Source organism: Monodon monoceros, unplaced genomic scaffold (assembly GCF_005190385.1).
Source record: "Monodon monoceros isolate NGI ecotype Baffin Bay Population unplaced genomic scaffold, NGI_Narwhal_1 Super_Scaffold_22, whole genome shotgun sequence".
Classification (NCBI taxonomy): Eukaryota; Metazoa; Chordata; class Mammalia; order Artiodactyla; family Monodontidae; genus Monodon; species Monodon monoceros.
In genome coordinates this window covers 47,104,180-47,176,268 of record NW_021703779.1, presented here as the reverse complement: position 1 = coordinate 47,176,268, position 72,089 = coordinate 47,104,180, and the positions used below count along the sequence as shown (strand labels likewise).

General features: G+C 41.5%; 1 protein-coding gene and 2 pseudogenes across 3 annotated transcripts; 2 read left to right on the top strand and 1 right to left on the bottom strand.

Moving 5' to 3' along the window:
- The first annotated feature begins 7,505 nt into the window (after window positions 1-7,505).
- LOC114906164 lies at window positions 7,506-8,307 on the top strand (annotated as a pseudogene).
- Window positions 8,308-12,310: 4,003 nt separating this feature from the next.
- LOC114905797 lies at window positions 12,311-13,714 on the top strand (annotated as a pseudogene).
- A 13,529-nt stretch (window positions 13,715-27,243) lies between these two features.
- On the bottom strand, window positions 27,244-53,809 carry GNL3L (G protein nucleolar 3 like). 3 transcript variants are annotated; one of them, XM_029240134.1, is made up of 16 exons: window positions 53,701-53,809; window positions 51,393-51,462; window positions 44,435-44,475; window positions 43,492-43,599; window positions 42,637-42,753; window positions 41,815-41,898; window positions 41,147-41,282; window positions 40,119-40,222; window positions 38,252-38,396; window positions 36,131-36,218; window positions 35,470-35,644; window positions 35,241-35,383; window positions 34,796-34,932; window positions 32,893-33,020; window positions 29,167-29,386; window positions 27,244-27,552 (listed from the first exon to the last, which is right to left on the bottom strand). In XM_029240134.1, the coding sequence occupies exons 2-16, from the start codon at window positions 51,409-51,411 to the stop codon at window positions 27,470-27,472; spliced, it is 1,728 nt and encodes a 575-aa protein (XP_029095967.1). In that variant the 5' UTR covers window positions 51,412-51,462; window positions 53,701-53,809; the 3' UTR covers window positions 27,244-27,469. The 3 variants fall into 3 exon arrangements, with proteins under 3 accessions (XP_029095967.1, XP_029095968.1, XP_029095969.1); XM_029240135.1 differs by having other exon boundaries at window positions 53,628-53,791; XM_029240136.1 differs by lacking the exons at window positions 44,435-44,475; window positions 53,701-53,809 and having other exon boundaries at window positions 51,393-51,436.
- Window positions 53,810-72,089: the final 18,280 nt, after the last annotated feature.

Sequence of the window (72,089 nt, the reverse complement as noted above, 5' to 3'; positions counted from 1 at the left end):
CACAGTGGTTGAGAATACACCTGCCAATGCAGGGGACATGGGTTTGAACGCTGGTCCAGGAAGATCCCACATGTTGTGGAGTAACTAAGACCGTGAGCCACAACTACTGAGCCTGCATTCTAGAGCCCATGCACCACAACTACTGAAGCCTGCGCACCTAGAATCTATGTTCTGCAACAAGAGAAGCCACCACAATGAGAAACCCATGCACCACAAAGAAGAGTAACCCCTGCTCGTGGCAACTAGAGAAAGCCTGTGCACAGCAATGAAGACCCAATGCAGCCAAAAATAAATAAATAATAATAAAGAAGTGGTGGCCCCTTAAAAAAAAAAATTCAGGGCTTCCCTGGTGGCGCAGTGGTTGGGTGTCCACCTGCTGATGCGGGGGACACGGGTTCATGCCCCAGTCTGGGGGGGTCCCGCATGCCGAGGAGCGGCTGGGCCTGTGGGCCATGGCCGCTGGGCCTGCGCATCCGGGGCCTGTGCTCTGTGGCGGAAGGGGCCACGGCGGTGAGAAGCCCACTTACCGCAAAAAAAAAAAAAAAAATTCAAAGTGATGGTCATAAAGATTCTCATTGAACTTGGAGAAGAATGGATGAACACAGTGAGAACTTCAAAAAAATTTATAAAATATATAAAAGAACCAATCAGAGGTGAAAAACACATAACTGAAATGAAAAATACACTAGAGGGAATCAATGGAAGGTTAGATAATACAGAAGAACAGACCAATGATCTGGAAGACAGGGTAGTGGAAATCATCCAATCAGAACAGCAAAAAGAAAACAGAATTCTGTGGAATGAGGATAGTTTAAGGGAACTCTGGGCAACCTCAGGCATACTAACATTTGCATTATAGGGACCTCCAGAAGGAAAAGAAAGAAAGGGGCAGAAAACTTCTTTGTAGAAATAATGGCTGAAAACTTCCCTAACCTGGGGAAAGAAACAGACATCCAAGTATGGAGAGTCCTAAACAAAATTAACCCAAAGAGATCCACACCAAGACACATTACAATTAAAATGCCAAAAGTTAAAAATAAAGAGAATTTTTAAAGCAACAAGTGTAAAACAACTAGTTACATATAAGTGAACCCCCTTAAGATTATCAGTGAATTTTTCAGCAGAAACTTTGCAGGCCAGGAAGAAGTGGCATGATACATTCAAAGTGCTGAAAGGACAAAACTTACACCAAGACTACTCTATTCAGCAAGGTTATCATTCAGAATTGAAGGAGAAATAGTTTGCCAGACAGGCAAAAACTAAACGAATTCATCACCACTAAACCAGCCTTACAAGAAATAATAAAGGGAGTTCTTTAAGCAGAATGGAAGAGTCCATAAATAGAAATAAGAAAATATGCAAAAGAAAAAATCTTCTTGGTAAAAACAAATATATAACAAAGCCACTTATAAAGCTAGCATGAAAGGTAAAAAACAAAAGTAGTAATATCAACTAAAAGTACAATAAGTAGTTGAGGGATACACAAAATAAAAAGATGTAAAATAGGCTGTCAAAAATATTAGAAGGGGGAGTAAGTTAAAATATAGTGCTTTTAGAATGCATTTGAATTTAAGCAACTATCAACTTGAAATAATCTGCTTTATATACAGATTGTTAGATATGAACCTCATGGTAACCAAAAACAAAAAACTTATAATAGATACACAAAAAATAAAGAGAAAGGAATCCAAATATAACACTAAAGAAAATCATCAAACCACAAGGGAAGAGAACAAGAGAAATAGAAAAGAACAGAGAAGAACTGCAAAAAAAACAACCAGAAAACAATGAACAAAACGGCAAAAAGTATATACCTCTCAAAAATTAACTTAAATGTAAATGGACTAAATTATCCAACCAAAAGACATGAAGTGGCTAAATGGATTAAAAAACAAGACCCATCTATATGCTGCCTACAAGAGACTTACTTCAGATGTAAGGACACACACAGATTGAAAGTTAAAGGATGTAAAAAGAGCTTCCATGTAAATGGAAACCAAAAGAAAGCTGGAGTAGCTATACTTATATCAGAGAAAATAGACTTTAAGACAAAGACTGCAATAATATACAAATTAGGTCATTAGATAATGATAAAGGAGTCAATCCAACAGGAGGATACACAGGCATACCTCATTTTATTGCCCTTTGTTTATTGTGCTTTACAGACATTGCATTTTTTACAAATCAAAGTTTCATGACAACCCTGCATTGTCTGATGATGGTCAGCATTTTTTAGTACTTTTTCAAAGATATAATGCTGTTGCACACAGTAGACTACAGTGTAGTGTAAACATGACATTTATATGCACTGGAAAACCAAAAAATTCATGTGACTCACTTTATTGCAATATTCACTTTATTGAAGTGATCTGGAACCAAGCTCACAGTATTTCCAAGGTATGCCTATAATAATTTTAGATATTTATGCACCCAACATAGGAGCACCTATATACAAAGAAATATTAATAGATCTAAAGGGAGAATAAAAAGCAATACATAATTGTAGAGGGCTTTAATACCCCACTTTTATCAATGGATATATCATCCAGACAGAAAATCAACAAGGAAACATTGACCTTAAATGACAAGATGAATTTAACAAAATATACACAACATTCCATCCAAAAGAAACAGAATACACATTCTTCTCAAGAACACATGGAACATTCTCCAGGATACACCATATGTTAGTGCACAAAACCAGTCTTAATAAATTTAAGGGACTTCCCTGGTGGCATAGTGGTTAAGAATCCACCTGCCAATGCAGGGGCATGGGTTTGATCCCTGGTCCAGGAAGATCCCACATGCTGCGGAGAACCTAAGCCCATGTGCCACAACTGCTGAGCCTGCGCATCACAACTACTGAAGCCTGCGTGCTCTAGAGCCCGCGTGCCACAACTACTGAGCCCACTTGCCTAGAGCCCATGCTCTGCAACAAGAGAAGCCACTGCAATGAGAAGCCTGCGCACCAAAACAAAGAGTAGCCCCCTCTCGCCACAACTAGAGAAAGCCCATACACAGCAATGAAGATCCCATGTAGCCCAAAAAAATAGATAAATAAAATAACTTAAAAAAATAAATTTAAGAAAATTGAAATCATACCAAGCATATTTTTGGACTATAGAAATCAATTAGAAGAAGAAAAGTGGAAAATTCACAAATAAGTGGAGATTAAACATGTTACTGAAAAACCAATGAATAAAAGAAAAATTCAATAGAGAAATAAAAAATGCCTTGAGTCAATGAAAATGGAAATACAACATACCAAAACATATGGGCTACAGCAAAAGGAGTTGCAAGAGGGAAATTCATAGAGATAAATGCCTACATCATAAAATAATAAAAAGCTCAAACAAACAACCTAACTTTATACCTCAAGGAACTAGAAAAAAGAAGAACAAATGAAGCCCAAAGTCAGTAGAAGGAAGGAAATAATAAAGATCAGAGTGGAAATAAATGAAATAGAGACTAAAAGGACAATCAAAAAAATCAATAAAATTAAGAGCTCATTCCTTGAAAAGATAAATAAAATTGACAAAATGTTAGCTGCATTCACCAAGAAAAAAAGAGCAAGTCTCAAATAAAATCAGAAATTATAGAGAAGATGTTACAATTGATACCACAGAAATACAAAGGATAATAAGAGACTACTATGAAGAATTATATACCAACAAATTGGACAACCTATAGGAAACTGATAAATTCCTAGAAACATACAACCTACCAAGACTGATTTAGGAAGAAACAGAAAATATAAATAGACCAACCACTCCCAAAACATTAAAAGCCCTGGATTAGATGGCTTCAATGGTGAATTCTACCAAACATTTAAATAATAAATACCAATACTTCTCAAACTCTTCTAAAATATAGGAAATGGAGGGGGCAACACATCTAAATGCATTGTTTGAGACCAACATTACCTTAATCTCAAAATTAGACAAGGACACCAAGAAAAGAAAATTACAGTCCAACATTCCTGAGGGACATAGAATCAAAAATCCTCAACAAAATATTTGCAAACAAAATTCAGCAACACAATAAAAGAATTGTAACCATAATCAAGTGGAATTTTTCCAGAGATCAATAATGGTTCAACATCCACAAATCAAACAGTATGCCATACCACAGTAACAAAATGAGTGACAAAAATCATATGATCATCTCAAAAGACAGAAAAGACATTTGACAAATTTCAACATACATTTATGATAAAAACTCTCTCTCAACAAGGTGAGTATAGAGGGAATATATCACAACATAATAAAGGCCATAGAAGACAAGCCCATGGCTAACTTCATGCTCAGTGGTGAAAAACTGAAAGCATTTCCTCTAAGGTCAGAAACAAGACAAAGATGCCCACTCTCTTCACTTTTATTCAACATAATATTGGAAGTCCTAACCGCAGATGAAATGATACTACATATGGAAAATCCTAAAGACACCACCTAAAAGGGGTGGGATGAACTGGGAGATTGGGATTGACACATATACACTAATATGTATAAAACAGATAACTAATAAGAACCTGCTATATAGCACAGAGAACACTACTCAGTGCTCTGTGGTGACCTAAATGAGAAAGAAATCCCCAAAAAGGAGATATATGTATACATATAGCTGATTCACTTCATTGTACAGCAGAAACTAACACAACATTGTAAAGCAACTATACCCCCCCAAAAAAAAAAACCTAAAAGTTATTAGAAATAATAAATGAATTCAGTAACGTTGCAGGATACACAATTAATACACAGAAGTCAGTTGCCTTTCTATACAATAATAATGAATTATCGGAAAGAGAAATTAATAAAACAAGCCTATTTACAACTGAATCAAAAAGAATTAAATACCTAGGAATAAACCTAACCAAGAAAGTAAAAGACTCATACTTGGAAAACGAATGGGTACTGATGAAAGAAATTGAAGATGACACAAACGGATGGAAAGATATACCATGTTCATGGATTGGAAGAATTAATATTGTTAGGCAGAACACTCTATGACATAAATCACAGCAAGATCCTTTTTGACCCACCTCCTAGAGAAATGGAAATAAAAACAAAAATAAACAAATGGGACCTAATGAAACTTCAAAGCTTTTGCACAGCAAAGGAAACCATAAACAAGACCAAAAGACAACCCTCAGAATGGGAGAAAAGATTTGCAAATGAAGCAACTGAAAAAGGATTAAGCTCCAAAATTTACAAGGAGCTCATGCAGCTCAAGCAGCTCAGTATCAAAAAAAAAAACAAACAACCCAATCCAAAAATGGGCAGAAGACCTAAATAGACATTTCTCTAAAGAAGATATACAGATTTCCAACAAACACATGAAAGAATGCTCAACATCATTAATCATTAGAGAAATGCAAATCAAAACTAAAATGAGATATCATCTCACACCAGTCAGAATGGCCATCATCAAAAAATCTAGAAACAATAAATGCTGGAGAGGGTGTGGAGAAAAGGGAACACTCTTGCACTGTTGGTGGGAATGTAAATTGATACAGCCACTATGGAGAACAGTATGGAGGTTCCTTAAAACACTAAAAATAGAATTACTATACGACCCAGCAATCCCACTACTAGGCATATACCCTGAGAAAACCATAATACAAAAAGAGTCATGTACCAAAATGTTCATTGCAGCTCTATTTACAATAGCCAGGACATGGAAGCAACCTAAATGTCCATCAACAGATGAATGGATAAAGACGTGGCACATATATACAATGGAATATTACTCAGCCATAAAAAGAAACGAAATTGAGTTATTTGTAGTGAGGTGGATGGACCTAGAGTCTGTCACACAGAGTGAAGTAAGTCAGAAAGAGAAAGACAAATACCATATGCTAACACATATATATTGAATCCAAAAGAAACAAAGGTCATGAAGAACCTAGGGGCAAGGTGGGAATAAAGATGCAGACCTACTAGAGAATGGACTTGAGGATATGGGGAGGGGGTAGGGTAAGCTGTGACAAAGTGAGAGAGTGGCATGGACATATATACACTACCAAACGTAAAATAGATAGCTAGTGGGAAGCAGCCACATAGCACAGGGAGATCAGCTTGGTGCTTTGTGACCACCTAGAGGGGTGGTATAGGGAGGGTGGGAGGGAGGGAGATGCAAGAGGGAAGAGATATGGGGATATATGTATATGTATAACTGATTCACTTTGTTATAAAACAGAAACTAACACACCATTGTAAAGCAATTATACTCCAATAAAGATGTTAAAAAAATAAAATAAAGATAATACACCTAACTTTCAGAGGTGAAGAAAGGATTAAATAAGATAATTCATTAAACAGTTTTAGTTTTGTGACTATAAAATAAATAATCCATTAAAAAAACTTTCTGTTATAAATAAATAAAGTGGCAGAGCCCGGGGGTTGGCAGGGGGGAAGAATTAATATTGTTAAAATGACCATACTACCCAAGATGATCTACAGATTTGATGCAATCCTTATCAAAGTACCAATGAAATATTTCACTGAACTGGAACAAAGGATCCTACAATTTGTATGGCATCACACACAAACTAAAACCCAAGTAGCCAAAACAGTCTGAGAAAGAAGAAAATGCTGGAGGTATCACGCTCCCTGATTTCAAACTATACTAAAAAGCTACACTAATCAAAGCAGTATGGTACTGGCACAAAAACAGACACATATATCAATGGAACAGAATAGGGAGCCCAGAAATAAACCCACATTTATATGGTTAATTAATCTATGACAAAGGAGGCACAAATATGCAATATGAGAAAGCTTCTTCAATAAATGATGTTGGAAAAACTATACAGCCATATGCCAAAAAAAAAAATCAAACTGGACTACTTCTTCATACCATGTATAAAAGTAAACTCAAAATGGATTAAAGACTTAAATGTAACCCCTGAAACCATAAAATTCATAGAAGAATCACAGGCAATACATTCTCTGACATTAATCTTAGCAACGTGTTTTTGGATAGGTCTCCTCAGGCAAGGGAAACAATATGGGACTACATCAAAATAAAAAGCTTTTGCACGGTGAAGGAAACTATCAACACAATGAAAAGGAAATGAGAGATTTTGCAAATGATATATCCAACAAGAGGTTAATATGCAAAATATGAAAAGAACTCATACAACTCAACATCAAAAAAACAAACAACCCAAGTAAAAAATGGGCATAGGGGGCTTCCCTGGTGGCACAGTGGTTGAGAATCTGCCTGCTAATGCAGGGGACACGGGTTTGAGCCCTGGTCTGGGAGGATCCCACATGCCATGGAGCAACTAGGCCCGTGAGCCACAACTACTGAGCTTGCGCGTCTGGAGCCTGTGCTCCACAACAAGAGAGGCCGCGATAGTGAGAGGCCTGCACACCACGATGAAGAGTGGCCTCCGCTTGCCACAACTAGAGAAAGCCCTCGCACAGAAACTAAGACCCAACACAGCAAAAATAAATTAATTTTTAAAAAATGGGCATAGGGCTCTTTGCGTGCCTAGTGCAGCCATGGCTCATGGTCCCAAGAAGAACCTGAAGTGTGTAGCAGCTCCAAAGCATTGAATGCTGGATAAACTGACTGGTGTGTTTGCTCCTCGTCCATCTACCAGTGCCCACAAGCTAAGGGAATGTCGCCCCCTAATCACCTTCCTAAGGAACAGACTTAAGTATGCCCTAACAGGAGATGAAATAAAGAAGATCTGCATGCAGCGTTTCATTTGGATTGATGGCAAGGTCCGCACTGATATAACCTACTGCTGGTTTTATGGATGTCATCAGCACTGACAAGACTGGAGAGAATTTTCGTCTGATCTATGGCACCAAGAGTCGCTTTGCTGTTCATTGTATTACACTTGAGGAGGCCAAGTATAAGCTGTGTAAAGTGAGAAAGATCTTTGTGGGGACAAAAGGAATCCCTCATCGGGTGACCCATGATGCTCCCACCATCCACTACCCTGATCCCCTCATCAAGGTGAATGACACCATTCAAATTGATTTGGAGACTGTCAAGATTACTGATTTCATCAAATTTGACACTGGTAACCTGTGCATGGTGACTGGAGGTGCTAACCTGGGAAGAATTGGTGTAATCACTAACCGGGCGAGACATCCTGGTTCTTTTGATGTAGTTCGTGTGAAAGATGCCAGTGGCAACAGCTTTGCCACCCGGCTCTCCAACATTTTCGTTATTGGCAAAGGCAACAAACCATGGATCTCTCTTCCTCATAGAAAGGGTATCCGCCTTACCATTGCTGAGGAGAGAAACAAGAGACTGGCGGCCAAACACAGCAGTGAATAAAATGAACTCTAAGTGACATGATTGGAAAAGTCTTTGTACTTAAAGATAATACCACATAAAAAAAATGGGCATAGGACCTAAATTGATATTTTTCCAAAGAAGACATACATATGGCCAACAGACACATGAGAAGATGCTCAACATCACTAATAATCAGAGAAATGCAAATCAAAATCACAATGAGATACCACCTCACACATGTCAAAATGGCTATTACCAAAAAGACAACAAAATACAAGTGTTGGTGAAGATGTGGAGAAAAGTGAACACTCCAGCACTGTTGGTAGAAATACAAATTGGTGCAGCCAGTGTGGAAAACAGTATGGAAGTTCCTTGAAATTTAAAAATAGAACTGTCATATAATTCAGCAATTCCACTTCAGGGTATTTACCCAAAGAAAACAAAAATACTAATTCAAAAAGTTATGTGCACTTCATGTTTATTGCAGCATTATTTACAATAGCCAAGATAGTAAAGCAACCTAGGTGTCCATCAATGGACAAATGGATAAAGAAGATATGGTATCTCAATAATTTAAAAAAAAATTTTAATACATTGAATTGGATTGAGTTGGATGGAAATGAAAATAAATCATATCGGGCTTCCCTGGTGGTGCAGTGGTTGAGAGTCCGCCTGCCGATGCAGGGGACGCGGGTACATGCCCCGGTCCAGGAAGATCCCACATGCCGCGGAGCAGCTGGGCCTGTGAGCCATGGCCAGTGAGCCTGCGCGTCCGGAGCCTGTGCTCCACAACGGAAGAGGCCAGAACAGTGAGAGGCCCACGTATCGCAAAAAAAAATAATAAAATAAATCATATCAAAATTTGAAGAATAAAGCTAACGCAGTGCTAACATGGCTGTTTCCACATTTGTAATCAACCAGTGTAATCCATCACATCAACAGACTAAACAAGAAACATCAAATAATCATATCAATTGATACAGAAAAGCTTTTGATAAAAATTCAACGTCCATTCATGATAAAAAATAATGCTCAGAATAATAGTGATAGACAGAAATTTTCTTAATTTGACATAGAGAATGTAAAAAAGAAACTATAATGTTACACAAAATGGTGAAAGACAATGTTTTCCCCTAAGATATGGAATAAGGCAAGAATTCCACTTTCACCACTTCAACATTATACTGGAAGTTCTCACCAGTACAATGGGCAAGAAAACAAAATAAAAATCATATATACTGAAAATATAGAAATAAAACTGTCTAAATTTGCAGAAGGCAAAGTAATCTACATAGAAAATCCCAAGATATTCACATATACAAAACCTAGTACAAATAAGTGAGTTCAGCAAGGTAACAGTATACAAGAAAAACATACAGAAATCAAACATATTTCTATATGAACATGTGGAACCTAAAATTAAAAACACAATCCCTATTACAATTGTTCAAAAAATTAAATAGATGTTAACCTAACAAAACACACACAATACTTGTATGCTGAAAACTACAAAACACTGAAGAAAGAAATCAAAGACTTAATTATGTGGGGACATACCATGTTTAAGGTTTAGAAAGCCTATTATAGTAAAAATGTCAATTATCTCCAATTAATACACAGGGTGAATGGAATTCCTATCAAAACCCCAATGCCCAGAAAGATTTTTTAAATATTGAAAAGAAAATTTAAATTTTTATATGAAAAGCTGGGAAATGAGATGTCCACAGAGTCCTTGAAAAGCTCCAATGTATTCCTGGGAATCAGAGTGCCACATACATATGCAGGTCTGTGTTTATGACTAAGGTTGTGTGTACACTGGGGAAATACCTGAGAAAGACTTAGGCTCTCACCTCTGCCTGTTAATGAGGCTCTGTACTAGTAGGAAGTTAAGGTTAAGACAGAGTTGTAAACTGCCTGATGAGCTGATAAAAGCATGTCCCCAATGAAGACACAGAGCCCCTCAGAAAAAACAAGGAGTGTTACTATTTCCAGACATTTAAAGAATCTCTGTTGGGGGCTTCCCTGCTGGCACAGTGGTTAAGAATCTGCCTGCCAATGCAGGGGACATGGGTTCGAGCCCTGATCCAGGAAAATCCCACATGCCACAGAGCAACTAAGTCCATGGGCCACAACTACTGAGCCTGCCCTCTAGAGCCCATGAGCCACAACTACTGAAGCTCGCATGCCTAGAGCCCATGCTCCGCAACAAGAGAAGCCACCACAATGAGAAGCCGAGACACCGCAATGAAGAGTAGCCCCCACTCGCTGCAACTAGAGAAAGCCCGCAAGCAGCAACAAAGACCTAACTCAGACAAAAATAAATAAATAAATTTATTTTTTTAAAAAACAGGAATCTCTTTTGGTCATTAGCTAACCACTTTGCTCACCAAGCAGAGACTTCAGTGGTCACAGATGACAAAGAATACAGGCTTTACAAAATTAATTCAGAAAAGACACTAAATTAAAAAAAAACAACAAAGAGCAACAAAACACAGGAAAATGAAAGAATCTGACTTCCAGAGTTGCCACATTTTATATATACATACATACACACACACATATATGTTACTGAGGTAACATTGATTTATAACATTATATAAGTTTCATGTGTACAACATTATATTTCTAATTCTGTATAGCCTACATGCTCACCACCAAAAATTTATTTTCCATCCAGCACCATACAGTTGAACCCCCTTACCCATTTTGCACTACCCCCCCGATACCACCCCCTCTGATAACCACTACTCTGTTTTCTGTATCTATGTATTTGTTTTTGTGTGGTTTGGTTTGTTCATTTATATACACATTATATTATTGCAAATGTCCAGTTTTCAACAACAACAACAAAATGAGGCATGCCAAAAACCAAGAAACTATGGTTCATATACAGGAAAAAAGCAATCAGTTGAAACTGTTCCTAGGGAAGCCCAGAGGGTAGACATAAAGATAAATATATTAAATCAACTGTCTTAAATATGTTCAAAGAGCTTAAGGAAGTTATGTGAATAATGTCTAAATACATAAAGAATATCAATAAAGAGATAAAAATTAAACAAAGGAACAAAATTAAAATTCTGGAGCTGTAACGTTAAATGCTGAAATACAAAATTCACTAGAGGGATTCAATAGTAGATTTTGGCAGGAACAAAAAAGAATCATCAAAAAAAGATCAATTAGAGTATCCAATCTGAAGAGCAGAAAGAAAAAAGAATGAAGAAAAATGATCCAGACCTAGGAGACCTGTGGGACAGTAATAAACATATCGACATGTGCATAATGGAAGTTTAAGCAAAAGAGGAGGGAAATGGAGAAAAAGAATATTTGAAAAAATAATAGGGGCTTCCCTGGTGGCACAGTGGTTAAGAATCCACCTGCCAATGCAGGACATAGGTTTGAGCCCTGGTCCAGGAAGATCCCACATGCCGCGGAGCAACTAAGCCCATGCGCCACAACTACTGAGCCTACACTCTACAGCCCATGAGCCACAACTACTGAGCCCACATGCTACAACTACTGAAGCCCATGCGCTTAGACCCTGTGCTCCACAACAAGAGAAGCCACTGCAGTGAGAAGCCCACGCACCGCAATGAAGAGTAGCCTCCACTCACCGCAACTAGAGAAAGCCCACACAGAAACGAAGATCCAACACAGCCAAAAATAAATTAAATAAATAAGTTTTTTTAAAAATAGCTAAAACTTCACAAATTTAATCAAATACATGAATCCATACATCCAAGAACCTCAAGGAACTCCAATGAGTTAAACTCAGAGAGATCCACACCAAGACACATTATAATCACATCACTAAAAGATAAAGACAAGAAGAAAATCTTGAAAGCAATAGGAGATAAATGACTCATCATATATAAGGGGTTCTCAATAAAAATTAACAGCCGATTTCTTATCAGATACAAAGGTGATTACATGTTTAAAGTGCTGAGGGCCTGCACTGGAACCCACATCGAGCTCTGTGCCCCCTAGCCTGCCAGGGCATCCCTGCGCCCAGTTGTCACTGAGGCAGTGTGCCCCACATTCTTTGCTGCCCCGGCCGGCCAGCTCAGGTGTTGCCTGGCTCCCCTTGGCTCGCCCACTCCCTCCTGCACACCTGAGGCACCGCTGTCCCATGGCCAAGAATGGTGAAAGTCTCAGCCCCCCAAGCTCCCAGGACAGCGCCACCGCTGCCGAAGGTGCCGGCCCCCCTGCCACCGCTGCCTCCACAGAACCCAACATCACAAAAGTCACCCTGAAGACCCTGAAGAAGGAGTACTTCACAGTGTCCAAGAATAGCTCCACCCCCACAGTTCAAGGAAGAAATCTCTAAATGTTTCAAATCACATACCAACCAATTTGTGTTGATATTTGCTGGAAACGTTTTAAAAGATCAAGATACTTTAAGTCAGCATGGAATTCACGATGGACTTATTGTTCACCTCGTCATCAAAACACAAAACAGACCTCAGGATCATTCAGCTCAGCAAAAACACACCAGTGGAAGCAGTGCTACCACATCATCAGCTCCTAATAGTAACTCCACATTTGGTTCTGCTGCTAGCAACCTTTTTGGTTTAGGTGGCCTTAGAGGACTTGCAGGTCTGAGTAGCTTGGGTTTGAATAGTACCAACTTCTTTGAACTACAAAGCCAGGTGCAGCAGCACTTGTGTCCAGTCCTGAAATAATGGTCCAGATCATGGAGAATCCCTCTGTCCAGAGCATGCTTTCAAATCCTGACCTGATGAGGCAGTTAATTATGGCCAATCCACAAATGCAGCAGTTGATACAGAGAAATCCAGAAATTAATTATATGCTGAATAATCCAGATATTATGAGAAACATTGGAACTTGCCAAGAATCCAGCAATGATGCAGGAAATAATGAGAAACCAGGACCGAGCCTTAACCAACCTAGGAAGCATCCCAGAGGATACTACAATGCTTTATGGGGCATGTACCCATATATTCAGGAACTAATGCTGAATGCTGCACAAGAACAGTTTGGTGGTAATCCATTTGCTTCCTTAGTGAGCAATATATCCTCAGGTGAAGGTAGTTAACCTTCCCGTACAGAATATAGAGATCGATTACCCAAAACGTGGGCTCCACAGGCTTCTCAGAATTCATCAGCTTCTGAGGGAGGCACTCAGAAGTGCCTGGGAGGCACTAGTGGTAGTGCTGTCAGTGGCACTGCTGGGCAGAGTTCTGTGCCAAATTTGGGGCCTGGAGTAAGAGCTAGTATGTTCAACACACCAGAAATGCAGAGCTTGTTGCAACAAATAACTGAAAACTCACAACTTATGCAAAATATGTTGTCTGCCCCCTACATGAGAAGCATCATGCAGTCACTAAGCCAGAACCCTGACCTTGCTGCACAGATGCAGACTGCTGATAAGTTATTGGCAATGTCAAACCCTAGAGCAACGCAGGCCTTGTTACAGATTCAGCAGGGTTTATGTCTGTAACAATAGGAAACATCAATGAAATTAAAAGCTGGTTCTTTGAAAAGGTAAACAAAATTGATAAACCTTTAGCCAGACTCATCAAGAGAAAAAAAGAGAGAGGGCTCAAATCAAAATTAGAAATGAAAAAGGAGAAATTACAACAGACACCACAGAAATACAAAGGATCATAAGAGACTACTATAAGCAACTATATGCCAATAAAATGGACAACCTAGAAGAAATGGACGAATTCTTAGAAAGGTACAATCTCCCAAGACTGAACCAGGAAGAAGTAGAAAATATGAACAGACCAATCACAAGTACTGAAATTGAAACTGATTTTAAAACTCCCAACAAACAAAAGTCCAGGACCAGATGGCTTCACAGGCAAATTCTATCAAATATTTTGAGAAGAGTTAACACCTATCTTCTGGAACTATTCCAAAAAAACTGCAGAGGAATACTCCCAAGCTCATTCTATGAGGTCGCCATCACCCTGATACCAAAACCAGACAAAGATACCACAGAAAAAGAAAATTACAGGCCAATATCACTAACGAACATAGACATAAAAATCCTCATCAAAATACTAGCAAACCGAATTCAACAATACATTAAAAGGATCAGACAACATGATCAAGTGGGATTTATCCCAGGGATGCAAGGATTTTTCAATATATGCAAATCAATCAGTGTGATACACCATATTAAAAAACCGAATACTAAAAACCATATATGATCATCTCAATAGATATAGAAAAAGATTTTGACAATATTCAACACCCATTTATGATAAAAACTCTGCAGAAAGTGGGCATAGAGAGAACACACCTCAACATAATAAAGGCCATATATGACAAAACTACAGCTAACATCATTCTCAATAGTGAAAAGCTGAAACCATTTCCACTAAGATGAGGAACAAGACAAGGATGTCCACTCTCACCACTTTTATTCAACACAGTTTTGGAAGTTCTAGTGATGGTAATCAGAGAAGAAAAAGAAATAAAAGGAATTCAAATTGGAAAAGAAGAAGTAAAACTGTCACTGCTTGCAGATGACATGATACTATACATAGAAAATCCTAAAGATGCTATCAGAAAACTACAAGAGCTCATCAATGAATTTGGTAAAGTTGCAGGATACAAAATTAATACACAGAAATCTCTTGCATTTCTATACAATAACAGCAAAAGATCAGAAACAGACTTAAAGAAACGATCCCATTTACCATTGCATCAAAAAGAATAAAATACCTAGGAATAAACCTACCTAAGGAGACAGAAGACCTGTACTCTGAAAACTATAAGAAGCTGATAAAAGAAATCGAAGATGACACAGATGGAAAGATTGTGTTCTTGGATTGGAAGAATCAATATTGTCAAAATGACTATATTACCCAAAGCAATCTACAGATTCAATGCAATCCCTATCAAATTACCAATGGCATTTTTCACAGAACTAGATCAAAAAATCTTAAAATTTGTATGGAGACACAAAAGACCCCATATAGCCAAAGCAATCTTGATCTGGAGGAATCCTGCTCCCTGACCTCAGACTATACTACAAAGTTACAGTCATCAAAAGAGTATGGTATTGGCACAAAAATAGAAATATAGATCAATGGAACAGGAGAGAAAGCCCAAAGATAAACCCACACACCTATGGTCACCTAATCTAGGACAAAGGAGGCAAAAATATACAATGGAGAAAAGACAGCCTCTTCAATAAGTGGTTCTGGGAAAACTGGACAGCTACATATAAAAGAATGAAATTAGAACACTTCCTAACACCATACACAAAAATAAACTCAAAATGAATTAAGGACTTAAGTCTAAGACCAGATACTATAAAACTCCTAGAGGAAAAACATAGACTGGACACTCTTTGACATAAATTGCAGCAATATTTTTTTGGAATCATCTCCTAGAGTAATGGAAACAAAAACGAAAATAAACAAATGAGACCTAATTAAATTTAAAAGCTTTTGCACAGCAAAGGAAACCATAAACAAAGCAAAAAGACAACATATGGAATGGGAGAAAATATTTGAAAACAATGCAACCAGCAAGGGATTAATCTTTAAAATATACAAACAGTTCATACAGCTTAATATCAAAAAAACAAGCAAACAATCCAATCAAAAAATGGGCAGAAAACCTAAATAGACATTTCTCAAAAAAAGACACACAGATAGCCAAGAAGCACATGAAAAGATGCTCAACATCGCTAATTATTAGAGAAAAGCAAATCAAAACCACAATGAGGCATCACCTCACACCAGTCAAAATGGCCATCATCAAAAAGTCTACAAACAATAAATGCTGGAGAGGGTGTGGGGAAAAGGGAACCCTCCTACACTGCCAGTGGGAATGTAAATTGGTGCAGCCACTATGGAGGACAGTATGGAGGTTCCTTAAAAAACTAAAAATAGAGCTACCATATGATCCAGCAATCCCACTCCAGGGCATATCCCCAGAGAAAACCATAATTTGAAAAGATACACGCACCCCAATATTAATTGCAGCACTATTCACAATAGTCAAAACATGGAAGCAACCTAAATGTCCCTCGACAGACGAATGGATAATGAAAATGTGGTATATATATACAATGGAATATTACTTAGCCATAAAAAAGAATGAAATAATGCCATTTGCAGCAACATGGATGGACCTAGAGATTATCATACTAAGTGAAGTCAGACAGAGAAAGACAAATATTATGATATCATTTGTATATGGAATCTTAAAAAATTATACAGATTAACTTATTTACAAAACAGAAACAGACTCACAGACTTAGGAAACAAACTCATGGTTACCAAAGGGGAAAGGTGGGGAGAAGGGATCAATTAGGAATTTGGGATTGACAGATACACACTACTGTATATAAAAGAGATAACCAACAAGGACCTACTGTATAGCACAGGGATCTCTGCTCAGTGTTCTGTAATAACATAAATGGGAAAAGAATCTGAAAAAGAATAGATATATGTATATGCATAACTGAATCACTTTGCTGTACACCTGAAACTAACACCACATTGTAAGTCAACTATACTCCGATATAAAATGAAAATTGAAAGAAAATACAATGATATATCACCTCACATCTGTCAGATGGCTATCATCAAAAAGAACACAAATAACAAATGTTGGTGAGGATGTGGAGAAAAGAGAACCCTCATACACTGTTGGTGGGGATGTAAATTGGTACAGCCACTGTGGAAAACAGTATAGAGGTTTCTCAAAAAAACTAAAAATAGAACTACCAAATGACCCAGCAATTCTACTCCTGGGCATTTACCCAAAAAATATGAAAGCATTAATTCAAAATCATACATGCACCCCAATGTTCATAGCAGTATTATTTACAATTGCCAAGATATGGAAGCAATCTAAGTGTCCATCAGCAGATGAAAGGATAAAGGTGTGGTATATATATGCAATGGAATACTGCTCAGCCATAAAAAAAGAATGAAATTTTGCCATTTGCATGGATGGACTTGGAGGGTATTATGCTAAGTGAAATAAGTCAGACAGAGAAAGACAAATACTGTATGATAACATTTATATGTGGAATCTAAAAAATAATAAAAAGAAACTTGTGAATATAACAAAAAAGAAACAGACTCACAGATATAGAGAACAAATTAGTGGTTACCACTGGGAGAGGGAAGAGGAGAGGGGCAAAAGAAGGGTGGGGGATTAAGAGGTACAAAGTACTATGTATAAAATAAATAAGCTACAAGGATATATAGTACAACACAGGGAATATAGCCAATATTTTATAATAACTATAAATAGAATATAAGCTTTAAAAATTGTGAATCACTATGCTGTACACCTGAAAATTATATAATAATATAGATCAACTACACCTTAATTTTTTAAATTTCTTATGCAAAAGTAAAAAAAAAAGGTGTACAATCCTAATTTCCAGAACCTTTGAACGTGTTACTTTACATGGTTAAAGGGACTTCCCAGATGTCCTTAAGGATTTTGAGATATGGAGATTATCCTGGATTATGCTAGTGCATTCAGTGTAATCACAAGAGTCCTTATAAGTGGAAGGCAGGAGGATTAGTGAGATATAGAAGACACTACATTGCTTCTTTGAAGATGGGGGAAGGGGACATGACCTTAGTAATCTAAGCAGCCTTTAGAAGCTCGAAATAGCAAGGAAGTGGATTTTCCCCTAGAATCTCTGGAGGGAGTGTGACCCTGCCAACACTTTTATTTTGGCCCAGTGAAAGTCATGACCAACTGGGATTTATTCACATGATTAAAGGTTTGATTTGACATTAGAAAGCCAATCAACGTAATTCACCATAAAAACAAACTGAAAAAGAAAAACAATGTGATTATCTCAATCAATGTATAAAAACAATTGAGAAAATCCAAAATCCATTCCTGAAAAAAACCAAAACAACAAAAAACTTTGTATCTCATACTGGTAAAGGGAAATACAAAAAAATCTACAGCTAACATACTTAATAGTTAAAGACAGAATGCTTACCCCTATGATCAGGAAAAAACCAGGGATCGCCAAACACACCATTCTTATTCAATGTAGTGCTGGAAGTTCCAGCCACCACAATAAGGCAAGAAAAGAAAATAGAGGTATGCATATTAGAAATGAAGAAGTAGCACAGCAAAGGAAACCATAAACAAAATGAAAAGACAACCCACAGAACAGGAGAAAATATTTGCAAACTACGCTACTGACAAGTGATTAATTTCCAAAATATACAAACAGCTCATACAGCTTAATATCAAGAAAACAAATGATCAAGTCAAAAAATAGGCAGAAGATCTAAGTAGACAGTTCTCCAGAGAAGACATACAGATGAGCAAAAAACACATGAAAAGATGCTCGACATCACTAATTATTAGAGAAATGCAAGTCAAAACTACAGTGAGGTATCCCCTCACACCAGTCAGAATGGCCATCTTCAAAAAGTCTACAAACAATAAATGCTGGAGAGAGTGTGGAGAAAAGGGAACCCTCCTATACTCTTGGTGGGAATGTAAATTGGTACAGCCACTACGGAGAACATTATGGAGGTTCCTTAAAAATCTAAAAATAGAGTTACCGTATGATCCTGCAATCCCACTCCTGGGCATATATCAAGAGGAAAACATGGTTCGAAAGGATTCACACACCCAATGTTCATTGCAGTGCTGTTTACAATAGCCAAGATGTGGAAGTAACCTAATGTCCATCGACAGAGGAATGAATAAAGAAGATGTGGTACATATCTATAATGGAATATTACTCAGCCATAAAAAGAATGAAATAATGCCATTTGCGGCAACATGGATGGACCTAGAGATTATCATACTAAGTGTGGTAAGTCAGACAGACAAAGACAAATATCATATGGTATTGCTTATACGTGGAATCTAAAAAATAAATGATACAAATGAACTTATTTACAAAACAGAAACAAACTCACACACTTAGAGAATGAACTTATGGTTACCAGAGGGGAAGGGTGGGTAGGGGATGATTGGGAGTTTGGGATTGACATGTACACAATGATATATTTAAAACAGACTACCAACAAGGACCTACTGTATAGCACAGTGAACGTTGCTCAATATTCTGTAATAACCTAAATGGGAAAAGAATTTGAAAAACAATAGATACATGTATATGTCTAACTGAATCACTTTGCTGTACACCTGAAACTAACACAACAGTTTTAATCAACTATGCTCCAATATAAAATAAAAAGAATTTTAAATACAAATTTAAAAAAAATGGGCAGAAGATCTAAGTAGACATTTCTCCAAAGAAGACATACAGATGGGCAAAAAGCACTTGAAAAGATGCTCAACATCACTAATTATTAGAGAAAAGCAAATCAAAACCAGATTGAGGTATCACCTCACACCAGTCAGAATAGCCATCATCAAAGAGTCTACAAACAATAAATGCTGGAGAGGGTGGAGAAAAAGGAACCCTCCTACACTCTTGGCGGGAACGTAAATTGGTACAGCCACTATGGAGAATAGTATGGAAGTTCCTTAAAAGATTAAAAATAGAGTTACCATATGATCCTGCAATCCCACTCCTGGGCATATATCTGGTGAAAATTCTAACTCGAAAAGATACATGCACCCCTATGTAGCACTATTTACAATAACCAAGACGTAGAAGTAATGTAAATGTGCATCAACAGATGAATGGATAAAGAAGATGTGGTATATATATACAATGGAATATTACTCCACCATTAAAATAATAAAATAGGGACTTCCCTGGTGGCGCAGTGGTTAAGAATCCGCCTGCCAATGCAGGGGACACGGGTTCAATGCCTGGTCCGGGAAGATCCCACATACCACAGAGCAACTAAGCCTGTGTGCCACAACTACTGAGCCTGCGCTCTAGAGCCCATGAGCCACAACTACTGAGCCCGTGTGCCACAACTACTGAAGCCCACGCACCTAAAGCCCATGCTCCACAACAAGAGAAGCCACCACAATGAGAAGCCCGCACACTGCAATGAAGAGTAGCCCCCACTCACCACAACTAGAGAAAGCCCATGCACAGCAACGAAGACCCAACGCAGCCAAAAAAATAAATAAAATAAATAAATTTTTTAAAAAGAATAATGCCATTTGCAGCAACATGGATGGACCTAGAGATTATTATATTAAGTGAAGTAAGTCAGTCAGAGTAAGACAAATATCATGTGATATCAGTTATCTGTGGAATCTAAAGAAATCATACAAACTTATTTATAAAACAGAAATAGACGTAGGAAACAAACTTATGGTTACCAGAGGGGATAGCGGGGCGGGGGAGATAAATTAGGAGTTTGGGATTAACATATACACAGTACTATATAAAATAGGTAAACAAGGACCTACTGTATAGCACAGGGAACTATATTGAATACCTGTAATAACCCACGATGGAACAGAATCTGAAAAAGAATATATATATATATATATATATATATATATGTATGTATAACTGAATCACTTTGCTGTACACCTAAAACTAACACAACATTGTAAATTAACTGTATTTAAATTTTAAAAAAAAAGAAAAGAAGGGCTTCCCTGGTGGCGCAGTGGTTGAGAGTCTGCCTGCCGATGCAGGGGACACGGGTTCATGCCCCGGTCCGGGAAGATCCCACATGCCGCAGAGCGGCTGGGCCCATGAGCCATGGCCGCTGAGCCTGCGCGTCCAGAGCCTGTGCTCCACAACGGGAGAGGCCACAACAGTGAGAGGCCCGCGTACCACAAAAAAAAAAAAAAAAAAAGAAAACCTTAAAAAAAATCTTGAAGATAGGAACAAATTTAAAAAGAGAACAACAAAAAAGAAAAAGTAAAACAATCTTTACTCACAGAGAACATGATTATCTATGTAGAAAGTATAATGAAATCTAGAAAAAAGCTACTAGAACTAAGTAGGTTTAGCAAGGTTTCAGGATATAATATCTATATACAGAAACCAACTGTATATGTATATACAATTTTGGCTGTGCCGTGAGGCATGTGGTATCTTAGTTCCCCAACCAGGGATTGAACCCGTGTCCTCTCTGCATTGGGAGTGCACAGTCTTAACCAATGGACCGCCAGGGAAGTCCCACAATTGTATCTTTATATACTAACAGTGAATGACTGGAAATTCACTGCTACAATTGTATTTTTATATACTAGCCGTGAATGACTGGGAATTGAAAATTTTAAAATACCATTTATAATAGCATCCAAAAATATGAAATAAGTGGGGATAAATCTGTAAAAATGTGATAGACCTGTACACTGAAAACTATAAAAAATATTGCTGAGAAAAATTAAAGGCCAAAATAAATGGAGGAATACATCTTGTTCATGAGCCAAAGACTCAATATTGTTAAGAGGTCAATTCTTCCCCCACTTTAATCTATAGATTCAATGCAATCCCAACCAAATCCCAGCAGACTCTTTTGTAGAAATAGACAAGCTGATTCTAAAATTCATGTGGAAATTCAAAAGACCCCCAAAGAGCCAAAACAATCCTGAAAAACAACAAAATTGAAGGCCTAAGACTATCTGATCTCCCAAATTATTATACAGCTACAGTAATCAAAACAGTGTAATACTGGCATAAAGGTAGACAAATACATCAATGGAACATAACAGAGGGTCCAGAAATAAACCCACACATATATAGACAATTGATTTTTGACAAAAGTACAAAAGCAATGCAATGGAGAAAGGATAGCCTTCTCAACACACACTGCTAGAACAACTGGGTAACTATATGCTAAAAAAAAAAAAAAAGAACGTGGTGCCATACCTTGTGCCATATACAAAAATTAACCCCAAATGGCTCATGTACCTAAATGTAAAGCCTAAAACTATAAAACTCATAAAAGGGAACACAGGAGAAAACCTTTGTAATCTTATGTTAGACGAAGATTCCTTAGATATGACACCAAAAGCATATTCCATAGAAGAATAAAATAATTAAATTTCATCAAAGGGAAGGGGGGATGGGATGAACTGGGGGCTTGGGATTCACATATATACACTACTATGTATAAAATAGATAACTAATGAGAACCTACTGTATAGCACAGGGAACTCTATTCAATGCTCTGCGGTGAACTAAATGGGAAGGAAATCTAAAAAAGAGTGGATATATGTATACATATAACTGATTCACTTTGCTGTACCTCAGAAACTAACACAACATTGTAAAGCAACTATATGCCAATAAAAAATTTTTTTAAGCTTCATCAAAATTTAAAATGTCTTCTCTTCAAAAGACACTGTTTAGATAAAGAATAGAGTTGAGAAAACTGGATATCCACATGCAAAAGAATGAAGTTGGACCCTTTCCTTATACCATACATAAAAACTCAAAATAGATCAAAGATCGAAATGTAAGAGCAAAAACTACAAAACTCTCAGAAATAAACATAGGCAGAAAGCTTCATGGCATTGGATTTGGCAATGATTTTTTGTGTATGACACCAAAAGTACAGGCAACAAAAGAAAAAACTGAACTATATCCAAATTTAAAACTATGCATTGAAGGACACAATCAACAGAATGAAAAGGCAATCCAGGAGATGGGAGTAAATATTTGCAAATCATATCTGATAAGGAGTTAATATGCAGAATATATAAAGAACTTCTACAACTCAACAATAAAAAAAATTTTTAATGGGTGAAGAAGATATACAGATGACCAATAAGCACAAGAAAAGATGCTCAACATCACTAATCATTAGGGAAATGCAAATCAAAATCACATATCACTTCACACCCTTTAGGATGATGAAAGAAAAAGAAGGAAGGGAGGGAAGGAGGGAGGAAAGGAAGGGAAAGAAAGAGAAAGGAAGAAAAGAAAAAGTGTTGGTGAGGATGTGGGGAAACTGGAATCCTAGAGCACTCTTGTTGGGAACATAAGATGGTGCAGTCTCTACAGAAAATAGTATGGCAGTTCCTCAAAAAATTAAAAATGAGTTACCATATGATCCAGCAATCCCATTCTTGGGTATATACCCTAAAGAATTAAAAGCAGGGACTCAAATAGATATTTGTTTACCCATACTTAAAGCAGCATTATTCACAATAGCCAAAAGGTAAAAGCAAACCAAGTGTCCATCAATGGGTAAATGGATAAACAAAATATGGTGTACACTACAATGGAATATTATTTAGCCTTAAAAAGGAAATTCTGCCACATGCTACAACATGTATGAACCTTGAAGACATTATGCTAAGTGAAATAAGCTAGTCACAGAAGGAGATAAGCTAGTCACATAAGGAGAGATACTGTATGATTCCACTTATATGAGGTACCAAGAGTAATCAAATTCAGAGGCAGAAAGTAGAATGGTGGTTGTCAGGGGCTGGGGGGAGGATGAATTAGTGTTTAGATGGTAGACTTTCAGTTATGCAAGATGAAAGGAGTTCTGAAGATGGATTGTGGTGATGGTTGCACAAATGTGAATAAATGTAATGCCACTCTATACTTAAAAATGGTTAAGATGGTAAATTTTATATGTATTTTACCACAATATTTTTTTAAATTTTAAATGTTTTAAAAGCTTTTTCAGGGGACTTTCCTGATAGTCCAGTGGTTAAGACTCTGGGCTTCCACTGCAGGGGGCACGGGTTCAATCCCTGGTTGGGGAGCTAAGATCCCGCATGCTGTGTGGCCATAAATGAAAAGCTTTTTCAGAATGAAAAAAGACACTTTTTAAAGAATGAAAAGACAAGCCACAGACTGGAGAAAAAATGTTACAAAACATACATATAGCTGATAAACAATTTTTATCCAATTATATGTAGAATTCTCAAAACTCAACAATAAAATGAGCAACCCAATACAAAATGTGCAAGAGAGTTGAACATTTTACCAAAGAAGATATTTGGATGGCACATGAAAATACTCTCAAATCATTAGTCAGTAGAAAAATGCAAATCAAAACTACAATGAGATACCACTACATCCTACTAGATTAGCTAATGTCAAAAAACTGACAATGCCAGCTGCTGGAAAAGGTGTGGAGAATTTTCACACACTGATGGGAATGCCAAATGGTAGAGCTACTTTGAGAAAGTTTAGCAGTTTCTGAGCCTGTTAACCATATACTTACCATATATCCCAGCAAACCAACTCTAAGTATTTAAAGAAATGAAAACACAAAAAAATCCATGCAAATGTTTACAGCAGGTTTATTTGTAATCACCCAAACCTGGAAACAACCCAATGTCCCTTCAACTGGGGAATGGATAAACTAATGGTGGTACATCCAGACAATGGAGTGTAACTCAGATAAGGAACTACTGATAAACCCAATAATGTAGATGAATCTCAAATGTGCTTAGTGAAAGAAGCCAGTCTCAAAAGGCTACATATTGTATAATTCCATCTATATGACATTCTCCAAAAGATAAAACTATAGGGACAAAGACCAAATCAGGGTTGCCAGGAGTTAAGAGGTAGGGAGGTTTTTACTATAAAGTAGCAGGGATGAATTTGACGGGGGAGAGCAGAGGGTAATGGAACTGTTCTATACCTTGATTGTGTTGGTTACACAACTCTATGCATTTGTCAAAGCTTATAGAACTGTACACCAGAGGTTATCTTATTCTAAGTACACCAGAGGTTATTTTATTCTATACCTATAGGCATAAAATAAGCCTACATGCTGTATGATTCTTTTTACATGACATTCACACGAAGGCAAAACTATAGGGACAGAAAAAAGATCGGGGGCTCCCGGAATCTGAGGGTGGGGGTAGGGGTTGACTACAAAGAGTTCCAAGAGTTTTGGGGGTGATGTAAACTATACCTTGATAGTGATGGTAGTTCACTACTGTATACATTTGTCCAAACTCACAGAACTTATACTATAAAGGGTGAACTTTATTGTATATAAATTATACTTTAAAAAAAAAAAAGCAAGAGGGAAAAGACTCGAAAAATAGCATTGTAAAAAACTTGTGATAGGGCTTCCCTGGTGGCACAGTGGTTAAGAATCCGCCTGCTAATGCAGGGGACACAGGTTCGAGCCCTGGTCCAGGAAGATCCCACATGCCGCGGAGCAACTAAGCCTGTGCGCTGCAACTACTGAGCCTGTGCTCTAGAGCCCGTGGGCCACAACTACTGAGCCCGCATGCCACAACTACTGAAGCCCGTACACCTGCAGCCTGTGCTCTGCAACAAGAGAAGCCACTGCAAGGAGAAGCCCACACACCACAACGAAGAGTAGCCCCCACTCACCGCAACTAGAGAAAGCCCACACGCAGCAACAAAGACCCAACTCAGCCATAAATAAATAAATAAATGATTTTTTTTAAAAAAAGCAGAAAAAAGAACTTGTGATATGCTGTAGAAAATCTGGAATCCCAAATTCTTATCCTGACATGACTACTTTAGTTCTTCTGTTTGACTTGGGCCAAATTTTGTTCCCATGATGTTTCTTACTCAACGAAATACCTCTTATTCCTAGTATTTAGTTACCAGTATCTCTTAGGAGTATTAGAAAATATTTTTAAAGTTAAATTATGAATTGCCATATGGTTATAAAATGGCGTTAGCTGTCCTGGTATGCAATTTTTCATTGTAGCACTATTATCTATCAGGAGATTTTGATAGGATAGTGTAAAGTAAGTTGGACCCCATTAAAGAGTATTTGGAGTGGCATTTTATCAAGGCCCTATTTTTTAAAGCCAAAAAAAGAGAGAATGTATTTAAAAGACTTGATAACAGAGGCTGGCACATTGTAGGTACTTAATGTTAAGGAGGCAGTACAATGCAGAGGAAAGGGACTGCATAATGTTTTTATCACACCTGGGTTCCAATCCTGGCACCACCACTTAATATGTTGTTTTGGGTACTTCCTGACAACTTTGAACCTACTTATCTTTCATATGGGGAGACTAACCTCTTACTGGCAGAGCTGTATTGAAGGCTAAAGGAGGTAACAGGTTTTCAGGGTCTGGTACAGTTTGTGCTCAATCAGTATGTAATTCTCTCCTCTGGCTGCCCCAGAATGCAGAAGTGGTCTGCACTTCCCTGCCAACCATCCTGCAACCAAGGGCCTATCAGGCCATCACATGGTTCCAGTCTCAGGATTTGAATAGGGTGACAGCAAGAGAGGCAAGGCTAAGATGTGGCTGTGGATCCATAGATGATGTGGAAGTTTGGGGTGGGGGGCAAAGCCTGCAATCTAACACCCATTCCCTTCAAACATGTCCAGTCTCAGGTAGACTGCTAGGAACTGAAGTCCTATGCATAACCCAAACAACCCCTGGTAAAGTAAGATATTGTGTTTCTGTTGCCATCATTTACCCTAGTCCCTTTCTGAGGGGCCCTGACACTGCCTGGGTCTTTTTCTGATGGAGTATGCTCCCCCAGAAGAGGTGGCTAATATTTTTATGGGGTATAATGTCTTCTAGACACCAGAAAAGGAGTTTGCTGGTATACCCCTCATATAGCAGCTCTTGAGGATGCAGCCTATGAATAAATGATACCAGAACTCTTTTGAATCATGGAATTCAAATGCTGGTGCTGGGTGAGACATGGTCACACAATGACGGGTCCCAGCCAGAGTGCTTCAGTTCAAGCGATTCCAACTCACAGTCTGCCCAGAAATGCCCCACAGCAGCAACCTACCAAGAGGTACCTTACTTCCCCTTTGTGTGAACAGGCAGTGCTTACCACACCTCAGCACCAGCCAGGCTTGTGTGTTGTCTTCTTTCCTCTATTCTATCCCTAAACCCTTCCAGAGACTCAGAAGGCTCATCACTGTTCCCCCTAATCCTGCTGCCACCCAAGCGAGGATCTGTGGGCTTGGGTGGGAGGAAGATGTGTGACCTGCAGCCCATTGCAGGGATGTCTTGCCGCTGAGCTTTGTTGTAGACTGGTAAGGAAATCATCACCCCCACCACCACCGAGGAAGCCCCAGATCTACGAGCAGCCTAGCCTCCAGTTGCATGTTTAGCTCTCCAAGAGGGTTTTGTGAGGGGTCGGCCCTCCAACCAGCCCAACCTATAAGGTGGGGGATAAATTGTTAGCATAAGGGATCTGCTGATAATTTTTTTTTAATTTCTTTTGAAAACAGAGTACAGATTAAATAAGGGTATTGGGTTTGTCAGTTTCAGACACTTGGGACTTTTTTTTCCTGGAGAATGGAGGGAAGGGGGGTTGGGGGAAGGGGCTCTTTTAATTTCAGGGAGAAGCAAACCATTTCATCTGTTATTTCCACTGGAACTGATGCTTGGAGTGGGGGAAGAAGGTGAGATCAGTGGATCAGTCACCAGCACTGTCATCAGCATTGCCAGAGAGGTCAAGGGCGGACATCATGGAATCAGACAGCTTGCTGGCGAGTTTATCTGCAGATGGAGAAAAATGGGCAGTCACTTGGTGGCTGGCTTGCCAACAGGAGGCCTGCAGGAGCTAGCCTACATTTACCTTGGTCTGCACCAAACTCCCAAACTGGCTCCCTAACCGCCCCCTCCCCACCCAACACTAAACAAAACAACTGGTGAGCTAATGGCAGCCACTGCTCAGCCTCACAGGAAGACCCATTTGTCTACCTATGAAATGATCACCCCAAAATAGCTTGTATCTCAGAGTGTCAGAGTACTGAGCTTCAAGTATTTTTCTCTTCCTAGTATCAAAACAGCTGTTTTCTTTTACTGTGTTGAACTTATTAGCACTCTGCCATGACCCTCAAAGCTCTCACGGCAAAGGAGCAGGATGGCAGTAGGGGCTTTGAGCCTGAATGCTCACCTCCATCCTCCAGCCACACCCTATTGTTCCTCAGGATGCCCCTCAGACATCACCTCCTTCTGGAAGCCTTCTCTTATCATCCCTACCCCACCACGACCTCCAGGCTGGGTTAGGTTCCCGCACTGTGCTTTCTATGTCTTCACAGTGATCACTTTGTGTTGCCAATGTCTGTTTTCTCGTCTCCTCCCCACTCCCCAATAAGACCAGCAGTTCAAGGGCAATTCATCTCTGTATTCCCAGGACTCAGCGTGGAATCAGGCCAAGAGCGAATGGTTATGAACATAGTCTAGTTCAAAGAACAGGGCTCATGGGATCAGTCAAATCTAGGTTTGCATTTTGGCCCCATCAAATACCTTGAGTGTGTCACTTAATGTCTCTGGGCCCCAGTTTCCTCACTTACCAAATGAGAATAAGACTTTTGCAATGAGTTAGTGAAAATTAGTATAGCATGAAGACCTAAATGGACCAGCCATATAGCAGACCACCATCGAAATGAAGGGAGAAGTTCTTTTGTGAATTGATGGGGAAATATCTATAATATATATTGAGTGGAAAAATGATGTGGCAAAACTATATGTTCAGGAGACTAGCCTCTGTCTACAAAAAGAGAACAAAGAATATACAGATATTTGCCTGTGTACCTATCTCAGGAATGAGATACAAGAAATTAACTGGTTGCCTCTGGAGGGACGCCTGGAAGACTGCGGGATTGGAAGGAGACATTTTATTGTATATTCTTTTGTACCCTTTGGATTTTGAGTATATCGCCTATTGATAAAGTAAACATATATAGCCTGAAAGCTTCTTAACACATAGAAAGCAGGTGATAAATAAATGGTGGGTATTTGATACATAAAACTAGGCCAGTGGTTCTCCAAGTGTGGTTACCAGAGGAGCAACATCACCACTAACTGGCAACCAGTTAGAAACACAAATTCTCAGCGCCCTGCCACCCACCCACCCAAGGTCCAACTACTCAATTAGAAACTCTGGGGGTGGGTCCCAGAAACCTGTGTTTTAATAAGCCCTCCAGGCAATTCTAATACAAGATAAAGTTTGAGAACCACTGTGCTAGCAGGTAAGCCTCCTAACCCCTCCCTGCCCCCTAACCCTGGCCTGGGGCTGGACACATGGAGATGCTCATTCAGGAGCCCCTAATTAAGGCCTCAGGTAGGTTCTTTTTGGAGCACAGGGGGGTGGTCAGGTGCCCCTACCTGTACGCTTCTGGATCTTCTTCTTATTCTTCAGGGCAGATGCCAGAGCCTGGCCCTGCTGCAGGGGGTCTGTCTCCATGATCCTCTGTAGCATCGGGCGGCGGTCCACTGGGCAGACATCCACTGAGCTGTTGTTCCTGGGGTGAAGGTCCACATTGCGCTTAGCCCACCCCACCTGATGACGGTTTGGATTGGTGCAATACCCAGTGAGATCTCCAATCTGGGGAAAGAAAGGACAACAGTGAGGTCTGGGTCCCCAGAGTACCTCCAAAGACTTCTGCAGAGGAGGCAGGGATAGGCTTGCATAAGAACAGGAGCCTTGGAGCCACACAGAACTAATAAGCTTCAAGTCTGGCTCTACCACAGACTAGCAGGTGCTTAGTTATCCTTTCAGCCACAATTTGCTCATCTGTCAAATAAGGGTGGACAGTAGGTAGCTTGCATGGCTTTTACAAGAATAAAATGAAAAAGCAGAATTACTTGTCAATGACAATTTGTATTCAATGATTCTTTGTTCAAGTGACCCTTCAAGGTCTTACTCAATTTAACAAATATGTTCTGACACCTATTTTGTGCCTAGCTCTGTATGGGGAAATGGAGAAATGGCTCGGATGCAGTCCCACCTTCGGGAAGCAACCAGGCTAAAGAGGAAAAAACCCAACCACACCTCAAGTTAGAATGTAGTAAGTGCCCACCAAAGAAATGCAGCATAAGTGACAGACGCTGAGGGGATGGTGGTGGTCAACATGCTTCTGCTGATGGAAGGGTCATTCCTTACTGAACACTGGAAAAGCAGAGAGCATACCTGGGCACCCAAAAGGGTGTCTATTTGGCTGTAATAGAATGTACATGTGGTCAGTAAAAGGTAATATTGACAGGAAGCTCACTATGTGCCACGTACCTTTCTAAGCATACACATATATGTGTGTTATACATATACATACATATGTATATGTATACATGTAGTCACACACACCTGTGTATTAACTCATTTAATCCTTGAAACAATGTCTTTGACAAACAAGGCACGTAAGGTCACACAGCTAGTAAGCAGTAGAATAAATGAGAACCCAAGCAGTCAGGATTCTGTATGTATGACTACCTGCTACACTACAGTGGGTAAAAGGCAAGGCTACCACACTGTACAACTATGGGGTTGCGGGGGTGGGAGGGGGCACCATTCACAACATAGCACTCCTAAATGGAGTTGTGCAATTGAGTGGCCCTACTCAGGGCCCTGAACCTGAGCCTAGAATTTGCAGTATGGAGTAGGGAACTACTGCTGGTCCTTGAGGAAAAATGGTATGTTCTGGGGCTTATGGGCTCAGTGAGAAATATCAGGGGATGGCCTTAAACTCACAACTTTAAACTGATTTTCCTGTAAGCACTGGGGGGACTTTCGAAACTATGTGAAGATGGGAATGGTGTGATTCCTACCACTGCCCCAATGCAGGCCTCATCATCTCTTACAGAGCTCAGGCAACAGTTTCCTTCCTGGACTTCTTACCTCCACTCTGGCTCCTTTCTTTCCAACTTGATTTTTACCCCAGCCACTGGAGTGGTAGTTCTAATACATAAACTTGACCATGTTGCTTCCCTGCTTAAGAAACCCTTCCAGATATTATATAGCCATCAAAAATGAAGGACAGAGGATTTCCCTGGTGGTCCAGTGGTTGAGAATCCGCCTTCCAATGCAGGGGACATGGGTTCGATCCCTGGTCGGGGAACTGAGATCTCACATGCCGCGGGGCAACTAAGCCCACGTGCCACAACTACTGAGCCCCCGCATGCCACAACTAGAGAGAAGCCCTCGTGCTGCAACGAAGAACCCACATACCACAGTGAGGATCCCATGTGCCACAACTAAGACCTGATGCAGCCAAATAAATAATTTTCTTTTTTAAAAATGAAGGACTGTTCTTTAAGTAATCATGTGGAACAATCTACAAGATGAATTTGTAAGTGAAATAAGCAATGTGCAGAACAATAAAAACAGCATACGACTATTTGAATTGAAATAGATCTGTTGGGACTTCCCTGGCGGCTCAGTGTTTAAGAATCCGCCTACCAATGCAGGGGGCATGGGTTCGAGCCCTGGTCCGGGAAGATCCCACATGCTGCGGAGCAACTAAGCCTGTGTGCCACAACTACTGAGCCTGCGCTCTACAGCCCGTAAGCCACAACTACTGAAGCCTGCACACTTAGAGCCCGTGCTCCACAACAAGAGAAGCCACTACAGTGAGAAGCCCATGTACCGCAACGAAGAGTAGCCCTCACTCACCACAACTAGAGAAAGCCCATGCACAGCAATGAAGACCCAACACAGACATAAATTAATAAATAAAATTTTTTAAAAAAGCATTGAAATAGATCTGTTATCTGCTTTTATATATATGTGTGTATAAAGATGGAGTAGCTCTGAAAGGACACTCAGGAGGGGGCAGGGTGGCTGGGAGAGAGAAGCAGGAGAGAGATTTACTTTTACTGTATACCCTTTACCTTTCCTTTTTTTTTGGCCACTCCACACAGCTTGTGGGATCTTAGTTCCCGGACCAGAGATTGAACCCAGGCCCTCAGCAGTGAAAGCGTGGAGTCCTAACCACTGGACCGCCAGGGAATATCCTACCTTTTCAATTTTATACCATGTACCTAATCAAAAAAATATCTTAAATAAACAAAATGGGAAAAAAATTTTAAACCCTTTGCCTCCCCTCCCCCACAAAACATAAACAACTTTCAGTGTTTACCTATTACCCATGGTTTAAAGTCAAACTCAAGGCCTTCAATGATCTGACACCAGATTCATCTTTCCCCGCCTCTACCCTCACTCCAGCCACCTCAGACCACTAGTGATTTCTGCAAAATAACACGCTCTCACCCTTTTGGGTCTTGGCACGCGCACAGGCTGAGCCCCTGACCACAGGTTGCTGCCCCCCTTGCCCAGAGAATTCCTCAACCTTCAAGACGTGGCACAAGCATCAAGGCCTCCTGGAATACTTCCCTGACCCACAAGTAGTATAGGTTAGTTAGGGCCCTTAGATCCATGCTTTCCCAACCTCTGCCCCAACCCCAGCCTGTGTGTCTCCCATCACAGTGTAGATATCTGTGGTTGAAACCACTAAACTGTGACCTCTTGAAGGGCAGCGATGGGGGACTGGCAGACGTAGAGGCTGAAAAAGCCTCCAGAGATCATAGCAGAGCATATCTACTTGATCCTAGGGAGCCATGAAAGGGCAGGTGACCTTTGGGACCTGCCATATGGAACAAATGTCCAGGTGGGAGACAACTGGAAGGTTAGGCTAGGGTTACAGGAATGGTAGGAATAGAAAGAGGCCAAGAGCATCTCTTAAGATTTAGGAAGGAGAAGCCACAGACTTGGTGACTGACTGTATATAGGATCCAGGATACTAGTTAGAAGGAAGGAAGAATCAGGGTTGCCCAGGTTTGTAACTTGAAGAAGCGGGTGGATAGACAGGGATCCTGTTCTCTAGGCTAGAGCTGGGCTGGGAAAGCTACTTGAGAAAGCATGCCTCCTCCTTGGACCTGCCATTGCTTGGCAAAGGATGCACCCTGCCTAGCACCCAGGGAGCCCACAGGGTATGAATGAACAACCCGCATCTCCCCAGTATTATAGGCGGACCTTGTGGGAGCCAGGTGGAAGGGACTGACCATTTCCCAGAGCCCGGGGTAGAGGAGAGTGTTGCCATGAAGAAAGAGAACAGGTACCTTATACACCGTGGTTTTATTTTCCATGGCATCTGCTATTTTCACCATAGGAGAATGGAGCCACTTGATCTCCATTTCGAGCGGGTCCATGTCACCCAACAGCTCATCAGGTTCTCCAGTGGCCAAGCCTTTAACACAATAAATACCACTGTAAGGGCCCTGGCTCCTCCCTGCTACTAGCCCCCTGGTCAGGCCTCAGTGGAAAGGATATGTGGACGCTGCCCAGGGGAGCCAGGAGGGAAGGCTCTTTTATTCCTGCTGGGAGGCCACATGACAAAGGATTCAAGATGTGGGTTTTGCAGTAGGGTACTCGCCTGCTGGGAGCTGGTCTTGGAGCCTCAGCTTCCTCATCTGGAAAATGAGAATGCCACAAGCCCTATAACAAAGGGCTGCTGTGAATTACAGCAGAGGGTACCTGAAATGCACTGGCCTGAGACACTGCTCTGTAAATGGCAGCTACTGGGATTCCCTCCCCAGGACTGGGCCTCTCTCCCTCTCTCTCTGGTGCCTTGCCTAGAGCTGGCCTCCACTGCAAACCACAAATGTGTCCATTGCCCTGGGCCTCTAATACCTAATCACTCTTCAAGATTCAACACTAGGGCAACTAGGAAATTCTCACTATTAACCACTCCCTCTTCTCAATTTCCAGGACCTCAATCTTTTGCCAAAGTACATTCTCACTGCCAGAGCCCTGCTTGCCCTCACACACAGCCAGAGTCAAGCATCATCATAAAAATGTGAGCACTAATTCCTCCCAACTACCCACTTAATAGAAAAGCAAAGTTCAGAAAAAGGGCTGACTTGCCCAAAGCCACATGGGGGTAGGCAAGCCTCTTGTCCTCATTTGTAATCCAAGCACACTAAAAGGGCCAGAGAAGGAAAGCTACTGGCCCTCAAGAGAAACAGGGTAACTAGAAGCCAGGCCAGCCAAGGCTTTCTTCACTACCCCAGAGTGTCCACAGACAGGCCCAGAGATCACTGGGGACCTTTCTTGGGTGGGATAGAGAAGAAAGGAGCCATCAACCAGAGCTGCAGATGGTAGAGCATCTGAAGAGAACAAACTTCCTACAGGAGTTTCTGAAAGTCATACCTCTATACCTCAACAAATAACCATCTTAATAACAGCTAATATTTACCAAGCATGTACTATATGCCAGGCAGTGTTTTTACATATCAAATAAGTCTTCACAACTATCTTATCAGGTGGGTGCTATTGTCCCCATTTTACAGATGACATCATTGGACATGGAGAGCTTAAGAACTCTCCACACAGGTGTGTACAGCACCACACAACTAACAAAACTCAAATTTTAATCCAGGCAGTCCATTCTTTTAACCACTTAGATACTGAGTTGGGAGAATCTTCAAAACAAGGCCAGAGAGCTAGTTTGAATGCCACGTCTGCCTGTCAATGACCATGCACCATTTAGCAAATATCACCTTTGTGTGTCTCAGATGCCTCACCTGCCAATGTGGATAAAAGTAAAAATCTAGAAATGGACATGCAATGGCTGTAACAAAACCTGGACCAAAATGAGAGAAGGGGTTTTTGAGAGGAGTATCTCAGTCCACTCCAGGCCTCAAGAGATGGGGAAAGGAACCTCACACTTCGTAAATACCTCACCATGTTCCAGGTACTTTGCTGATTTTTTTCCTATCTACCAAGAGCCCACAACCAGCTGCCTCCCTACCCCACCCCACCCCCATATTCCCATGACCCAGATTACAATTCTCCACCTTGTGGGAAAAGACATTAAGGTTAAAGCTAGTTAAACAGTTTTCCCCAAGTCAGAGTAGAGCCAGAGCAGGGGGAGGTCAAATGTAGGACCTGTTGTCAGGTCTGTGTGGCTCTACTAGGGCAGGACCAGGTGCCAGGCAGGCCAAGCTACTCGCCCTTACTTACATTCCATGGTGTCCTCATTGGCCTGCTCAGTATCCTCAATGTCGAAGACCTCAGTCATCTCCTTAACGATCTCAGCACTGAGATGGGCAGGCAGAGTGTGGGTGGAGGGTGGGAGTGTATAGAAGCTGATCTTCCCGCTGAATTGGGAGGTGGGAAGAAATTGGTGATCTCATTAAGACAACAAATGACCAATCAAAAAGAGAATGAGTTCTCAGGTCAGAAACAGTGAGGGTCAACTAGAAAACCCAGACAGTTGCTTCTGAACAAGAGGTTGAGCTGCTGGATAATCACTGGGCATAAGTTGCCAAGCAGGATGTGACCTGGTGCCTTGGACTTCCCTACCCAAGAAGTTAGGCTGCCCCGCCGCTGCAGTGAACACAGATGATCCCCTTCGTGGAGCCTGACTCCCAGCAGGCTTCACCCTTACGCCTAGCCCCCTCCTCACCTCACCCAGTCAGCCAGGACAGCTTTGGCTGCCTGCTCCTGACTGTATATGCCCCCCTTCTTCTTCTTCCCCAAGCGGTGGGCCACTGCAGTCAGAAAGTGCTCAGTGGTCTGGAACCCAGAGACACCGTAATAGCTGGAAATCTGGTGAAGAGAGGAAGAAGAAAAATCATGAGGAAGAACGAAGGGCCCTTGGAGCAGGGGAGGGCATAAGCAAGAGGCCCGCGTACCTCCTCCAGGTTGCAGCGCTGAAGAATGGTCTCCACTGGGGTCACAGGATCCACCAGCTTCTGCACATGAATGCAGTTGCACAGGATGGTGCCCACCTCCGAGTTGGGTCCTGGGACAATGCCCGGGGCATCCAGCAGCCTGATGAATTTGTCCAGGTAGACCTCCTGCATGAACCTGGGGTGGGAGAGGGGAGATATGAGGACACAGGGCGGTGATAAGCCCAGATGTGCCTGGCATCCTCTAGGCTCCAAGCACCCAGTTGAGAGAAGGGGTGGGACAGATGGCACACAGGTGAAGGCGGAGAGATATGGGGTCTGATTCTAGTCTAGCCTCCACCACCGGGGACTGAGCTGCAGGACCACAGGCAAGCTTCTGACTCTCTGAGCCTGTTGCTTCACCGAGGAAGTGGAGCTGCTTATTCAGAGCCCAATCTTGCATGGTGTCGGGGAGGCTTCAAGGAGCTAAGTGGGGGAAACACCCCGCTGGGTGCCTGACCCACAGCCAGGGTGTGCCAGGTAAATGAGGGCTATTAGTGAGACTCCCATGTCCAGGGAAGAATCAAAGGCTGGTCCAAGATAAGGGACAGGGGCTGAAGGCGTGGGAGTTGGGGGAATGGTAGGGTGAAGGATCTGTGAAGTGGGGGAGCAGGCAGGTGCTTACTTGGTGACCCCAGGAACGGCTCCCACACTGCACGCACGGCTGCGCTTCAGGCTATTGATCAGGCTGCTCTTCCCAACATTGGGAAGGCCTACAAAGGAGCAGCAGATGGCTCAGGGCAGGAAGGGTCCTCAAGAATATCTGGGACAGCCTGTGTGTGGGAGGCCCAGGCAGGGGCAGTGTGACCAGGCCATGGGGGAGCCAAAAACAGAGCCTGGCCTCCTGCCTTCCCATCCAAGGCCCTGACCAACCCCCTCCATGGTCTTTCTACCCCTCTCCTCCATATGTGAGCAACCTGGCTAGACGTGTCCCTCTCTCTCGATGTGGCACTCACCTCCTACCTACAAACAGCCTGGGAAAGACGCTCAATGCAAGGCCTCTGTGACAAAATCCAGTGGAGGGTGGACACTGGGAAATGTTGTAAGACAGAATCATCCATCCTGGTATATAATTCACCTGGCAGGGGGTGGGGGGAGCTCATCTCCAGATGTCAGTCTCTGGGCAGCTTTCTGCCTGTGGTGCGTGTTTTTTTTGTTTGGGCATCTGTGAGCACCTCTCAGCCTATGGATGTCCTTGTCTATTTCTTCCTCACTGGGTCTCTCATTCCCACCATTCTCTTTCTCTGTGTGCTAGAACTTACACATGTACTGCCCCCTCACAGATGTGCCTGTGTATATATCCCTCATGTATAGAAGTCTCGTATATCTTCTGTCTCTTGGTTGTTCTCATTCTAAATACCACTGCTTTTCCTATTTCTGTCTTTCTCACTCCATCTTTTTCTCTGTCATATCTTTCTTTGTCTGTGTATCTCTGTGTATCTAAGCACCTCTTTCTCTGCCGGTTTGTCTCACTGTATCTCATTCTGGCCATTGTCCTTTCTCTCTAATTCTCCCCACCCCACCAATTCTACCTCTTTGTAATTCCCTTTATGTCAACTCCTCTCAGCTCTTTCTGTACATGTTCCTTCTCTTCATGGGCTTGTCTCTCTACATGTATGTCCTTCCGTACGTGTTCCACTGTGTCTCTTTTTCTCTGTGCCTCCCTAATGCCCTCTGTATCTCTATTTGTCTATATATACATATATATCCGTCTCATCATAGACGTGTATCTGTCTCTGTGACTCTGGGGTGTGACTATGTCTGAGGGTCGAGTGTATCCGGGCACGTGTCTCTCCGTGGCTCTATTTCATTGGGGAAGGGAAGCGGAGTTGGGTGAGTGTATGGGAAGAGCTTGGTCTGCATGTATTTTGCCTCTGGGTCTGTACATGTCTCCATACATGTGGATGTGTACATGTGTTTGTGGATCTGTATGTGTGCATAGGTCTGGGGGTGCATTCCTCTGTGTCTGCATCTTTGTTCCTGCCTCTATGTGTATCTCCCTCTGAATCTCTCTCTATCCCTGTGTTTGACTCACTCATTCTTTCCTTGGGTATGCATGTCTGCCTCTCTACTTACATGGGAGGGTCTCTAGCCCTCTTATGTTTCTCTGCAAGTCTCTGTGCACACTTCTTTGTGATCATATCTCCCTCTCTCTGCATGCCTCTGTCATTCACATCTGTCTTCCCTTTCCACTCCCCACCAATCCCACCATTTGGCTTCCCAAATCTTCTGTCTTTATTCAGGTATGCAAATCTATACCTTTTTCTCAGTGTCCACCTTCACTTCCTCTCCCTGCGGGTCTATCTCTGCCTCTCTCAATTTCCCTGTTCCCTTCCCACCAGCCTTCCCTCAGTACCCTGGGTTCCAGGTTTGAGCCTCAGCTCTGCCTTGTCTCACCCAGGGCTGAGTCCTACAAGTCCCTTTCCCTCCTCTGAGCCCCAGTGTTCTTATCTATGAAAGGGAGGTGTTCACCCCTCCCTCCCACAGCTCTGGTAGAATGAGATGGGGCCAACTCCAAGCCTGGCCCCGCACTTTTGGTTCATGGTTCTAACACTCAAACCATGGTGGTGATCCTGAGTATGCCTTCCCACGTCCACCTATCCAAATTACAAATCACAAGACCCTTCCTGAACAGTTCCTCTCCTCCCCCCACAAAAGTAACATGAAGTTCCCAGAATCCTTTGCCCCAATGAAGCCCCTGCACAAGGAAGAAGCCTGGGTCCCATGACCTCCCCCAAGGCCTTACCCACAACGCCCACACGGATATGGGTGCGCACTTCACCCAGGCGGCAATAGTTCCCCAGAACCCTCATGAGATTTTCAGCTCCAAAGCAGGCTTTGCTTTTCAGCAGTGACTCAGAGGCTTGATCCACTGGCACACTGCAGCGATTCTGGAAAATGAGGGGTATTATAGAAGAGGCATCAGGTGGGAGATGTGGTCTCAGCTCAGATTTCCAACTTTCAGGGCCGCCTCCCCGTGATCACTGAGACCCCCAGCCTGAAGCAGAGGGCTTCTCACATAGGCCTTGAATACCTGCCATTTCCGTGCTTCCACAAGGCCTATTTTTCCACTGTCTTTGCACCTCCAGTCTTCTCTGTCCCTGCCTGTCTCTTGCCTCCCTCAGCAGGGGCAGGATAGCATCCTTGCCTCTAGGCAGGCCAGGTTTGAGTTCAGCTCTGCCTCTCACAGGCGTGTGCCTGGCAAATTCTGATTTCATTCTCTGGGCCTCAGTGAACCTCGCCTACACAGTGCGGACGTTTGCCTCCCTGTCTGTGGAGAGAAGAGATGGTGCCTGGCCCACATAAAGTCTACCTTCCCTTGATTCCTCACACAGGTCAAGGTCATTTCGGCCTCCATCTCCTTACTCCTGATTCTACCTCCTCTGCCTACAATGCCCTTTCGGCTCTTCTTCTGTCCTTACTTACCTACCACAGTACTTCAAAATAGGAATTGACTTAAATATCTATTAATAAGAAACAGATTAAGGAACTATATCCTTGAAGTGGAACACAAATGAAAGAAAACTGTTAAAAAAGGATGCTTATCACATTTTTGCCATGAAAAAGGCCAAAAAATTATAAAGGAGATATCATGTTTCTCCCAGATGAACAAAGATTTAAATGTTTAATGATATCAAATGTTGGCAAGGGTGTAGGGAAATAAGCCCTCTCACACATCCCATTAGTGGGAAGATAAAGTGGTACAGCCAGTGAGGGGTGGGGGTGGAGGAGGTGGGGTGCTGGGGAGCAATTTGTCAGTGACTAGGAAAATGCAAAATGCAAAAAGCCTATGACCCAGCCACTCTACCTCTCAGTGCCCAACCTACACAAACACTTGCCCACTAGCCAAGACGTGTAAGAGTACATGTTGTAGTACTGGTTATAATGATAAAAAAAATTGGAAACTAATTTTATTTAGCATCAAAAAGGTAGAACTCTATAGAAAGATCTTCAAGAAAAAAAAAACAAAATGCAGGATGACATATATGATACTCGTAATCACTATTTTCTCTTTATAAACACATCCACATATAATATAAAGCACAGAAAAATATCTGGAAGGATACACACCAAACTAACAATGGTGGTTACTTCTGGGTATGGATAAAAGAGATTGGAATTAGAGGTACCAGCGTAAGGATATTCAAGCTTCCATCTATACAGTTGACCCTTGAACAACACGGGTTTGAACAGCACAGGTCCATTTATACGCAAATTTTTCACTAGTAAATACTATAGTACTACATGATTTGCAGTTGGTTGAATCTGCAGATACAGAACTGCAGATATGAAGGGCCAACTATAAGTTATACACAGATTTCCCATTGTGCAGAAGGTGGATGCCCCTAACCCCTGTTTAGTTCAAGGGTCAACTGTAATTGTTTTTATTTTTTCTACTTTATTTTTTTAAATAAATAAGTTTTATACCTGGTGCAAAATTGAAAAAACAAATGTCCCCCAGGACCCAGTTTCTCTCCACCAAAGCAACAAATGTTTCTGTATACTTTAATATCTTACATTGAAAACACATTTCTATGTTAATAATATAATTAGAAAACAGTGTAGCCCCAGGCTACCCTGAAAGAGGCTAGATGTCCCTGGCCCCAGCTTACCAGGTTTTTGACCTGATGCTGGGTGCTGGCCTTGAAAGCCACAATTGGCAGCTCATTCCGAAGGTATTCCAGCCACTTCTCCACAACCTCCTTGGGGACCAGGTCTGGGGAAAATAGGAACAGAGAGGACTGGAAAGGAGAACATCACCTCGATGGCTCACTCCAAAGATGCAGCCACTCACATCCAAGACTTGGCCCACCTCCTGCCAACAGATATCTCCCTAGCACTGACAGTCCCTGTCCAGTCCCCAGGTTAGAGTTAGAAAGGACAGTCTAGTCTAGGGGACCAGTTGGCCCTCCCTGAGGAGGCCTCTGTTTCCTCAAAGAGAATGGGTAAACAGCTGTATGGTCCTAGATGCCTTCCTTCCAGACCAGGGGGCCCAGGGTACCAGAGCCCTCCCAAAGACAGTGCTTCCCACCCCTCCCTGGATCATTCTGGGTTGGGCCAAATGTCAGGAATAACCTTGACAAAAATGGCTACCATTTATGAAGAACTGAACATGTATGTACCAAGCACTTTATCATTAATTCTCCAACAATCCTGTGAGATTGGGACAATCACAGCCCATTTTACACCTAGAGAAACAGAAGCTCTCAGGTGACATGACTTGTCCAAGATCCCAGAGAAAACAGACAGCAAAACTGGGATGAGACCCAGACCTGAGTGACTCGTGAGCCGATGTGCTCTTCTGCCCCAGTGTCCGGGTTCCAGCTTGGGAGAAAAGAGGAACTCTCCAGGGTTGGCCAGTCACAGATAAAGCTCAAAATGGCAAAAACAGGGGACTGAAAGGCAGACAGGCTTTAACTCCATTCCCAACTTCTGCTGTACTGTGTGTGTGGTGTGTGTGTGTTTAGACAAGTGACTTCACCTCTCAAATCCCTGGCTTTAAAAACTCGAACAAGAATTCCTACTTTGCACAACTGTTATGGATACCACTGAGTTGCTGGGTGTCAGGGTCTGGTCCAAGCTAGTTTTTCAACAAGTCCTGGTCCCTGCCTTGCCTTACCCAATACTGCCCAATACCCACCAATCTTGTTCAAGACCAGGACCAGCTTCTTGTTGCCTTCTGCCCGCAGGACAGTCTCCTCCATTTGGAAGCAGCGGCAGCCCAATGGGTCCCTGGCATCCAGGACTTCTAGAATCACATCAGAGTATTCCACCACCTGCAGGGCAGGGAATGAGGGATGAAGGCAGGGAAAGAACTGGGTAGCAATCAACAGGCCCATGAAAGAAGAGGTCTCCATCTTAGGAAAAACAGAAGCAGAGAGGAGACAGGACTGGATTGATGCCCTCCCTAAAGGGCCTTAAGAAATGCGCCCCTGGGACTTCCCTGGTGGTGCAGTGGTTAAGAATCTGCCTGCCAATGCAGGGGACACGGGTTCGAGCCCTGGTCCAGGAAGATCCCACATGCCGCGGAGCAACTAAGCCTGAGCGCCACAACTACTGAGCCTGCACTCTAGAGCCCACAAGCCACAACTACTGAGCCCGTGTGCCACAACTACTGAAGCCCACATGCCTAGAGCCTGTGCTCTGCAATAAGAGAAGCCACCACAATGAGAAGCCCACGCACTGCAACCAAGAGCAGTCCCCGCTCGCTACAACTAGAGAAAGCCCACGCACAGCAACAAAGACCCAACGCAGTCAAAAAATAAATAAATGAATAAAAATTTAAAAAAAAGAAATGGGTCTCCATACCTTACGGAACTCCTTGTAATAAGCCTTCCTTGTGGCCTCATCATCCAACTGAGGAAACATATTTAATTCCTCCAAAACTTCCTCCTAAAGGGAAAAAAAGACAATGGTCCAGAGGGGGAAAGAGAGTGAGAGCTGTCTTTGGCAACCATGGGAGGCTGGGAGAGCCATGTGAGTCCCAGCCCACCAAAGAGCAGCTTGTATCAGCCAACAAAGCCAGGAACTAGAAGAAGAAAGGATAGACCCACATGGTCCACGTGTGTGCCTATCTGTAAGTGTGTGTTAGAGCACCAGCTAGAGGCCTGGGATTGCACCTGAGTGTATAAGGGAGGAATGTAAGAGGGAGGTATAAGTGAGAAAAACAATCTATGGGGAATGTGGGATGGAGGAAGCAAAATGTGTACTTTATATTAGAAAAGGAACTTTAAGTTGGAAAGTATATATTCTGTGAGATGAGACTATATGCCAGAAAGGCAGTAAGGAGTACTAGAAAGAAGACTCTTCTCTTAACTTTCCCCTCACGTTCTCACTCCTTCCCTCCCCCGTCCCCTAGTCCAACGCCTCCCCACTCCCAGACCCCAGTCTTTGGGTTCCAGCTTGGGAGAAAGGACCTAACCAGGGTTGTCCAGTCACAGATAAGGCTCTTCACCTCCCTCTCACCCTCCCTCCATGTCCCTACTGTTTCCTGTCCTCTCTGAACTGATTCTCTACTCCCCCTCCAACAATCTCACACCCTTCCTCTTTCCTTTTCACAGATCAATGGCAAAAGATGCTTTTGAGCAAACCCACACCAGTCCTACCCAGGGGCAAAGACTGCTCTCTTACCTTGCGCTCAAACTCCTCCTGGCGTCGCAGGACATCCTGACAATAGCTTTCAATGGTCCTGCGTCGGTGTCTCTCTTGCTCCCGGGCAGCCTGCTGCTTCTCCCTCATCTCCTCAACCTAACAAGTGAACGCACACCAGGGCTGTAGCTGACTAGGTCTGCAGTCTAAGGGAGGGATGGAAGACCAAGAGTAACAGGGAGCAGGTGACAGAGGGAGAAAACAGTGTGACATGGCACAGGTGGGAGGAGCAGGGATACAGGAAGGGAGAAGATATGACAGCAAGAGATAAGGGGTTTGAGAGAAAGAAAAAGACAAAGAGATGAAGGAAGGGAAAGTATGGCAGACACTAATACAAGGAAGGTATGTGAAGCTGAGAGAGAATGTGTTCTAAGTAGCGGGAAGCACTTAAGACCAGAGAGGAAAAGAAAACAAGGTCCTGGGATGCTCCATCATTTACAGAGCAGCAAAAGAGACAGCAGAAAAGAAAGGACATCCAGGAGAGTGAGATGACAGGAAAGCCAAAGTGAGAGTGTTTCAAAAAAAAAATCATGGTCTCAAATGCTGAGAATTTGAATAACATGAGGGAAGAAAGTTATCCATGAGTCTGATATCAGAGAACATGCTGGTGAGGCTGGCAGGGGTCATTCCAGTGGAGCAATGAGAACATAAACCAGACAGCCATGGACTGGGAGGTGAGCAAATGGAGACACTAAATCAAGTATCAAGGCAACCGCCCTCTCTTCCCCTTTCCACAAACAGCCTCAACAACCCTAACAGTTCTGGCCTTTGCCTTTCAACATTTCTGTAGACCTGGCAGTCAAGCCAGGCCCTCTCTCTCCAAGGGAAAGGGCTTACCCTCTTCTTCTTTAATTCAGCCTCCCGATTGGCATGATCATTGGAGTGAACAAACTGGGGAGCGGAGGCCACTTTGGTGGCTGCTTTCTTCCCATTCTGCTTTGCAGGCTGGTCACCACACAACAGGGAAAAAATGAACAGACTTAATGAACTCAAGGAAATCACCCTTCCCAGCGGGTGTTAAAGCTGCTCAGAAGTGTAGTTGTTGGGGGAAAGAGGAGAGAAGCAAACAAAAGGGGCTCTGTCCCCAGAGGTCTGCCCATCTGACTAGAAAAAGACCCTTCTTCCCCTAGCCAGGCAGGGACGTGCAGCCCTTGGAACAACAGTAACAGCATCACCTAGGCACTTGTTAGAAATACCAATTATCAGATGCCAAGACAGACCTACCAAATCAGAAACGCAAGGGTACAGCCCAGCAATCTGTGTTTTAACCAGCCCTCCAGGTGATTCTGGAGGGCTAGTTAAAAGTTTGAGAACCGCTGCTCTGACCCAAGTCCTACTTGTCCACAACTTTCCCAGCAGGACCAGGAGATCCAGGAGCTGGGGCCGAAGACTGTTTGAACCTCCCTCCTCTCCATGAGCAACAGGGACTTGGGAATTAGACAGACTCAAGTCCTAGCTGTGCTACCTTGAACCTAAGAACTTTCTCACTGAGGCTCAGTTTCTTCATCTAAAAAATAGGATGATGACAATCCCTAACCAAGGTAAACCAAGCACAAAGCAGTACATGGCTTGTGGTGGGAACTTAATAAATGCTGCTGCTTCTCTGCTGAAGCCACCCAGAGAGGGAGGGAAAGCCAGATCTACTGATTCCAATGCAGTGCTCTGTTTGGAGTCACCCAATATCTACCTGGTTTTGTGGGCCTCTTCTAGGGTGGGTAACCTGTTCCTGACCTTGTCGCCAACAATGGGTATACCTTACCTGAGCATGGAACCAACTTACCTTCTTGCAGCCTTTGGAACTTTTACCTGGCTTTTTATTTTCTAAAGAAAGAAAAAAAAGCCATCATCCACCTACCCAACATTTGTTGAACCTTAATGGAGGTCAGGCCACACTGGGAACCTAAGGAAGCCTCAGACACCATGTCTGTCTAGGCGCACAAGACAGACACGGAGCTGGCAGCAACAGTGTCAGAGGAGGTACTGGATATAAATGTTCGGGGTATTCAGTGCAAACTGGAACAATTCTTAAGGGAATCCTGTGAAGAGAGCAACTTGAAGGTGCGCTTCTGACTCCTTTCTCTCTTCCAACTTCTAGCTGGGGCAGCTCAACAATTTTGGCACCAGGCTGAGGTGGGGGGCTGGTAGCATGGGAAAGTGATCTGAGGGTTAGGGTTAGAGTTAGGGACCCTGGTTAGTCTCTGGTTAGGGACTCTGAGGAGTCCCAGCCAGCTAAGCCAGAGTAGATGCCCTCAGCACATGGGGAGAGAACTCTCCCTTCCTGCTGACCCTGCTCATGTCATTGCCTCCAAAGGGAATTGCGCTACACAGCTAAACTGCAACCTCCCTTTGATTTAAGGAGGAGAGAGTTCACCTTCTACAATCACGCCTTAACAAAGCCCAGCAACTTAAGGGGCCTCTTCCCACTTCAATGAGGAGTCCCGTCTGTCATCTCCTTCACAGCTGGCCTCTCAGAAAGAATGGCTTCCCTTAATTCTCACCATTTGCAAGGGGGCTAAAGGAATTCTTACAGGGGGAGGTTCTGGAAGGTCAGGATATACGCTACAAACAAATATAGGAGCAGCTTGAGATTATCAGAGAACAGGCTCCCCAATCACACTAGGTGGTTCACGCCAAAGCAGAGTTAATGTAGGAAACAGAGGAGTTAAATACTACTGCAGGACCTCCCTGGTGGCACAGTGGTTAAGAATCTGCCTGCCAACGCAGGGGACACAGGTTCGAGCCCTGGTCTGGGAAGATCCCACATGCTGCAGAGCAACTGAGGCCGTGTGCCACAACTACTAAGCCTGTGCCCTAGAGTCCATGCTCTGCAACAAGAAGCCACTGCAATGAGAAGCCCGCACACCACAACGAAGAGTAGCCCCCACTTGCTTCAACCAGAGAGTAGCCCCCACTTGCCGCAACCAGAGAAAAGCCCATGCGAGGCAACAAAGACGCAACACGGCCAAAAAAAATTTTTTTTTAATAAATTAATTAAATAAATAAATACTACTGCAAGTTCTTAAAGAGATTCAAGAAGATACTTCAAATGAACTGTGTGAGAAAAAGATTCCCAAAATTTGATATTGAATAAAAATTCAATCGATGTAGTGAAAAACAGAACAGACATCACTAATAACCAAATTAATAAGCTAGAAGGCCAAGGGAAGAGCTTGCTTAAAACAGGACAAAAATCCAAAGAAAAGTAAAAACAGGGGCTTCCCTGGTGGCGCAGTGGTTGGGAGTCCTCCTGCCGGTGTGGGGTACTCGGGTTCGGGCCCTGGTCCGGGAGGATCCCACATGCCCCGGAGCGGCTGAGCCCACGAGCCACAACTGCTGGGCCCGCACACCACAACTTAAAAAAAAAAAAAATGTAAAAACAGAAAATGGAGAATGGACTCAGGAGAGCTAGTATCTAAATTAACAGGAGTTCCAGAAAGAGAAAAGATACAAATGGAGAAGCAATTATTTTTTAAAATAATAGATGAAAGTTTCCCAAGTTGAAAACAGGACTGAGGCTTCAGACTAGAAAGGCGCATGGAGCATCAAGATTAACAAAAAAGACATATGCCCTAGGCATACACTGATGAAATTTCTGAACTCCAAGGATAAAGAGAAAATCTTGTAAACTTCCAAATAGAAGGCATTCCCAACAAATGTGAGAGAAGCAGACAGCCTTCTCAAATCCACAACTCTGAACACTTAAGACAGAAGAATAACCATTACAAAGTACTGAGACAAGGGACCGTGTTCCAAGTTAAATTCCTGTAACTGATCAATATTTCACTCTTACATGAAGGTAAAAGACAGACATGTGCAAAGATTACCACCTGTGTTCCCTTTCTGGTAAAACTACTTGAGGGAGTATACCAGCAAAAATAAGTATAAAATCATGCTAAAGGTCTCACTTTGGAAGAGTAGGGCAAAAATAGTTATTTAACTTTGGTAAAGTGATAGAAAAATTTAGTTATGCTTGATATAAATATGAATGCAATTACCAATGTAATTTTAAGTCCTGGTGGAGGATTTTTTTACCTTGTTAAACTTTTTAAAAGTAATAAGGGAATAAGAAGAAACAAACAAAAAATATAAAATAAGATGGTAAAAATCAGACCAAACATATTAGTTATCATAATGAATGTGAATGGGCCGAATTTCCCCATAACAAAAAAAAAATCAGATCCCAAGTCTCCTTTTCTTCCAAAGTACTCATGTTGCAATGAAAAGAATGTGAGGTTTGGAAGGAACCAGGTCTGGCCATTTTACTCAACAATTTCCATCGGCCTAACTTCCCTGGAAAATGAGGGCCTGCACTGGATACAGGCACACGATGAAAGAAAATACATCACTTAAAGTGGCGAAAAACATCTGCTTCAGAGAGGAGAAGGAGTGGGGAGGAGAAGCGAGGAAGAGGGTAGGGGTGCAGTCACCACTCACAACACTGCAACACCCAGGAGCCGCTGTTACTGTTTTTTAATAGCTTCAGAGAGAAAACAGTTACCATTTTTTAGCCAGCCATACCTAGGTTCCTGTTCTGGCTCAATAACTACCTAGCTATATGACCTTGAAGAATTTCCTTAAATCTCTCTGACCACCAATATCTCCATCCACCAACTCTCATATCAATACTCAAAGGTGGATCTCTCCATTCATCCATCATCTCCCATACTCTCACCCCACTACATCCCTGTATCCACAGCCTGGCAGTGACTCTACCCCCATCCTCCATCTACCCCTGCATCCGACTTCCCACTATGCCCCCTGAAACTCCCGCTTAGGAGATCAGCACTCCCTTAATTCTTCCATCTTTTCTTGGGAACAATTCCTCAACCTCCTGCCTTAATAGAGACTCAGCTCTCCCCTGAGGACACTGCTTCACCTGCAGGCTTGAAAGGTGGCTATTAGTTTATATTAACATGAATACCTTGGAGTCAGTAGGTGCAGGAGGTATCTTGCAGACTCACCACTGCCAAACCAATTTCTCCCTCTTGTTAAAAAAGAGGGGGGAGGGGGGAATCCTGCTTTTTTTTGAGACTGCTGCTATGCCTGTCACCTATGAGTCACTTTTCCTCTTTTACTGAAGCACCTAGCTCATAGCTTTTTTTTTTCTTAATTATATTTTTTTAATTTTTGGCTGCATTGGGTCTTCGTTGCTGCACATGGGCTTTCTCTAGTTGCGGCGAGCGGAGGCTACTCTTCACTGTGGTGCACAGGCTTCTCATTGCGGTGGCTCCTCTTGTTGCAGAATACAGGCTCTAGGTGCACAGGCTTCAGTAGTTGCAGCATGTGGGCTCAGCAGTTGGGGCACGCAGGCCCTAGAGTGCACAGGCTTCGGTAGTTGTGGCACGCGGGCTCTAGAGTGCAGGCTCAGTAGTTGTGGTGCACGGGTTTAGTTGCTCCGCGGCATGTGGGAATCTTCCCGGACCAGGGATTGAACCCGTGTCCCCTGCACTGGCAGGCAGATTCTTAACCACTGCGCCACCAGGGAAGTCCATAGCTTTACTTTCAACTGAACTCCTGCCATCATCAACCTGGGCAACTTTGGTGATCACTGGGCCCCTTCCAACGCTCAGGTTTCCCACTTCCTTGACATCCCCATTCCATGTAGCCACCTGCCCACGCATTGCTATGGTGACATCTATGATCATCATCTATAACTGCTTGTACTTCAGAAAGCAATCTCAGACACCCCTCTCAACTATCTTCAAGCACATTTGTTCAACCTCCTAGAGACTTCCAAAACACTGGCGCCACTCGGTTCTTTATTCAACGGCCACCCTATTTCCCTCCCTGTGCAGCTTACATTCCAGTCTGTCATTACGATGGATTACATACCTGTGCCACCAATCATTGATGGCTGTAAATCTTTTAAATGATAAAACATACCCTCCTTTTTAATAGCCATTCAAAAATGTACAACAGTTGAAACTGTATGTGAACACTCTTTCTAGGGCTTCTCAATAACCTTCCCAGATTTCATCATTATCATTACCATTTGGGTCCAAGGTATCTCTAGCCCAGGGTGCAGGGAGCTGCACCATGAAGCACCTCCCCCATCTTCCGCTGCAATCATCCTAGTTAGTCTGATCAAGACTTCAGTTGCAATTTAACAGTGAAAGTCTTTGTTTTGTGTGCACATGTAAAGTTTTTCTATTTAATTTAATGTTCACCATTTTCCCACTAATGCAGATATGTATGATTGTTCTTTAACAGGTAATACAGTCAGATGGTTCCAAAGTAAAACCATGTCAGATGTAGAAAACAAACTTATGGTCACCAGTGGAGAAAGGGGGGGAGATAAACTGGGAGATTGGGACTGACATATACACACTACTATATATAAAATAGATAACTAATAACGACCTACTGTATAGCATAGAGAACTCTACTCAATACTCTGTAATGGCCTATGTTGGAAAAGAATCTAAAAAAGAGTGGATATATGTATAACTGATCTACTTTGCTGTACACCTGAAAGTAACACAACATTGTAAATCAACTATACTCCAATAAAAATTATGAAAAATAAATAAAAATAAAACCATGTATTCTGAGAGATCTCCCTCCCACACTTGTCCCTAGCCACTGCAGTCCCCTCACCACAAGAAACCACTTTATTAGTTTGTGATGCATCATTCAGTTTCTTTATGCAAATACAAACATATATTCTTATTTCCCTCCATTTTCTCCCAGGGAAGGTAACATACTATGTACTCCTGTCAGCAACTTGCTTTTTTCACTTAACAAATCCTGGAGATCTTTCCATCTAATAGTTTTTCCATATAATAGTCTTTCCATATACTACTTCCTCATTTTTTTAAACTGCCAGGGTTCCTTTGTATGCATACACTCTATTTCACCAGGTAATTATTGTTTTTCATCACTATTAATAATTCTATTACCAATAAAAATTAGTTAAAAAATAATAATTCTATTATCTTGTATTTGATATTCTTAAATAGAGTATAACTAATTTTGTTCACTTTTCTTGTGTTACGTGAAAAAAATGATTATTTGCTTTTGGTATTAACATAACCAAAGTCTGATTCTCGATGAAATTTTTATGATTATATAAAGTAAGTGAATTTTTTTTTCACCAAGCCCTACATAGGCAGGGCCACAATTCACACAGAATACAAGGCCACTGGGTTGCACAATTCTCATCCAGTCTATCCAGTGTGCTATCCAAATGTTATCATTTTCTGCTTGGGCCATAGCAGGATAAAGGCAGGGAAGCACAGAACCAGACCTGTCCTACTGCCTTTGCCTTCCCTCTTATAAGGAAGAGTCCATGCATCACATTTGTCTTCTCCCTCTAGGCTGTAAGCATCATGGTGGGAGGAGGGGGGGATTGAGTTAGCACTACTAATTGAGACATTCTAGTGCCTGGCATACAGTAAGTGCCAAATAGCTATGCCTGGTCATGCTGGGCCCTTGGGACACAAAGATGAACCAGATGTCAGTGAGAAGTTAACAGTGTTGTGAAAGAGACAGACCCAATCATAGAGTCAACAGCCCTGGTTCCTGTGGGTACACAGACAAGTAGAAACCAAGGGAGGAGGTTAACAGGAGGGATTCCCAGAGGAAATGATGTATAAGTTGAAATCTGAAAAACAAGCAAGAGTTATCCCATTAAAGGATGAGAAGGAAAGGGAAAGAGTCCTGAAGGCAGAAAGAACAGCAATTTATCCACACTGTCTGTTTCATAGGTAAGAAAAATCCAAAGCTCAAGAGAGATCAGACAATAATTCAGTGGCAGACAGTGTATGCATCCTCTGAGGGGCTAAACTCCAAAGAGAAATGAAGGCTGAATCTTTAAAGCTAATACTTACAGAGCACTTACTATGTGCCAGGCACTGTTCTAAGTGTTCTACCTATTTTAATTCATTAAATCCTCACAACAACACTGGTAGGCAAATACTATTACGTTATTAAGTAGGAACTATTTTTACCTCTTCCCCCACTAGACTGAAGGTAAGTAACTTGCCCAAGGCCACACAAGTAATAAGTGGAAGAGCTGAGATTCAAACTCAGGTTGGCTCCAGAGTCCATGCTTTTAACCACTACTACAATCTATGATACCAACTTAAAGGTACAACTTATAAAGAAAAATGCTAGGCTGTGTTGGGGTTATAGGCAGTGTAATATGGTATTTACTGCTATTCACCTGCAGTCTCTTTGTCAAGTCACTTAACCTTGCTGAGCCTCAGTTTCCTTATCTGTAAAATGGGTATGGGGGATAAGGGGAGCTGTACCTCAAAAGGAAGTTGGGAAGACAACAATAATACCATACGTAAAAGACAGACTGGGGCTTCCCTGGTGGCGCAGGGGTTGAGAGTCTGCCTGCCGATGCAGGGGACACGGGTTCGTGCCCCGGTCCGGGAAGATCCCACATGCTGCGGAGTGGCTGGGCCCGTGAGCCATGGCCGCTGAGCCTGTGCGTCCGGACAATTTTTTTTTTCTTTCTTTTTGCGGTACGCGGGCCTCTCGCTGTTGTGGCCTCTCCCGTTGCGGAGCACAGGCTCCGGACGCGCAGGCTCAGCGGCCATGGCTCACGGGCCCAGCCGCTCCACAGCATGTGGGATCTTCCCGGACCGGGGCACGAACCCGTGTCCCCTGCATGGACAGGCGGACTCTCAACCACTGCGCCACCAGGGAAGCCCCATTCTGGGCAATTTTTAAAAATACTATGAATATTCATTAAAGCTTAGGATTGGGAAGAAGTGGTAAAAGAAACTCACTGTGTCTAAGTTTCACCATGATGACTAGCTTGAAAGCAGGTAGATTCAAATCTGCAGGCTTTTTTTTTTCCTGTTGGAATGAGAGAAGAACCAATTTGAAGACAGAGAGAGGAACCACAATGCTATAAGCCCCTTCTGAGCCCCCTGAAGGCAAAATAAAATGTTAAAGAACATGATAAGGAAGCCCTAACAATTAGAGGAATCTGAGAGAAGGGGTTATACTGGAGCTGGCACCTGGTATGGCTGAGTATAATTAATTATAATAATAATATTACAGGGAAGGTAGTGTCACACTACCCAAAGGGAAATTAGGTCTAAACCTCTCTTCCTGGGTGGAGTCAGTGCCTCAATGCATCAGATATAGGATACCCCAGGTAAGGGACTAGAACTAAACCTCTCTAAGGGGAGAGTGGTATGCAAGGACAATGTGTTTCTACAAAGGGTATTAACTGCACCTCTTTTCCCCAAATAGGGGGTTCTCATTTACCCTGGAAGTGGGAGGAAAAGACATATCCCAGGAATCTACCCTGGGGAAAAGGGACCTCAGAATAGGGCTTTTTATCTGTATGTCTATGTGGACTGAGGTCAGTGCAAAATCTTGGGGGAGGGGGGAAAAATGTGCACCTGTATGTATGGCTGGGGTCTGTTCCTTGGTGACAGGGGGGAGGAGGGCAGGATGCCTTTTGTCACTCTACTCCAGGATACAGAGGAACTAGATAAACCGGCACAGTGGCTGTGTGCATCTCCGCTGCATGGGAGAGGAGCACAAGTCTGTACATCTGTAAGTTGTGCAGGGACCGGGGCTGGGGGGTACTTTGAATCACTTTATCCTAGGGAGGGCCATAAGATGGGACTGATATACCGATCTCCACTACAAGGTGACATTAGTGCCATGCTAACAAAGGGGGGAATTATGCAGCTTTGCGTGAATGGGGTCTGCACCTTGCCTACAGTGGGTTACTCTAGCCCCTTCCATGGGAGATGGGATGGGGCACGATCTGTTTATCTCGTGTACGGGTTGAAGTCAGCAGCGTGTTAATATTGAAGGAAAAGGACCTCTGGTTCTCTGCACGGGGGAGGGGGGAATGCAGCTATACATTCAATGGAACGGCCCTTACAGTAGGTGGGGGGGGGGTTCCTGTGGGGTTTTTTCCTGGATAGGGAGAAAAAGATCTGAGCTCCTCTACCTCGGATAAGGGGGTAGCCCATATGCACGCACTATGGGGTGATCAGTGATGTCACTGCTTCTCAACATTGGAGGGCACCTCTCTGCTCCCTTGGGGTCTCTCCTTTCCTACAGTTGGTGATTCTAAATCCTTGGGGAAGGGGGGAGAGGAGGGATGATCTGTGTCTACCTAAAAAAGAGAATAAATCTGAGCCCTTCTTCCCCGGGGACCCCAGGAGAGGCAGTTCTGACTGTCTCTTCGTGGGTTAAGGTCTGCTGTTGTTTGCTGCAGGGCATTTTTGGTGGGTCAAGCCTTTACAAATTCAGTATGCCAGCACCTGGGGAGGAGATGGTGAGATCTGATTTTCCATAATGGGGACTCGCTCTAGCCTAGAAGGGGTAAATCTGCGTGCTTCTCTGTGGGATGAGACTTGTGCCTCCAAACACATAGGGAGGGGTGGTCTACTGCCTCTGCAGGAGCGGGGGCGGGACATCGGTCAATTAGTTACACGGGGGCGAGGTAGGGAGGTCTCTAGGTCTTGACGCTAAGGGAAGGAGGCTCACTCCTCTGTATATTAAAATTTCGGAGCTCCTCTATTCTGGTGGTCAGGCGGGGGGGGGGCGGGTAAATACATCAAAGCCTCTGCCTAAGGGAAAAGGTGCGCGCTGAGGCGGATCTGTGTGCCTTAGCGCCAGTAGAAATCTGCGCCGTTCAGCCTCGTGAGGAGGGAGATGTGTCTCTTTACGGGTGGGGTCGATGTCGCCACACCTTCGGGGTGTCCACGCCTGTCTACACCGGGAAAATACGGAATGGAACCTCACTACCCTAAAAGGAGGAGGGCACTCGACGCTTCTCCACACAAGTGGGGTCTGTAACTCTCCATACAGTGTGTCCAGGGGTCTATACCTGTCCAGATGAGGTGCGTCCGTGCCCCTCTACCCCGCAAGAATGTGTTTGGGCGCATGTCCACAGGCGAGCAATCCCTGCCTTTCATCCGGGCCCTTCTACCCTGGAAGGAACCTGACTCTTCACCTCTCTATTCCAGGGCAGAGGGCGCCACGGGTTTCACCTGAAATAGTTGATCCTTTCCGCGCGGCCGGCTGGGTGAGCGCTCACCACGAAAAAAGAGAGTCGTGTCTTACCTCCACTTCCGGCGGAGATCTGAGAAGAGAAGACAGTACAACACTGTCAGCCCACAGACTGCGCTCGCGGCATTAGACTTCGACTTCCGGATCCCAGCCTCGCTGTGAGCGTACCCGGGGGCGGGGCTTAGGATTGACGGCTCGCTCCCTCCCGTCCCTTCCCCGGGGCCGCGCTGGCCCCGCCTCCCGGACGCTCCGTAAGGTAAGGAAATAGCCGAGTAGGGGAGGCGGCGAGGCGGCGAGGCGGCGAGGCGGGGAGGCGGGGAGGCGGGGAGGCGGGGAGGCGGCAAGGTAGCAGCGGTTCGTTGGCTGGTGTGGGCATATAACCTACTTGTAAGACAAGTTCTTGTCTGCGGGCCTCTGCCTGGCCCTAAATATGTGTGTTCTCGAATCTTAGTGACCAAGTGATCGCCAAGGCCGCATCAAACAAGGGTGGGGTGTCGGTGCCTTTGTCCACAACGGAAGATGGCGACGGGCAGGGTGTGAGAAAATGGCCGCCAGGGTCACATGTTTTGCTGAGTATACCCACCTGAAATGACTAGGTTAGCTGCTCCTAGCAACCGTCCCGGCTTGCGGGGTCCCAGAGGAACCCTCAGGGAGTCACTCAGAGCTCTTTCTGCTGCAGCGCAGATCCACGGCCAGGCCTACAGACCGAAGAACTGGAAGCCTCTCCCACCCATTTGCCTTCTTCCCCTCCTCCTCCCTCCCTCCCTCAGGCCCCAGAGCAGAGTCTGCTGGAGGGAATGGATTTACCTCTGGAGTGGGGGCAAGTAAGACTTTCTTCAGAAGCCATCTCAGGGAGCTCCTGACCTGGCTGGAGAATGAGGTCTCCCCCTTAAAAAAATAATTACTAGTCTGAAAATGTCTTCTTCCTGATAACTTAGTTCCAGCCACTCCTCTTCCTCTAGCCTAAACTTTGGGGTGAGGCCGAGCCCCTCTACCCCAAGCATATCAACCTCTAGCATATCCAGGCAGAAAATGACTCCCTCTGCCTACTCCTACCTCTTACGTACGAAGGACTCACTGCCCCTACATCCATGGAAGGCTTCGAAACTCTTACCCTAGAGAAACACAACTCCTCTGGACCCCAAACCAGCCCTAGCCACCTTCACCTTCCCCCCTGCATTAGCAAATTCTTCCTTTTTCTTTAAGACCTAACTCTTGTCGCTTCTATGAACTTTCCCAGCTGAGAGAGAAACTCAGAGCACCTTGTTGCATTTATCACTTAGTATTATAATCATTTATGTGGCTGTATTTCCTCACAGGAGAGTGAACTCCCTGAGACTAGGGGCCATATATCTTCGCGCCCTCAGCAGGACCCAGCACAAGACTGGTACGAGGCACGCTTCAGCAAATGTTTGTTAAATGGGTAAGTTTACGGGCCTACACCACAAATCAACGGGAAATGGACATTTTAGTAGATAGTGCTGGGAAATTTGGCTCACCATAACGAGAAAAATAAAACTGGATCCCTATTTATTTCCACATGAGAGGGTGAAGAATATCTTTGTGACCTAGGACTGTGGAAGGACTTTTTAAACAAAGTCCCAAATGCACAAACCATGAGGAAAAAATTTGTGATGAAGTCTTCGATAGGAATGAAAATTGGTATTACTACTTTGGAAAACAATTAAGAATAGTTAAACAATCAGAATAGTTAAAGATGGCCCTGGGACCCAGCAATTCTGTTAGAGATGTGTGTATATATATGTGTGTGTGTGTATATATATATATATATATAGGTATGTGTGTATATATATATATATATGTATGTGTATATATATATATGTATGTATGTTAAGTCCTAGAGAAATTCTTAAACATATGCACAAGGAGGCATGTGCAAGAATATTCATTGCAAAATAAAGATAAAAAGAAAACAATCAAGAAAAGAATATTCATCACAGAACTGTTAGTAATAGAGAAAAATATCTCAACAATCTAAAAGTTCACCAAAAGGAGAATAAATAAATAGTGGTGTAGCCACACAACAGACTACTATATACAACAGTAAAAAAAAAATGAACCAGAATTGGGTATATCAATCCAGATAAATTTCAGAAACATACTGCTGTGATAAAATGCAAGTTGTAGAAGGATACATGATGTGTGAGACCATTTATATAGATTTTTTTAAACTAGAAAACAATGCACTATGTTGTTTATCAATTACATAGATATGTAAACAATATTTTTTAAACAAAGGAATTAAATACCAAATGCAGAATGGTGATTACCTCTGGGGAACAAAATGAGAGAGAAATACACAGGGGACTTTGTCTAATATTTTATCTGGGTAATAGGTACATGGGTGTGTGCTATATTATTCTTCATACTTATTTGTATGCCTGAAGTATTTCATATTATTTTAGAAAGACTATGAGGATCTATAACAAAATTAATGGTGTCTAAATCTAGATCAGTGGTTCTCAAACCTAGGCTGCAGCAGAATCACTTGGGAGAGCTTGTTAAAATACCAGATGCTGGGCCCCACACCCAGAATTGTGTTTTAGTTAAGTCTGTATTGCATTTCTAACAAGTTCTCAGGTGGTGGTGGTGGTGGTGGTGGTGGTGGTGGTGATGATGGTGATGAAGAAGAAGAAGAAGAAGAAAATGATGATGATGATGAAGCTGCTGCTGCTGCTAGTCCAGGTACCACATTTTGAGAACTGCTGACAGAGAAAATGAAATTATCAATGAATTTAGTTTTCTTCATTGTGCTTTTCTTTGTTTTCCATGTATTCAATGAGTGAGTGTTACTTTAGGGAGAGGTCTTTGTTGTTTTTTAAATTCTCTTTCATCTCTACTTCCCACTGTCATTTCCTTCATGTAGGCAAGCATTTTAAAGTGTTTTATGCATATCTTTTTGTTTATATGTGTTCTTGCAAAATATGTATTGTTGTTTTACATGCATGTATTTCCCCAAAATTTTCATTTTTCCATTTTTCAAAATTCAGAACAGTTGAAAAAATAGTACAATGAAAGCCCATACACTCTTAATATTTTGCCAAATTTGTTCTACTTCTCTTTATATGTATATGTGTACATCTTCTTGCAGGCAGTATAACAGCTCACCCCTAAAAACTTCAGCACTCATCTACTAGAATAAGGACATTCTCCTGCATAACCACAATACTGTTATCACACCTAAGAAAACTTACTACTTCAATAATACCATCAAAGATACCCTATATACAAATTTTCCAACTGAGCCCAAAATGTTCTTAGACCTGCTCTAATTTTTTGATCCCAGTATCTAATTAAGGTTTGTGTATTACGTTTGGTTGTTTTAGCACTTTAACATTTTTTAATCTAAAATAGTACCACTAGATTTTTTGTGTGTTTGAGATTACACCGATACTTTTCAAGAGTCCAGGCTAGTTTCTTATAGAATATCCCACAGAATATCTGGATTCATCTGCTCTTTCCACATGAAAGGTTAAATTATTAATTGTATAAACTTACTAATTATATAATTGTATATAATTATATATAATTATATATAATTATATACATTATCTATCTAATTATATATAATTATATAATTTTATATATTAAATATATAAATAATTATATAAATAATTATATATAATTATATAGTTATATAGTTATATATTATATATATAATTATATAATTATAATTATATAAATTATTAATTATATAAATTATATAAACCATTATTCAGGTTAAATAATTTCAGCAATAACAGGACATAGAGGATACTGCTTACTTCATATTGTATCTCCTCAGGGGGCACTTAATACCAGGTTGGCCCACGGTGGAGAATATTTTGTGTCTGTGCATTTTTTTTTTATATCTTTATTGGATTGCTTTACAATGGTGTGTTAGTTTCTGCTTTATAACAAAGTGAATCAGTTGTACATATACATATGTTCCCATATCTCTACCCTCTTGCATCTCCCTCCCTCCCACCCTCCCTATCCCACCTCTCTAGGTGGTCACAAAGCACCGAGCTGATCTCCCTGTGCTATGCGGCTGCTTCCCACTAGCTATCTATTTTACGTTTGGTAGTGTATATATGTCCATGCCACTCTCTCGCTTTGTCACAGCTTACCCTTCCCCCTCCCCATATCCTCAAGTCCATTCTCTAGTAGGTCTGTGGCTTTATTCCTGTCTTACCCCTAGGTTCTTCATGACTTTTTTTTCTTAAATTCCATATATATGTGTTAGCATACGGTATTTGTCTTTCTTTTTCTGACTTACTTCACTCTGTATGACAGACTCTAGGTCCATACACCTCATTACAAATAGCTCAGTTTCGTTTCTTTTTATGGCTGAGTGATATTCCATTGTATATATGTGCCACATCTTCTTTATCCATTCACCCGATGATGGACACTTAGGTTTTTTCCATGTCCTGGCTATTGTAAATAGAGCTGCAATGAACATTTTGGTACATGGCTCTTTTTGAATTTTGGTTTTCTCAGGGTATATGCCCAGTAGTGGGATTGCTGGGTCATATGGTAGTTCTATTTGTAGTTTTTTAAGGAACCTCCATACTGTTCTCCATAGGGGCTGTACCAATTCACATTCCCACCAGCAGTGCAAGAGTGTTCTCTTTTCTCCACACCCTCTCCAGCATTTATTGTTTCTCGATTTTTTTGATGATGGCCATTCTGACTGATGTGAGATGATATTTCATTGTAGCTTTGATTTGCATTTCTCTAATGATTAATGATGTTGAGCATTCTTTCATGTGTTTATTGGCAGTCTGTATGTCTTCTTTGGAGAAATGTCTATTTAGGTCTTCTGCCCATCTTTGGATTGGGTTGTTTGTTTTTTTGTTATTGAGCTGCATGAGCTCCTTGAAAATTTTGGAGATTAATCCTTTGTCAGTTGCTTCCTTTGCAAATATTTTCTCCCATTCTGAGGGTTGTCTTTTGGTCTTGTTTATGGCTTCCTTTGCTGTGCAAAAGCTTTGAAGTTTCATTAGGTCCCATTTGTTTATTTTTGTTTTTATTTCCATTTCTCTAGGAGGTGGGTCAAAAAGGATCTTGCTGTGATTCATGTCATAGAGTGTTCTGCCTATGTTTTCCTCTAAGAGTTTGATAGTTTCTGGCCTTATATTTAGGTCTTTAATCCACTTTGAGCTTATTTTTGTGTATGGTGTTAGGGAGTGATCTAATCTCATACTTTTACATGTACCTGTCCAGTTTTCCCAGCACCACTTATTGAAGAGGCTGTCCTTTCTCCACTGTACATTCCTGCCTCCTTTATCAAAGATAAGGTGACCATATGTGCGTGGGTTTATCTCTGGGCTTTCTATCCTGTTCCATTGATCTGCCTTTCTGTTTCTGTGCCAGTACCATACTGTCTTGATTACTGTAGCTTTGTAGTATAGCCTGAAGTCAGGGAGCCTGATTCCGCCAGCTCCGTTTCTCATTCTCAAGATTGCTTTGGCTATTGGGGGTCTTTTGTGTTTGCATACAAATTGTGAATTTTTTTGTTCTAGTTCTGTGAAAAATGCCAGTGGTAGTTTGATAGGGATTGCATTGAATCTGTACATTGCTTTGGATAGTAGAGTCATTTTCACAATGTTGATTCTTCCAATCCAAGAACATGGTATATCTCTCCATCTATTTGTATCATCTTTAATTTCTTTCACCAGTGTCTTATAATTTTCTGCATACAGGTCTTTTGTCTCCTTAGGTAGGTTTATTCCTAGATACTTTATTCTTTTTGTTGCAACAGTAAATGGAAGTGTTTTCTTGATTTCACTTTCAGATTTTTCATCATTAGTGTATAGGAATGTCAGAGATTTCTGTGCATTAATTTTGTATCCTACTACTTTACCAAATTCATTGATTAGCTCTGCTAGTTTTCTGGTAGCATCTTTAGGATTCTCTATGTATAGTATCATGTCATCTGCAAAGAGTGAAAACTTTACTTCTTCTTTTCCGATTTGCATTCCTTTTATTTCCTTTTCTTCCCTGATTGCTGTGGCTAAAACTTCCAAAACTATGTTGAATAAGAGTGGTGAGAGTGAACAACTGTGTCTTGTTCCTGATCTTAGTGGAAATGCTTTCAGTTTTTCACCATTGAGGACGATGTTGGCTGTGGGTTTGTCATATATCGCCTTTATGATGTTGAGGAAAGTTCCCTCTATGCCTACTTTCTGCAGGGATTTTATCATCAATGGGTGTTGAATTTTGTCAAAAGCTTTCTCTGCATCTATTGAGATGATCATATGGTTTTTCTCCTTCAATTTGTTAATATGGTGTATCATGTTGATTGATTTGCATATATTGAATCCTTGCATTCCTAGAATAAACCCCACTTCACCATGGTCTGTGATCCTTTTAATGTGCTGTTGGATTCTGTTTGCTAGTATTTTGTTGAGGATTTTTGCATCTATGTTCATCAGTGATATTGGCCTGTAGTTTTCCTTCTTGGTGACATCCTTGTCTGGTTTTTGTATCAAGGTGATGGTGACCATGTAGAATGAGTTTCAGAGTGTTCCTCCCTCTGCTATATTTTGGAAGAGTTTGAGAAGGATACGTGTGAGCTCTTCTCTAAATGTTTGATAGAATTCGCCTGTGAAGCCATCTGGTCCTAGGCTTTTGTTTGTTGGAAGATTTTTAATCACAGTTTCAATTTCAGTGTTTGTGATTGGTCTGTTCATATTTTGTATTTCTTCCTGATTCAGTCTTGGCAGGTTATGCATTTCTAAGAATTTGTCCATTTCTTCCAGGTTGTCCATTTTATTGGCATAGAGTTGCTTGTAGTAATCTCTCATGATCTTTTTTATTTCTGCAGTGTCAGTTGTTACTTCACCTTTTTCATTTCTAATTCTATTGATTTCAGTCTTCTCCCTTTTTTTCTTGATGAGTCTGGCTAATGGTTTATAAATTTTGTTTATCTTCTCAAAGAGCCAGGTTTTAGTTTTATTCATCTTTGCTATCATTTCCTTCATTTCTTTTTCATTTATTTCTGATCTGATTTTTATGATTTCTTTCCTTCTGCTAACTTTGAGGTTTTTCTGTACTTCTCTAATTGCTTTAGGTGCAAGTTTAGGTTGTTTATTCGAGATGTTTCCTGTTTCTTAAGGTAGGATTGTATTGCTATAAACTTCCCTCTTAGAACTGCTTTTGCTGCATCCCATAGGTTTTGGGTTGTCGTGTCTCCATTGTCGTTTGTTTTTAGGTATTTTCTTATTTTCTCTTTCATTTCTTCAGTGATCACTTCGTTATTACGTAGTGTATTGTTTAGCCTCCATGTGTTTGTATTTTTTACAGGTCTTTTCCTTTAATTGATATCTAGTCTCATTGCGTTGTGGTTAGAAAAGATACTTGATACAATTTCAATTTTCTTAAATTTACCAAGGCTTTATTTCTGACCCAAGATATGATCTATCCTGGAGAATGTTCCTTGAGCACTTGAGAAAAATGTGTATTCTGTTGTTTTTGGATGGAGTGTCCTATAAATATCAATTAAGTCCATCTTGTTTAATGTATCATTTAAAGCTTGTGTTTCCTTATTTATTTTCATTTTGGATGATCTGTCCATTGGTGAAAGTGGGGTGTTAAAGTCCCCTACTATGAATGTGTTACTGTCGATTTCCCCTTTGATGGCTGTTAGTATTTGCCTTATGTATTGAGATGCTCCTATGTTGGGTGCATAAATATTTACAATTGTATCTTCTTCTTGGATCGATCCCTTGATCATTATGTAGTGTCCTTCTTTGGCTCTTGTAATAGTCTTTATTTTAAAGTCTATTTTGTATGATATGAGAATTGCCACTCCAGCTTTCTTTTGGTTTCCATTTGCATGGAATATCTTTTTCCATCCCCTCACTTTCAGTCTGTATGTGTCTCTAGGTCTGAAGTGGGTCTCTTTAGACAGCATATATATGGGTCTTGTTTTTGTATCAATTCAGCCAATCTTTTTCTTTTGGTGGGAGCATTTAGTCCATTTACATTTAAGGTAATTATCGATATGTATGTTCCTATTCCCATTTTCTAAATTGTTTTTGGTTCGTTATTGTAGGTCTTTTGCTTTTCTTGTGTTTCTTGCCTAGAGAAGTTCCTTTAGCATTTGTTGTAAAGCTGGTTTGGTGGTGCTGACCTCTCTCAGCTTTTGCTTGTCTGTAAACTTTTAATTTCTCCATCAAATCTGAATGAGATCCTTGCTGGGTAGAGTCATCTTGGTTGCAGGTTTTTCTCATCACTTTAAATATGTCCTGCCAGTCCTTTCTGGCTTGCAGAGTTTCTGCTGAAAGATCAGCTGTTAACCTTATGGGGGTTCCCTTGTGTGTTATTTGTTGTTTTTCCCTTGCTGCTTTTAATATGCTTTCTTTGTATTTCATTTTTGACAGTTTGATTATTATGTGTCTTGGCGTATTTCTCCTTGGATTTATCCTGTATGGGACTCTCTGTGCTTCCTGGACTTGATTAACTATTTCCTTTCCCATATTAGGGAAGTTTCAACTATAATCTCTTCAAATATTTTCTCAGTCCCTTTCTTTTTCTCTTCTTCTTCTGGAACCCCTATAATTCGAATGTTGGTGTGTTTAATGTTGCCCCAGTGGTCTCTGAAACTGTCCTCAGTCCTTTTCATTCTTTTTTCTTTATTCTGCTCTGCAGTAGTTATTTCCACTATTTTATCTTCCAGGTCACTTATCCGTTCTTCTGCCTCAGTTATTCTGCTATTGATCCCATCTAGAGTATTTTTAATTTCATTTTTACTGTGTTGTTCATTGTTGCTTGTTTCATCCTTAGTTCTTCTAGGTCCTTGTTAAATGTTTCTTGCATTTTGTCTGTTCTATTTCCAAGATTTTGGATCATCTTTACTATCATTATTCTGAATTCTTTTTCAGGTAGACTGCCTATTTCCTCTTCATTTGTTAGGTCTGGTGGGTTTTTATCTTGCTCCTTCATCTGCGGTGTGTTTTTTTGTCTTCTCATTTTGCTTATCTTACTGTGTTTGGGGTCTCATTTTTTCAGGCTGCAGGTTCGTAGTTCCCGTCGTTTTTGGTGTCTGTCCCCAGTGGCTCAAGTTGGTTCAGTGGGTAGTGTAGGCTTCCTGGTGGAGGGGACTAGTTCCTGTGTTCTGGTGGATGAGGCTGGATCTTGTCTTTCTGGTGGGCAGGTCCACGTCTCGTGGTGTGTTTTGGGGTGTCTGTGGACTTATTATGATTTTAGGCAGCCTCTGTGCTAATGGGTGTGGTTGTGTTCCTGTCTTGCTAGTTGCTTGGCATAGGGTGTCCAGCACTATAGCTTGCTGGTCGTTCAGTGAAGCTGGGTGCTCATGTTGAGATGGAGATCTCTGGGAGATTTTCACCGTTTGATAATATTTGGAGCTGGGAGGTCTCTTGTGGACCAGTGTCCTGAAGTTGGCTCTCCCATCTCAGAGGCACAGCACTGACTCCTGGCTGCAGCACCAAGAGCCTTTCATCCGCATGGCTCAGAATAAAAGGGAGAAAAAGAAGAAAAGAAAGAAAGAGAGAGAGAAAGAGAGAGAGAGAGAGAGAGAGAGAGAGAAAGAAAGAGAGAAAGAAAGAAAGGAAGGAAGGAAGGAAGGAAGGAACAGAGGAAGGAAGGGGGTAAAATAAAATAAAGCAAGATAAAATAAAATAAAATAAATTTTTTTTAAAAGTAAATAAAAAAACAAAAAGAAAATAGACCGACAGAACCACAAATGGTGAAAGCAAAGCTATACGGACAAAATCTCACACAGAAGCATACACATACACGCTTGCAAAAAGAGGAAAAGGGGAAAAACAATAAATCTTGCTCTCAAAGTCCACCTCCTCAATTTGGGATGATTCGTTGTCTATTCATGTATTCCACAGATGCAGGGTACATCAAGTTGCTTGTGGAGATTTAATCCGCTGCTGCTTAGGCTGCTGGGAGAGATTTTCCTTTCCCTTCTTGGTTCGCACAGCTCCTGGGGCTCAGCTTTGGATTTGGCCTCGCCTCTTCGTGTAGGTCGCTGGAGGGTGTCTGTTCTTCGCTCAGACAGGACAGGGTTAAAGGAGCAACTGACTTGGGAGCTCTGGCTCACTCAGGCCGGGGGGAGGGAGGGGTACGGAGTGCGGGGTGAGCCTGCGGCAGCAAAGGCCAACGGGACGTTGCACCAGCCTGAGGCCCGCTGTGCGTTCTGCCGGGGAAGTTGGCCCTGGATCCCGGGACCCTGGCAGTGGCGAGCTGCACAGGCTCCCCGGAAGGGAGGTATGGATAGTGACCTGTGCTCGCACACAGGCTTCTTGGTGGCGGCAGCAGCAGCAGCCTTAGCCTCTCATGCCCATCTCTGGGGTCCGCGCTGTTATCCACGGCTCGCCCCCGTCTCTGGAGCTCTTTTAAGCAGCGCTCTTAATCCCCTCTCCTCGCGCACCAGGAAACAAAGAGGGAAGAAAAAGTCTCTTGCCTCTTTCGCAGGTCCAGACTTTTCCCCGGACTGCCTCCTGGCTAACCATGTTGCACTAACCCCTTCAGGCTGTGTTCACGCCTCCAGTCCTCTCCCTGGGCTCCGACTGAAGCCCGAGCCTCAGCTCCCAGCCTCACTCGCCCCGGCAGGTGAGCAGACAAACTTCTCGGGCTGGTGAGTTCCGGTCGGCACCTATCCTCTGTGCGGGAATCTCTCTGCTTTGCCCTCTGCACCTCTGTTGCTGTGCTCTCCTCCGTGGCTCCAAAGCTTCCCCCTTCCGCCACCTGCAGTCTCCGCCGACGAAGGGGCTTCCTAGTGTGTGGAAACCTTTCCTCCTTCACAGCTCCCTCACACTGGTGCAGGTCCCGTCCCTGTTCTTTTGTCTCTGTTTATTCTTTTTTCTTTTGTCCTACTCAGGTATGTGGGGAGTTTCTTGCCTTTTGGGAGGTCTGAGGTCTTCTGCCAGCGTTCAGTAGGTGTTCTGTAGGAGTTGTCCCACGTGTAGATGTATTTCTGGTGTATCTGTGGGGAGGAAGGTGATCTCCATGCCTTATTCTTCCCCCATCTTCCTCCGACCCCCTCACCTTTAGGTTTTAATCCATTTAGAATCCACGCTCATTTGTGGTGATAGGTAGGTATGCAATTTTATTTTTTCCACATAGTGAGCCACATTTCCCACCACCAAATACTAAACAATCCTTCCTTTTTCATTGATTTACCGTGCCACCTTTGTCGTATATTATGAAACATACACACATAGGTCTCTTTCTGTTCTTGTACTAATACCACCTTTTTTTTTAATATTTTGTAACGTATCTTAAATCTGATAGGGCAAGTCCCCTCCTCTTTAGTCTTCTTTTGGGTTGTCTTAACTATATCTCTGCATAAATCTTCAAAAGATTTTATCAAGCTCTTCAAAAAAACAACTGTAATTTTGATTAGGATTGCACTGAATTTATAGATTAATTTGGGAGAGTTGACACTATCAAAATATTAACTTGTCCCATCCAAGATCATGGAATATCTCCTCATTTGTTCAGTTCACCTTCTATCTGTGCTCTTTATTAAGAGTTTAAAGTTTTCTGTTTAGAAGTTTTGTGTTTTTACTAATTTAATTCCTAGTGACTTTACAGTTTTAGTTACTATTCTGAATATTTTTATTTTTTGAATAGATAATATACACGCATTTTGAATAGCAAAACTATATAAAAATTATACTTTGAGAATTGTCACTCATCTTTGTCCATTCTACCCAGTTGCCACCATACACACCGCCCACAGTTACCAGTTTTATTCATTTTTTTATTCTTGCAGTGTCTCTTTATGCAGATACAAACAAGCATAAATGTATATCATATTCCATCTCCCTCTTTCTTACACAAAAGGTGACATACTATACATACAGTTATACATGTTGCTTTTTTCACGTGATACATCCTGCAGGTCCTTGCATATCAGAGCATTAGAAAGTTTCCACTACATAGAAAGTCATGTAGTATGACTTGAAACCGTTGAGAGCTGAGAAACCGTTACATTATGTGGGTGTGTAATAGTTTATTTAATGACTGCAATACCCTACTGATGGATGTTCAGGGTATTTTCAGTCCTTTGGTATTACAAATGGTGCCATGATGAATAGACATTTCATATGTATGCAGATATTTCTATAGGATAAATTCTAAGAATCACATTTATAACTTTGGTAGATATTGCCAAAATTTCCCTCCGTAGGTGTACCATTTTGCACTTACCACCCATGTATGAGTTTATGTGTTTCACCACCACCTCGCTCAGAAAGTGTATCATTAAAGACTTTCGGATTTTTGCCAATGTGATAGGTGAGAAACAGTATCTCACTGTAGTTTTAATTGACATTTCTTTTATGATGAGTGAGGTTGAGCATCTTTTCATATGTTTAAGGGTCATTTTTGGCTTTTCCTGTGAGTTGTCTATTTATATGCTCTGTTTATTTTCTCGATTTCTACAGGCTTGTTATATAATTAGAGAAATTAGACCTTTGTGAATGATATCAGTTGTCAGTATTTTTTTCCCAGTTTGTTGTTCTTTTGACTTTGCTAATGGATATTTTCCAAGCAAATTTTACTTTATTTTTATGTAAACAAGTTTATCTATGTTTTCTTTTATGGATTCTAGATTTTGATTTGTACATTTGTGATAGATTGCATTAATGGCCCCAATTTTTTATGTGTCTACACACCCTTTGGTAGTGCCCTCCCATAGTGACTGAGTTTGGCCATATAATTTACTTCAACCAACAGGATAGTAGCAAATTTGATATAAGCAGAGACCTGAGAAAGCTCTTGCATATTCTGCTTCCTCTCTTGGACCCCTGCCACTGCTGTGAGAACATACCCAGGCTAGTCTGCTGGAGGGATGTGAGAGACATATAGAAATGAGCCTGGTCCTCCCAGCCAAGGCATCCTATAGCAGCCAACCTCCAGCCAAGCCACCAACTTAGTGCAGACACATGAGCTGGCAGAGTTGAGATCAACAGAGCCTGATCCAGTGCGTAGAACCTCTCAGCTGACCATAGACTCTGTCTAAGTTTGGGTATCTAAATATTCATTTTGGTTTTTTATAGAGAATTATTGTAGCAATAGTCCCCCATCATTGTTCTTCCTTTTCAGAGATATTCTGGCTGTGCTTGTTTGTTATTTTTCCATTTGATCTTTAATTCAGCTTGTCTAGTTTCAGAAAAAGAAAAAATACGGTATTTTTAATTAGCTTATACTAAATTTATAAATTAATTTTACATCTTTATGATTTTGAGTCTTCCTATTTAAGAAAATGGGGTGCCTTTCTATTTGTTTCTTCAGAGTGTTACAAATGTTTTCTCTTGAAGGATTTAGACATTTCTTGTTAAGTTTGTTTCTAGGTATTTGCTGTAGACTGAATATTTGTGTCTGCCCCCACCCCCCGAATTTTACGTTGAAACCTAACCCCCAATGTGATAGTGTTTGGAGGTAGGACCTTTGGCAGGTGATTAGATCATGAGATTGGAGCCCTCATGACTGGGATTAGTGCCCTTATAAAAGAGACCCAAGAGAGCTCCCTTTCCACTCCTGCCATGTGAGGACACAGCGAGAAGATGGCTGTCTATAAACCAGGAAGTGGGCCCTCCCCAGACGTAAAATCTTTGAGTGTCTTGATCTTGGACTTCCCAGCCTCTAGAACTGTGAATAATAAATTTCGGTTGTTTATAAGCCAACCAGTCTGTGGTATTCTGTTATAGCAGCCCCAACAGACTAAGACATTATTTTGTCTTTTTTGTTGCTATGATAAATGAAGCCTTCTCTTCTATATGTCTTCTAACTGAATGATTTCTATATATTAATTTTATATCCTGCTACCTTGCTGAGTTCTCTTGTTTGTAATAGTTTTCTATTGGTTTGCTTGGGTTTTCTGGCTCTACAGTCTTATCTATAAGGAATGATAGCTTTACCTCCTCCATTCCAATTGTAATTTCTAATTTCTTTTTCTTTTCTAATCACAATGCTTTTGCTACCTCCAATATAATGTTAAATTGTAGTGGAGAGAGTAGATACCCTTGTGAGTTTAGCATATAAATGCTGCTAGTGTTTCCTGGTTAAGTGAAGTGCTGGATTGCTGGATTTGGGGATGGATGGATGGATAGATAGATAGACAGATAGGCAGACATAATTATATTAAGGAAGAAATTTTTATAAAGAATTTTTTGTAAAGAATGGGTATTGAATTTTGTCAAATGGTTCTTTGGTATCTCTGGAAATGATGATATGATTTTTCTCCTTAGATTCAACAATATGTTAGATCGTATTAATGGATTTCCTAATATTGAATGATTTTTGCATTCTTGGAAATAAACTCCACATAGTCAGGGATTCTGTTTGCTAATATTTAGGATTTTGCATCGATATTCATAAGTGAAGATTGGTTTATATCATTTTCTTTTTCTTGTGAAATCTTTGTTAGATCTTGATATCAATGTTATACTCACTTCATAAAAAGAATATGAAAGTGTTCCTTCTTTATCTAGGATCAGGAAAATAAAAATAGCATTCAAATGATCTGCTTTTCAGTGTTAGCAGACTTCCCCTGTGAAATCATCATGGCCCAGTGCTTTGGGGGGAAAGTAGCTCTTTATAACTTTTTCTATTTCTTCCATGGAAATTGGTCTATATGGACTTTTCTCTTTTAGAGTTTTGGTAAATTATATTTTCCTAGGATGTTTTCCATTTCTTCAAGGTCTTTAAAACGATTTGCATAGAGTTGCATGAGGAAGTCCTTCATAATGTTTAAAATGTCCTCTTGCTATGGTTATGTCCAACTTTTCATTTCCTGGTTTGTGTCTTTGTGCTTTCTCCTTTTTTTGATTATTATTTAATGGCTTATTTATTTCTTTTTAACAGAATTGGTTAATCTATTTATTTATTAGTTCTACTGTTACCTGTTTTCTAACTCCTTTATTTGAGCTTTTCTCTTTGTTAATTCTTTCCTTCTGTTCCCCTTAAGTTTATTCTGTTTCTCTTTCACTAACTTTCTGAGTTGGGTTCATTTAATTTTTTCCCTTGTTTTTAGTATAAGTATTTTGAGGCAATGAACTTTTCTCTGACTGCTGCTTTATCTGTACCCATAGATTCTGATATGTAATGTTTTCATTATTATTATTGTCTAGAAATTCAGCAATTTTGGTTTGAGTTTGCCCTTTGACCCAAGAATTGTTTGACAGAGAGTTTTTATATATTCAGATGGAAGATCTTTTTTACATTGATTTCTACTTTTATCCAGTTGTGATCAGAGAACATTGTCAGTATTAGTTCTACCTTTTGGAATTTATTGAGATTTTCTTCTTGGCCTAATATTGATTTTGTTGTTTAGGTTTTCTGTATTCTTACTGGGTTTTTGTTGCTGTTGTTGTTCATTTGATCTGTCCTGGAATGAGAAAGGTGAGTTAAATTTCTCCTGTTCTTAGTTTGTTTCAATCTGTTATCTATTTCTCCTTGTATCTCTTAATATTTCAGCTTTGTGAAAGTTGCTATGTTATTTGATACAAAAATACTCATAACTTTATATTTTCATTGTGAATTGTGGCCTTTTTTGTCTCAATTCTTTTTTGTAATAAGCTTTTTATTTCAGAATAATTTTAGTTTTATAGAACCCTTCATCTAGTTGCCTCTCATGTTAATATCTTATATGACTACATCTGAGAAAACTAAGAGATTAGCATTAGTACATTGCTATTAACTAAACTCCTGACTTTATTCAGATTTCACCAGTTTTTCCACTAATATCCTTTTTCTGTTCCAGGCTCCAAACCAGAATCCCACATTGCATTTAGTTGTCATATCTCCTCCAACCTGTGGACAGTTCCTTAGTCTTTCCTTTTCATGACATTGACAGTCAATTAATGCCTTTCATTCTGACTTTCTAACTTGGCTGATAATTAAGATTACAACCTCTGCTTTCTTTATTTGCATTTGACTGGTATACCTTTGCCCTTCTTCTATTTTTAACCTCTCTGAATCTGTTTTAGTTGACTCTCTTGAATACAGTAGTTGGGTTTTGCTCAGGGATCCAATACAAAAATGTTTTTCTTTAAATAGATGAGCTAAGACCATTTATATTTATCGATACAAAAGATGTTTGGTGTTAATATTATCACATTAAGTTTTATTTTCTTTTTTAGCTATATTTTTATATATTAAAATCATGTTACTATGTAGTCTGTTTTGTTTGTTTTTATCAGTTAACACTCAATTTTTTTGTTTTCTTTTATTTTTTGAATTTATGAATTTTATTTTTTTATACAGCAGTTTCTTATTAGTTATCCATTTTATACATACTAATGTATATATGTCAATCCCAATCTCCCTATTCATCACAACACCACCATGCCCCCGCCACTTTCCCCCCTTGGTGTCCATATGTTTGTTCTCTACATCTGTGTCTCTATTTCTGCCCTGCAAACTGGTTCATCTGTACCATTTTTCTACATTCCACACATATGTGTTAATATATGATATTTGTTTTTCTCTTTCTGACCTACTTCACTCTATATGACAGTCTGTAGATCCATCCACGTCTCTACAAGTGACCCAATGTCGTTCCTTTTTATGGCTCAGTAATATTCCCTTGTATATATGCACCACATCTTCTTTATCCATTCGTCTGTCGATGGGCATATAGGTTGCTTCCATGACTTGGCTATTGTAAATAGTGCTGCAGTGAACATTGGGGTGCATGTGTCTTTTTGAATTATGGTTTTCTCTGGGTATATGCCTAGTATGCCTAGTATATATATGCTGCTGTATCATATGGTAATTCTATTTTGAGTTTTTTAAGGAACCTCCATACTGTTCTCCATACTGGCTATATCAATTTACATTCCCACAGCAGTGCAAGAGGGTTCCCTTTTCTCCACACCCTCTCCAGCATTTGTTGTTTGTAGATTTTCTGAGAATGCTCATGCTAACTGGTGTGAGATGATACCTCATTGTAGTTTTGATTTGCATTTCTCTAATAATTAGTGATGTTGAGCAGCTTTTCATGTGCTTCTTGGCCATCTGTATGTCTTCTTTGGAGAAATGTCTATTCAGGTCTTCTGCCCAGTTTTGGACTGGGTTGTTTGTTTTTTTAATATTGAGCTGCATGAGCTGTTTATATGTTTTGGAGATTAATCCTTTGTCCGTTGATTCGTTTGCAAATATTTTCTCCCATTCTGAGGGTTGTCTTTTCGTCTTGTTTGTAGTTTCCATTGCTTTGCAAAAGCTTTTAAGTTTCATTAGGTCCCATTTGTTTATTTTTGTTTTTATTTCCATTGCTATAGGAGGTGGATCAAAAAAGATGGTGCTGTGATTTATGTCAAAGAGTGTTCTATGTTTTCCTCTAACAGTTTTATAGCGTCCAGTCTTACATTTAGGCCTCTAATCCATTTTGAGTTTATTTTTGTGTATGATGTTAGGGAGCGTTCTAATTTCATTCTTTTACATGTAGCTGTCCAGTTTTCCCAGCACCACTTACTGAATGGTGGTCTTATTGAAGACTGTCTTTTCAACATTGTATATCCTTGCCTCCTTTGTCATAGATTAGTTGACCATAGGTTCATGGGTTGATCTTTGGGCTTTCTATCCTGTTCCATGGATCTATATTTCTGTTTTTGTGCCAGTACCATATTATCTTGATTACTGTAGCTTTGTAGTATGGTCTGAAGTCAAGGAGTCTGATTCCTCCAGCTCCATTGTTTTTCCTCAAGACTGCTTTGGCTAGGGCTTCCCTGGTGGCGCAGTGGTTAAGAATCCACCTCCCAATACAGGGGACACAGGTTCAAGCCCTGGTCCAGGAAGATCCCACATGCCACAGAGCAACTAAGCCCATGCACCACAACTACCGAGCCTGCGCTCTAGAGCTGCGAGCCACAACTACTGAGCCTGCGTGCTGCAACTACTGAAGCCTGCATGCCTAGAGCCCGTGCTCCACAACAAGAGATGCCACCACGATGAGAAACCTGTGCACCGCAAGGAAGAGTAACCCCCACTTGCTGCAACAGGAGAAAAGCCCGCACGCAGCAACAAAGACCCAACGTAGCCAAAAATTAAATAAATAAATTTTAAAAAAAAACTGCTTTGGCTATTTGGGGTCTTTTGTGTCTCCATACAAATTTTAAGATTTTTTGTTCTAGTTCTGTAAAAACTGCCATTGGTAATTTGATAGGGATTTCATTGAATCTGTAGATTGCTTTGGGTAGTATAGTCATTTTCACAGTATTAATTCTTCCAATCCAAGAACATGGTATATCCCTCCATCTGTTGGTATCATCTTTAATTTCTTTCATCAGTGTCTTATAGTTTTCTGCATACAGGTCTTTTGTCTCCCTAGGTAGGTTTATTCCTAGGTATTTTATTCTTTTTGTTGCAGTGGTAAATGGGAAGTTTCCTTAATTTCTCTTTCAGATTTTTCATCATTAGTGTACAGGAATGCAAGAGATTTCTGTGCATTAATTTTG

Bases quoted from the DNA above. Each gene is read 5' to 3' on its own strand.
- GNL3L (XM_029240134.1), bottom strand. The intron at 41,283-41,814 runs GTATGGAGACCC...CCTGCCCTGCAG, and splicing joins ATTACAAGGAGTTCCGTAAG to GTGGTGGAATACTCTGATGT. The intron at 36,219-38,251 runs GTAAGGCCTTGG...GCTCCTTTGTAG, and splicing joins TATCCGTGTGGGCGTTGTGG to GCCTTCCCAATGTTGGGAAG.